Source organism: Plectropomus leopardus, chromosome 10 (assembly GCF_008729295.1).
Source record: "Plectropomus leopardus isolate mb chromosome 10, YSFRI_Pleo_2.0, whole genome shotgun sequence".
Taxonomy (NCBI): Eukaryota; Metazoa; Chordata; class Actinopteri; order Perciformes; family Serranidae; genus Plectropomus; species Plectropomus leopardus.
This window is the reverse complement of record NC_056472.1, coordinates 27494603-27566691: the sequence shown is the minus strand read 5'-3', so window position 1 is coordinate 27566691 and position 72089 is coordinate 27494603. Positions and strand designations below refer to the sequence as shown.

General features: G+C 39.9%; 2 protein-coding genes across 4 annotated transcripts in view; both read left to right on the top strand.

Annotated features, from left to right (window-relative positions):
• Positions 1-430, top strand: part of olig1 (oligodendrocyte transcription factor 1) — a 1345-nt gene extending 915 nt beyond the window's left edge. The window contains exon 1 of the mRNA XM_042495290.1: positions 1-430. This exon is cut by the window's left edge and continues 915 nt beyond it. Coding sequence (XP_042351224.1) covers positions 1-47 — 47 coding nt within the window. The 3' untranslated portion in view covers positions 48-430.
• A 37105-nt stretch (positions 431-37535) lies between these two features.
• Positions 37536-60720, top strand: ankrd50l (ankyrin repeat domain 50-like). Of its 3 annotated transcripts, XM_042494627.1 has the most exons (6): positions 43490-43698; positions 43793-43900; positions 44018-44590; positions 53871-54088; positions 56421-56879; positions 57436-60720. In XM_042494627.1, the coding sequence occupies exons 3-6, from the start codon at positions 44163-44165 to the stop codon at positions 60501-60503; spliced, it is 4173 nt and encodes a 1390-aa protein (XP_042350561.1). In that variant the 5' UTR covers positions 43490-43698; positions 43793-43900; positions 44018-44162; the 3' UTR covers positions 60504-60720. The 3 variants fall into 3 exon arrangements, with proteins under 3 accessions (XP_042350562.1, XP_042350561.1, XP_042350560.1); XM_042494628.1 differs by lacking the exon at positions 43490-43698 and adding an exon at positions 37536-37607 and having other exon boundaries at positions 43793-44590; XM_042494626.1 differs by having other exon boundaries at positions 43793-44590.
• Positions 60721-72089: the final 11369 nt, after the last annotated feature.

Below are 72089 nucleotides of genomic sequence, written 5' to 3'. Positions count from 1 at the left end.
TGCCCAGATTTAGCCACTCCACTCCGGCTCCGAGATTCCCAAAGTGACACCATGAAGCTGAAGCTTAACGGACTTGATGACTGTTACATGTATGCAACATTTTTTATATGAATCGTTATTTTTCTAACATTTTTAACATGTTTATAATAACTTACTGCAATAACTCACTTATCGTTTAAGCTTTGTGAACCTAATGGATCTGTTCCGTCATAGATAAACCAGTTTCTTAATGAAGTCGAGCTAATAATCTCAATTGCATTGTATTTTTTTCTCTTATGTTACAGAGAAATAATTGGTTGATTCTTGTGTGCGAGTTGTTATGACTGTATGTGGTGTCTTTGATTGCATTATTGTAGCAATTTTAGGGGCCCATAAGGACAGGGCCAACATCAAGGACTATAAAAATGAATAAAAGTTATTTTTAAGAGCTGCAGTGGGGTCCTACATGAACTCATTATTAGATGGAAAAGTCGTTTTGTTGATTTCACATGAGAGATTTTTGTATTTGTGTTTTTGTTTGTGGTGGTCTCAGTCTGTTTGAAGTGCGCTGGGTTGTGTTATAGACTCTGTGGTAGACTCCTCTGCACACCTCTTCAGTCAGCAGTCAGTGAAAAACTCAATTTCTGTTACATTCTTGGCATATTTTGGCAGAAAACAAAGGAAATATGTTGTTCATGAATGTTTTATTGTTACATCCAGTGTAAATATTTTGTGACTGGACAGATATTATGTTCATTTTCTCATTATGTTGAAAAAAATGTGATGCAGGTGGAATAACGCTACATCAAAAACATTTTCTTCAAGAAAGTAAAAAGACTAGAGCACTTGAAGGGTCAAAGAAGTGTGGTGAAGGTGCTCTTGGGGGGCAGCTCTTATGGCAGAAAGTTCAAATGCTCTGAATCTGATGGCAAACATAGACAATGCTGCTGCTACATGCTGAGATAAAACTGGGTGATAACCAACACAGCAGCACAAACAGCCTTCTTCAGGGTGTAACTCTCAGCATACAGTTTTCCCTTTAATTAATGCAAGATTGCAAACACCTGAGCAAGAAGCCAGTAGACTCAAAAGTGACAAATTCACAATGTAAGAAACCTAATTGGCTTTACAGTGAGAGAAAAGAAAAACAAGCAAACATACAGACAACAACACAGACAAGGAGAAAATTGTAATAACAATAAAAGAAAATATAAAAATATGTGAATATTTTAAGCAATAGCACCAAACTCCAAGCATCAGAGCCACAACAAAAAAGTACTAAAATCAATTTCTTAATTTAGTTTGGGGGAAAAGGGAAAAATGAATATAGAAATTAATATTATCTCTTATTGTTATTACAATTGTTTCCTTGTCTGTGTTGTTGTCTGTATGTTTGCTTATAATAAATAAATAAAATAGATAATTAAAAATATATATAAATAAACCAGACAAATAGAGGTGACCATTCTTGGCCAATGCATGTTCAGTACATAGGTGAATTAATTTATAAATGACAGCTGCATATTATTCAAATGTCAAGGTTTCAAAATAGCTAAGGAAAGGGGACCATGTTTCATTAAACCTTTACCTTTATGTACACTATATCTGAAGACTCCAAATTTTACAAACCACTTTTTGAACACTGTGGAGCTTTCTGACATATGTTGCCCTCACTTTGCTTTTGTTTAAAAACAGCTTTTGACCCCTCTCTTGTCTCTTGTCAGCACTGTGTCGCCTGCTATCCCACAATACTTTGACAGGTGATTCAAACATAAAAAAAAAGTGGACGAATTTCTCGTTGCACTGTACCAAGCTCAGTGGGTCTTCCCCAACCACACTGACGAGAAGTTGAGCTGAAAAGCGTCTTCCACCCTCCACACCACCCCAAAATAGTGAAACAGTCCTCATGTCTCCCCCTATTCATCACCCCAACAAGCAAAAGATCAAAACCCACCCGTGTAATTACTGCTCGGCAGAAAGGAGGCCTTTTGATTATTAGCCCCCTCTCTCGCCTCCGTCCTCAAATTCTTGATGTTTCTCTGTGTTAAGGAGCCCGGATGGGTGATTTGGTGCTACTCATTACACTCACTCCACAATATGTTCAAACGCCCAGAAAATGTGTCCGGCTGAATGGGGTTCACTCCTGCAAACTCGCCACCCCTCTGGAAGAAAGCAGGCAGCCTCATTGGGAGCGAGAATAAGAGGCGCTGATAGGAGGGAGGATATTCTCAGCCGCAACCTGGCCCTTAGCACGGCCTGCATGAATAATAATAATGAAAATAATCATAATCATAATGCTGATAAAATACTCAAAATAATTGCTACCCCGGAATAAGAGGATTATGGAGGGTAGATATGTGAATGGTGGCGAGTGAAAGGACGGGAATCTATTAGCATCAGCGAGGACAAAAGAGGAGCTGGATGCCATTAAGTGAGATTAAGCTAAATAAGGCTTGATTTTCTTACAAGGAAAAAGGAGGAAGGAGAAGAGGGTGAGAGTGAAGGAGGGGAGGGAGCGAGGGAGAGCCCGATTCACAGATCAAAGTGAGATGGCCAAACTTCACGTCTTTCATTTACATATAGCTGTTTTATCTCTGGAGGGATTAGCTACCTTGCTATTTTCTGCTCCATTCTGCCACCTTTTGCCCACCATCCATTTCCTCCTGCTCTCAGGATGGTTCAGCCCTTCTTTTTTTTTTTTCTTTTTTTTTCGGCTCCTTAATTTCTCCCCCCTCTCGTTCTCTGCCCTTTCTCTCGGTTTCTCCAAGAGGCTCTCACTTTCTCGAGTTTGGTGGTTTCATTGTTGAAGCGACGCAGGGGTCTGGTCAGTCTTTGTGTTGGCACTTTAACTCATCTCCATTTCATCACTGTTGTTCAATGGGGCGAGGAGGGCTTGTAAGACAATGCACACGAACACACACACACACACACACACACACACACACACACACACACACACCGTTCACTGTGGATGACCAGGCAAGCAGACTACCCAGCTACTAATTTTTGGTTCTAAAAATGTTCTGATAATGGTAAAATGCAACCACTACAATGTTTTAGTAACGTTTTCTTTTAGTTCGCAGAATGTTATTCTTAAAGTTTGGGTAACAACATCAAACCTTGTAGTTCTTTTTATGAAAGGTCACGTATCTTTTTTGATTGTACTTCCTTTGCATCTCTCAGTTGAAGTTATTTGTGTATTGATCTTTTCAGTAACTTATGCATTTCTACTTTTTATAGTTTGAACCTTAACCTTTCCCTGCTCACAACAGATTCCTTTCAGCTAGCTATTACTGGTTAAACTTCACATAACAATGTGGCTAAAAAAAAAAGAAAAGAAAAGAAAAAAACGCAGCCAAATAACCAAAACTTAGTTCCCCAGAAGGAGACTTTCCTCCAGAGAAAGAAAGATGTTTCAGCAAATTCTACTAAAACGACGTATGTTCACTTTCATGCAAAGACCTCTGGCAGTTGTAGGAATTATGACTCTTGTCTCTCAGAAGAAAGTCAGGTGATAAAAAAAGGCGATTATAAACAACAAAAACACTAGATATTACTGCAGCAGGCTGCCACTGAAGTGGCACCATGTTTATATAATGTTTTGTGACACTATTATCGAGCCACAGTTAGTTAGTTAGTTAGTTAGTTAGTTAGATAGTTAGATAGTTAGATAGTTGCCTGGCTTTAACCATGCTGTAGTGTAGTGTTGCAACATATTTTAGGACGGTTTGTATGATATTCTACAAAAATGCACACACAAAAGTTTGTGTGATTGTGATGATGTTACGTCCCTGATGTACAGTTGCAAGATGAACATGCAGTTACGTAGGGTAGGTTTAGGCAATTTAAAAAAGAGAAAGGTTTAGGCAGTAATAGTTACAGTGGTTTGGCTTAGGGATAGAAACACAGTCCCCCGCTCTGACCTGTTCTGTTACTGCTCTGGACCACTTCGTTGTTTACTCCTGTCAACATCATGACCATGATCACGTTATTGCAGCCTTTCAAAACACAACAAACTCAAACGTACAACAAACAAACCATTTGTGAGAGCAGCTGGGTATTGGAACGAGAAATAAACATTGTTAATGAACATAACCTGATATTTGCAGAATCATCTAATATCTACCTTCTCGTCTGGCCATTGTATTCAATAAACTGAAGAGTCCTGATATTTAAGCAATATCACATGAGAGGGAGTGCTGTTGTGTTGAGTATCAGCATGTCAGTCATTGGCACAAGGCTGCAGGCAAAGTAAAAACACAGTACTTTAACTGTGATGTTATATTAGTTGATGGTAATAGGCATAGGAAAATTTCACTTGTTTGTTTATTTAATCATTTCTTTAGGTTCACCAACACAAATAGTTTCACAACTGGACTGTTGCTAAGCAACACCTAAATATTCCCGCCCACTAGGTTGCTGCATTTGGTAGGTCTGCACATTGCTGCAGGCCAGCCACTTCATATCATGTACATTTAGCTGAAGAGTCTGATGATTTGGTTGCATACATGTATATTGGTGAGTGAACGGCCTGATCAGACAGTAACGTTGAAACATCGGCTGCTGTCATATGAGCACACCTGTGGGTTTGTCTTGTAATAGCCAGGCATCTTTCTTTCACTTTGTTCTCTTCTGATGACCATTTATAATATAACTTTTTGCAAATATGTTTATCTTGTTTATGTTGTTATGGTGACCGTCGATGGGGGCTAATTAACAGATTGATTAAAGAACTTGTTTTTAATTAGTCTTTGTTGTCAGATTTAAGTCCTTGTAACTGCAGATTTTTACCAGTAAATCATCACCTGTACAGAAGCAGCAGGGTGGAGCTTTATTCTAACACTCGATGGCAAACTGCCATCAAAGAATTGTGTTTTTTTAGGCTTTTAAATATTTGTTAGTGCCCATGTTGCTAAAAACCAAACGTTGCTACACAAAAAACACTGTAACATATCTGTTTTGATTTTAGCTGAAGCATTTTGGTCGTCACTTTATACTCCAACATGTGTCTCTAATGTGGAGCGTACACATTAGGCGAGTTTCCATTACAGATTTGTACAAAACTTGAGCAATATTTTTTGAAATGTCAATGAAACACAATGGAGAGATGACTGCTTTTCTGCTGAGTGATGTTATGCGACTTGTCCTCTCTTGATTCCAAGAAGCATGGCGATGGATGCTCAAAACACGAGCAGCTTTATTTCTCTTGCAGCTTTCGCACAAGCCGTCATTATTTCCAATCGATGGTGACGCTGGCATGTTATGCGAGCAATAAGGAAAGGCAAGCCCCTCATACATGGGAGTGGCTGTGTATGAGGGATTTCTGGGAGGTGATAGTCCACGATTTCACAGAGGAATTGTGGATTTAAAACTTCTGGATGATCCACTGAACTTTTGAAGAGTAATGTGATAGTTCCTACCGACAAGCGCATAGCCATAGCATCATGTGACCTTTAAAAGCCAAAAAAGTGTTTCCATTGCAGTTTTGCAAAATATGGCTTTTTCAAAGCACCTGAAATAACACCTCATGCGAGTGTGAATTTTTTATTTTTTTTTAATTTGCCGTTTTTCCAGTAGGCATATTTATATTCGCAGTTTCAGTTTGCACAGTTTGAAGGTTAATGGAAACCCACCTATTGTCTTCCACTGTCCGCTCTCCTGCAGCCTCTCATCTCAGAGTGCTGTTTGCCTGCGGCCTTTGTCGTACTGTTTCATGGCACTTAACCAGTCAACGTGGGGAGTCCTTGGCTGAGGAAGTCCTGAGCCATAAATTTCATCTCCACAATGAGCAGAGCACAGGGGCTGGTCAGGACCCCCATTTACTTTCTAACCCAGCTTTTATTCATTCCCTCCCTAAATAACATCAGGCCCTCCTGTGCTGTCCCACCCCAAAATTCCCGATCCCCTCTGTCACCCCTTCTTTCTCAGACCGAGCCGATACAACGGGGTTACTGCCGAGCCCGCCGGCCCGCTCATTAAGCATCGTGTTCTCTCCCACCCATTCCTGCCCTCTGTCCTATTCACACCGTGCTCCTCATTACAACTTTACAGGCCGCCATCAACTGTCACCTCATTACCCCAATCTAGCGGCTAAAAGACGCACTGAGACGGTGTGTGGTCACAGGGGACGCATTGTCTTTACAAAATCTGAAATTATCTCTAAAGTTTTGCAAATGATTTGGGTTAGGGGTGGAATGAGGCTGATTTTAAGTTGAATAGGTTTGTTTTAAAATGTTAATGTTGTAGTAGTAAAAGAGAAACATACAGCAAAATACTGAGTCGCAACTCACACGATGGACATAATAATAGAAATCAAGCCTGTCCTCTATCACTGTTAACCCTGCCAGACCTGGATCAACATCACTTTTCTTGTGCTGCGCTCATATGTCTTTCATAAGTTTTTAAAATGTTGAACAAATTTGATTTGAATTCTTTTGAAAACATGACGAGTCTCTGTAGTCATTTTGCATCTCTTTGTAGTCATTTTGAGTCTCTCTGAGGTCATATTTTGTCTCTGTTAGTAATTTTGCACCTCTTGGTCGTTATGCTGTGTCTCTTTGTAGTCATTTTGTCTCATTGTGGTCATTTTGAGTCTCTTCCTGGTTCACACCTGTTAAATTTGACTGACATTTTGCAGGTAAAGACCAGTTGGGCCCCTGACACGTTGGGCTCCTGGGCTTGTGACTGGTAGGCTTGGTTATTAATCCATCCATGAACATTTGGTGTTAGAAAAACATTTTCTGTGGGCAGGTGATCAATACTTCAGTTATCTGATGTACTGCATGGGAGATGCTGGGAGAGGAGTGACCTGTAAACCTGATTTTCTCCAAGCCAGTTTTGGGTTTTGGGGGATTACAGACTGTCTATTTCAAAAGAAGTACTAAAGATGCAAATAATGTACTTCATTGCACTATTCTGTTGACAGCTTTGTAATTTTTATCAGAATTGTTGAAAAGGCATTCTTTAGTCTTATCTTTATATTAGAAAGTGTATCCAGTCATGTTTCAGTACACAGGGATTAGGGAGTGCTTGTTGTCTCCAAATCTAATTCCATTTCTGATAATGGAAACTCGATACCACAGAGCCGTGAGGATACCTGTAACGTGAAGAAAAGAGTAAAAACATAAAACTGTAGAGCAGTCTGTAAAATGGACAACAGTTATGTAAAGTCACACTGTCAAAATCTCAGTACGGTTTTGTTAAATGTGTGTGTGTGAGTGTGTGTCGCTGTGGTAATGAACCCCTGGCCCTCCGTTTGCCCTCTGAACCCTCGGTGGCCTTGGAAGCAGGAATTCCAGTTAACACATCACAGATCGGTTTTCTTTTCTTCTCGTTTTGTGTTTCTGTCGCTCCTCGCCAAACGTCGGCTGGGTGTCGACGGGGCCTGACAGCCACCGGCCCTCTCCCTCCTCTGTTTTCCTGTCTCCTTTCTTCCCTTCCTTTCTCTCGCTCCTCTGTTTGGGCTCCTCTTTCTTGCCTCCTTTTCTGCTTAATTGAGTTGTTTGGCAGGCGGGCTTGTCAGACAGCGCCGTCTATGTGGGGAGTCTGAGGGGCAGGGGGGCACCCGCCATTGTGCTCACAGAGACGGGTTAGTTTTTCACCGTTACTGCTGCATGAGTGAGCATGGCCCAGATTAGGACAAGGGGGAGTAAAATTTAGGAAATATCATGAACATCTATTTTGTCTAATATCTGTTTTTTTAAAGGAAATTTGCTTTTGTTTTAGTTTCATCTTGCTTTTTAGTTTCAAAGTTTGTTGTGGCTCATATAAAGTATTTCTGTGCAAATCTAAGTCGTTTTTTTTTTTCAACCCTGAAAAAACACAATTCATTCAGTTTACCATAATTAAAAAAAATTAACAAAGTGGGTACAAAGTATTCAGAAAAATAATAAAATAACAAGTAGAATTTGAATTTAAATGCTGTTTATTCAGAGACTTTGAATATATAAATCTGCATTCATCATTGAGATTTGGACTATTAGGAGACAAGTGAGTGTCCTCAGTTTTAAGTGCTCAGCAAACCCATAAATATCTTCTCCATACGAGGGTGCGGAGTGGTCTGAAGAAGGCAAACACTGACTGTGTGTGGAGTCATCAATCATCAGGACAGACGAGAGGCAGAGACATGCAGAGGAGGATTCTCATTTGACTGTTTTGTGTTTTTTTTGTTGTTTTTTTTTACGTTGAAGAGCATGTTACCGCAGTGATCAAGTAACCAGCTTGGTTTTAACATAATTTCAAAGATAAAATGAAATACAAAAGAAATCTGTTGTGAGAAGCTTGAGAATCTCAGCTCAGAGCATTTAATTGTCTATATAACCAATATTTAGGAGAAGTGAAATACATGTCATCAAACCAGTAGATTAATTAAATTTTGCAGTAGCTTGCTGGTAGTTCAACTACATTCATTTTCGCATACTAATTCAGGTAGTTGAGATGCTTTTTTTGGCCATTTTTGGGTGGTTAACTACTGAAACTACAAGCAAGTTTGGGCTATAAAAGGAAAATCATGATTTATTTTATTATTTTACCGTTGCTTCTTTTCTATAGTTTAACCCCCTTTGACTACAGTTACTCTGAAGGACTGATTATTGCTATTTATGAACAATTATTCAGAGAATTTGTTGCATTGGTGTGTTGCACTTGCTTGTACAAGTTTGGTAATCCTTTTTGGTGCAAAAACCCACGTGGGCTCTTGTTTCTGAAGGCAGGTGTCTGACTGATGGATATTAAATACAAAAACAAATTAGACTTTTCTTGCACTTCCTCATTAATAGCGGGGTATTTTATTTTTTTGTTTTATTTATGATCCATAAACAAGTAGCCACAAGTGCAATAAATTCAGCTGAGTGACACTTTTTGCTAGAACGTGACTTTTTTGTCTGATATATTATTATAATATCACATCACATGTAGCCTACATTGTCAGTCTGATCCTTTTCTATAACGCAGTTTGAACTAGTTTTTTCTAACTAACCAGTTAACTAAACTATTTCTCACTACAGTTACTTTACTGTAGATCAACTTGTGAAGTTATTGGTAGCTTTCAACATCCCCAACACCCCAACTTCATATAAAATCACGTCTGAATGGCTTTTAGAGCTGTTGGATTTGCCATTTTAAAGATTTTTTGTAGTTTTGCACGCTGTAACCAATTAGCATGGACTACATGACTGCTGACCATTTCCAAACTGCGTGCTGAAATGTTTCTGTTTTCATATGTGTTATTAATCGAGGTAGCTTTTTTCTTAACTTTATTTTATAATTAGAAGTAATTATTACAGCACAGGCCAAGCCTGTTTGATTAAATATGTATTGTTTGTTTCCACTGTGTGCCAATGAGAAAACCGAATGCCTGTCGGGTTTATTTCGCTGTATCATAACCACTCAAGCCAAATGTTATTTCTTAAATATTTAACTGTAAATGAAATGTAATACAGTACATTAAGTTGCCTGCTAAAAGCGTTATTATATGTCTTATTAAAATTAAGAACCTCATTCCACAACACTTTGGTGGTAGATTTTTGATAGTATAAAGCTAAAACTAAATATTTTCCCCCAAAAGCATAGATGATCATATGGTTTGTTTATAGAACTTTAATTTTTAAAAAAATCTCTTTGAATGAAACGAATCCAAGTTCTAGCAACTCTAGCAAGACTTTGATACCTATATTTTAAAATTAACAGCGCGGCTCTTATTGTTTTAATTGTGTTGTTATTCTTTAATCTTCTTGTTGCGAGTTGTGTTTGTATTTTCTGACTGTAGGAGAAACACACACTTGTCTCTCCTCAGGGTCCATGAACCTGTCCATCTGCTCACACACACACCATAAACAGACAGCCAAGGGCAGAGGGGAGAGTCTGTTTGTGTGTGTGTGTGTGTGTGTGTGTGTGTGTCTGTGTGTTATAAATATGAGGTTTTTGAAGGGTTGGGTGTGTAGTCAGTTTACATGGTACAAGGTCTGGACCAGAGCCACTAGACTTCAGCTCCCTCCCAGAGGCTGCCCCGACTCTACTTACTTTTAAATCATCTCTCACACACACACGCACACACGCACGCACGCACGCACTGCTTCTCTGACAGCTACATCCCCGAAACACACACACACAGACACACTTGTGCCATCACACAGCCGTTCTCTTTCTGCTGACCAGCAGAAAACCCTGGACGCCTCAACCCAAGGACAGTGTGTGTGTGTGTGTGTGTGTGTGTGTGTGTGTGTGGTGTGTGTGTGTGTGTGTGTGTGTGTGTGTGTGTGTGTGTGTGTGTGTGTGTGCAGGGCTTGCTTGGGCCCGCAGCTCTCTCCTCCTCTCCTCCAGCCTGCTGGAATGCCAAAACCAGCCGGCAGGGTCAACACAGGAGTCAAAACACTTCAGAGGAACGAGGCGAGGCCAAGCGGCGCTGTGCATTTTTATCACACAGGTACATGATTTTGACCCATTGAACAATAAACCGAAATGACTTTACTTTGAAGCCCGGAACAAAAGCCCCACCGTAAGTTAAAAGGTGGAGAACGTGTGTTGGCTGTGCTGCCTTAGAGGTCAGAAATGAGGGGAAAACTCACCTGGATGCTCTTGAACACTGATAAACAGTGTGTTTGTCTTATAACTGGAGTTTAACAGAAATTTCGCAACGATAGTCAACAGTCATACAACTCCTTTACAGATTGGTGTATCAGCACTGATTCAGTCATTGACATATGCAGGCACAGCTTACAGCTGTACACTATTGACAATAACGCTCAGAACAGCTCAAACAAATCGGTGCAGCAAACCGAGGCCCCTTTCACACATTCACTGCAATACTTCTTATCTAGAAACTACCCGGAGGCTGCGGTGTAGTGGACTTCAAACAAGCAGTATGGAGTCATTTTGTGGTTTTATTTATTTTTTTTACATTTGAATCCTGGCCTAAATTTGCTTCTATTGTTTGGGAGACGAGTGCAACGCCTTTTCCACGTGAATCTTCAGCAGCAGTGTGGACAATAAAAGTGAGTAGATAATGACTGAATTTTCATTTTTGGGTGAACTATACATAGATAGATAGATGTATGATAGACAGACAGATAGATAAATAGATAGACAGACAGATAGATAGATAGATAGATAAATAGACAGACAGACAGACAGATAGATAGATAGATAGATTAATAGAAATGGATGATAATCTGTACTCAGTTAATAGATCCAAACAAGCAAGAAGAAACTGCATCTTACATGTTTAAAAAGGAGTAGGAGGAAGTATCACTTCAAATACATCAGAATAGCATCTATAACAGCAAAACATTGGAACTGTGACGGTTTTTAATTACTTTGTTTATTCATTTATACACGTAGTTTGTTTGTATATTGTGCTCTAACTCTGCTGTCATTTCAGACCCGGCCCCAGTCTGCCTGCCCTCATCAGCAGATTCACTCCACCTGCTGATCATCACTCACCTGCTCTTCATTCCTCGTTGGTTCCCTACGTACTGGCCTACTTTCACCGGCTCTCTGCCAGGCGGTCTTTGTGCCCTGCGCCTCAACTTTTCAGCATTTAAACTTTGCCTTGTGATTTATTTGATATAGATTTTGACCCTGCATAACTTTTGGATTCTGCCTCAGCCAGCCCCTTTTGTTAATTTGTTGATTGACTGGATCATTTTGTTTTCTTGTTTTGTTTTTTGGCTCAGTGAAGACTTTTTGTTTTGTTCATCTGCCTTCTGAGTCCTGCTGAACTGTGACAGAAACCAAAATCAATTCATTTAACACTCACCTGCACAGTTCACCTTTCACACATAATTTGCTCTTTTAGTGAAAGCACAGAGTTATTTGAAAATTTTGAAATTTTTCTAATGATTCTCTCTCTTTTTAGCTATTTTTTAAAGATAATTTTCTTGTCACCTTTTACAATTTTTTTGTGAGACATTTCATGCAAAGTTGCTTATTACCTTTCCCCCCATTTTCGTAAGAAATCAAACCAATTTTCCCAATGTTTTAAAGGTTTAAATGCATGGGAAAGGTGCAAGAAAACAGATGGCGACCCAGGTTTAAAAGGGTTAAAGAGAAAAAGGTTAATACTACTTGAAAGATTTTAAAGATTGGTTGGATATTTCTTAGACATTTAGGCTATGATTCTGAATCAGAGTGAAAATTCGAAACTCAGTGTAAAGGCAGAAACTAATGGGTACTCAAGGATTGCAGTGTGTGTGTTTGCATATATAAGTGTGTGTGTGTGTGTGTGTGTGTGTGTGTGTGTGTGTGTGTGTGTGTGTGTGTGTGTTGGGCGGTGTACCCACCATCCTGAGTCCTCTGTTGGGAAGGGCATGGTCCATTCCTCCTGTGTGCAGGTGTCATGGCTGGACCTCTTCATTTGCATACATTTGCATGCTGTCAAACGGAGCTGCTGCTGACAGCTTCCAGAGCCGACTGTCTTCCTGGACCCCGGCCCAATCCTGTCGGCATGGTTACACGGCACGGTAAAGCGCGGCGCGGCAGGCTCGCGGCCAGGCTGATCAGCCTCGGCGAGAGCTTCAGGGAGACGTCTATCAGCGGACATGCATCAACTCACACCAACGACCTCCAAATGTCACCGAGCGAGGGCATGAAAAATAGGAGAACGTGTATGTTGGTACACAGCGATGCAGAGACACTTTGGACCCATTTCAACTAAATGGTACCAGAATCTTTACTATACTACAATCTTTGTAACTCATCATTTGCGTTTCCACCAAGACCCATAAAGATCACAGAAATAAGACATAGTACTGTGGTTTTGGTTGACTGTTAAAAAACATGCGTGTCTCCAACTCAGTGCAAGCTTAAAATGTGATCTTTAACCTTAACAAAGCGCTGTCAGTGACCAAACATAGTCAGAAACAAGTTTAAAAATGTTGTGGTTGTGGACTACATCTGAGTGCACAATTGGATTGATCATAACATTGTTTGTATTGGGGATTACTCCCTTAACTTTATATCAATACAATACAAATCCATTCAGATTTGTGCAAAAATTAAGCATTATTTTTCAAAATGTTGATAAAACACAATTGCGAGATGACTGCGCTTCCACTGAGCGATGTTACGTGACTTTCCAAAACATCAGCAGGTTTATTTCTGTTGCAACCACCGCACTAGCCATCATTATTTCCAATCGAAGGCAACGTAGGAGTGTTATGTGAGCGATAACTGAAAGGCAAGCCCCCCGTATACGTGAGAGTGGCCACATATGAGGGATTTCCGGGAGGTGATAGTCCACGATTTCACAGAGGAATTGTGGATTCAAAACTTCCCGATGATGCACTCAACTTATGAAGAGTCAATGTGATACAGTCACAGCTCTTGTAGCTCCTGCTACATCATGCACGAGGAAGCCAGTTCCTACTGACAAGCGCAAAGCCATAGCATCGTGTGACCTTTAAAAGCTAAAAGTAGCTTTTTTGAATTGCCTGAAATATCATCTCACACACGCGTAAAAACTTTTTTTGCAATAAATAAAGTTTTTTTTAATTGGCATGTTTCTAGTAGGTTTATTTTATATTTGCAGTTTCAATTTGCACCATTTGAGGGTTAATGGAAACCCACCTACTGATACACAACCCTTTGTATGTAGAGAGAGACAGTTTGGGATATAAATTTTCGCAATTTAATCTTTAGTTTAGTTCAGAACACTTGAACCAAGCCTTCATCAGAAATGTTTAGTAATAGACCTTATATTACCGATACTGCGTCAAAATGCACAAGAACAGAAGTAATACTTTCCAAGCTACCTTGATATAAACCATGATATAAAAAGAAATTAAAAAAAAATAATGGAGGAAATACTGTTCTGTTGCATATCTGTTCCTTATCCACGATGCATTTGCGTATCTTTCTCATTGTACCCTAATCAATGTTTTCCGCTGAAACACATAAAAAATTAGGCAAAAAAATCCTAAAACATCTTTGTGAAGACATTCATTCGAAAAGGAGCTGCAGAATTTGCTACCTATTTTAATCTTTCGTCAGAGCTTTCTCTCCTGCGTCCACCCACTCCAACCTTATAAATTAAAAAAAAAAAAAGCTGAAGGTGAGTCTGCTGTCCAGCCTCCCTTTCAAAAATAAACTGCCCTTTACCCCCCTCCTCCCTCTCCCTTCTGTCTCCATCCATTCTGCTTTTGGCAGTCGTGCCGGGACCTTTCAGAATGACTTGTTTGGCCCCTGATTTCTGGACATTAGGCGCCAAGAGACACAGAAGCCAAAGAGTCAAAACGGGCTTTCTCCTCAGTTCCTCCAGCCCTCTCATCTCTGCCTCCTCGGCGGGTGTTTGTCATCCCCCGCTGAGCCAAACAGACGTGTGTTTACCAGTTTACTGTAGCTGGCCGGGGAGGCTTGTCGGTGTGCAGGCCAGCGCTTTGTCTCTCACACTGTGAAACACAACAGCAGTTAGACTTCTCCCTGACAGCATGCTAATCGTCTGATTTAACTCTCCCATGTTTAATCATGAGGGGAAACGAAGGGAGAGAGAGATTATGATAATTGCTTCAAAGTTCTTTTGTGTTGGATCCCATCTGTACACTTTTAGAAAGAGGTGTCACTTTCAACATGTCTGTTTCTTTTTCAAACAAACATACATGAGACCAGAAAGGTTTTTTCACTCGTATGTTTTCCTCTGAGCTTTGAATGACGTGTTTGTCTGTGTGTGAGCCTTTAACAAGGTTTAGTTTTTTGTAAAACTGTCAAGAAGTAATTAAAGTATTGTGATAAAGCTGTTAAGCTGAACACACATTTATTTGTATGTACATACAATGTCTAAATAACCACAGTAATAATATTTATGTATCTATTTTCTGTATATTCAACAGCAACCACAGATATGTTTCATTTGTTTGTTTCTTATGCAGCAGATAAACTTGACGATTTCAATTCTACGTTGCGACAATGTTCTTGTTAATACGTGTAGCACAAAAACCACTTGCTTGAGGTCAGGAAAACATCTTTTTTCTTTTTGGCGTAAAATACATTTGGGAGTTTTTATGAAAATGAGTGATGCAGCAAGCTTTGCATGAGGTCACTACTTTGCTTGTTGTGCTGTTTGTACTATTGCTTGTGGAAACTTTTGTTTACAATAAAAATGGATCCAAAAGGGAAAGTTCTGTTTGTATTCTGATTTAGTGGAGTGGAGTTTTATAATTTATTTTATTCAATCATATTAAAAACGGTACAATCAAAGTTTATAGAATGGATTTCCTAATTTTGGACTTTGTAATATAGTTTGGCTGCTACAAACATGGATGGATATAAACCATGGACATAAAAAAATAGCCGGGTTTGTTTCTACAAAAATGTTTGGATATGTCTTGAATTATTGTTATTTGCCAGCTTTTCTTGCAGTTTGTGGGACATCTCTTGCCAAGTGTCACGTTCCTTTTTTAGCTGTTATCGAACTGACTTGCTCAGGTTTTACAGGTTTAAATGGTTGTGAAAGGCGTCTGAATGTAACGCAGGAAACTGATGTCAATCCAGGTTTTGAAGGGTTAAAAATGGAAAACAAAAAGAAAAACAGAGAGGGTGATGTTCTAGTGTTGACATAAATGGTGCAGATATCCATATATGTTTGGCCATTTAGTTTTATACAAAATAAAACGTATTGTTCCGAATTAAATAGTCTCAACCTGTGTGATCATCTGGTTTTGACTGTTGTCGTTGCTTGCCTCGTTGCCATAACTGGTTGTAAAATTAGGACGTAGAAAATAAAATCATATATAATCTTTGTTTATGGTCAATATAACCTAATGTCGAGTGCAGGTCGAGTTTGGGGATAAATCACGTGGCTGATGGTTGGGGAGGCAGCAGCATCGGTTTGGGAGTCGGAGTGAGTTGTGGTGCTCAGAACATGTGAGATTTACAGACACTACAGTGTGACGGGCCGCCACAACAATCCGCTCTCTCTGTGACGCAGACAATGGTGGGACTGTTCAACCACAGACGTACAAGTGTCCCGGCCATCTGTCTGCATACCCCCACAGTACAAACATTGTGCTACACACACACACACACACACACACACACACTGCCGCCCCCCCCCCCCCAAAAAAACACACAGCCATCCCACTGTCATACATGTGCAAACTCACACAGAGCAGAAATGTCCATCCTGCAGAGTGATTTGCATGATTAATACTTTCCGTATCTTTAACTTAGGCAAACTGTCTTAAAATTTGATTTATATGGTTATTTTTAGTGAACCTTCAGTAAGCTGACAAGATTAATCAACAAGTTTGATGTTTGATTGGTCATTATTGTTCATTTTTGAGCAAAACAAAATTATGTGTTTGTTTCAGCTTTCAGCTGAAAAGTGACTATCTTTGTTTCATATCATTGCAATTTGAATACATTTGAATTTTTGACTGTAAGATGAAGACGTCATCTTGGTCACCTTTTCCTAATATTTCCTTGACAAAAGAAAACTTGGTGCAGAACCATGAATGCATGTAGTTCAAATGATTTGAACAGTGATACAATGAAGTTCAACTTAAAGCACTGTCAGGGGGCATCCCTGTGGTCTCCTACTGACACACATAAACACACACACACACACACACACACACACACACACACACACACACACAGGGCTTTAAAGCTAAAGAGACTATATATGAAGTAGAGACACAAAGGGTGTGTGTGTTTGTGTTTTTGTGTGTGTGTGTGTGTGTGTGTGTGTGTGTATGGACCAACAGAATAAGATCAGGTCACCATACAGTCTCAGTGACGGTTAAGTATTGAAAGGCTGCTGCAGAAAAAAGGTGTGTGTGTGTGTGTGTGTGTGTGTGTGTGTGTGATTCTCCATCATATAATGAGCACTTTTTAAATATTTTTGATTTTTTTTTTGTGAAAATAGTTTTACTCTTGAGAAAAGTTTTAATATCACAGTCTTTTCAGACTTTCACAAGGTTGACTTTTGGGTTAAAGAACAGCAAAAATATATTAAAACGTCCATTTACAAACTCTCACAAAACTCATGCAGCGTAATCCAACACTACTTTCCACCAAAAGTAGTGCATGCATTATATTTAAAATGGAAAATAAATAGCTAAAAGGCCACAGACTCCTTTCCTCTTGCCAGTAGATCAGAGCTGTGTACATGATGTACACAGCTCTGCAGCAGAACAACATGGTTGTCAGTGTGTGTGTGTGTGTGTGTGTGTGTGTGTGTGTTTTCTAATAATAACAACGCCGCCAGTTCTGTCTGAGCTTATTCTCTCTGATGCGGTCCAGCCGCATTGTGATTGGATGCCGAAGGTGGCTTTTGGCATCCAACACAGTCTCACTCCGAACTCGTTACATGGTAACGTTTGGTCGGCGACCCTCCCCGTCAGCCTATGATGTTGTAGTTATCCTTACAGCATCAACCTATGACACTCTGAGATGCCATGCAGTGATATCAACAAATACATATGGTGGGATGATGCGGCACCGTCCCTACGTTCACACAACAGCGAGGACTGTCACGATGGTTGGGATTAGGCACCAAACTCACGGATGGTGAGGTGTAGGCAAAAGAGGCACGTGGTAAGGTGAAGAAAACACACACTCAGACGGGAAACACATCCACATGGGATGCAAACGCCAGACTTCAACACGAAAGTCGTTTGTGTGTGGGACCCATCTGCCTCCCCACCCACTCTCCCTACGAGCGCATTCACGCTCCTCATGTCACGTGGTTACGCAACCCGTTCTCACTCCAAACGCCGTAGGTTAACTGACCATCACCGTTTCATAACTTCGGAGTGAGACGGTGTTGGGGCGTCATGCTCATACCCCGATTGAGCTGGCAGAGCAGAGCAATTTGACACGTTTGGGGTGAGAATGGGCTGGTATTTGATAAATGGTTATTCTGCGAACGAGAAATCTCTCTTTTCTTATTCCTTTAAACTGTAATACTCAGTGATGGTAGACTGTTGTAATACAGCTGTCATCCACAGGTAGCAGCACTGAGAGTGATGGATGGACAGACATCCAGTGACCTCATGTATAAAGTCAAATGACACTCTTCCTCAGTAGCACACACACACACACACACACACACACACACGCACACGCAAACTGTCTGTGGACTGGTGAACACAGCCTGGTTTTGTGTGTTTGTTTGTGTGTGTGCACGTGTATGTTTTGTCCCCATTCAGTGTGTCACACAAAGACAACACAGCCAGGGAGACTAAACACACACCTGCATCTAAACGCACAGAGGAGACACTCATGTGACGCACTGAATGGTGTCACTTCTTTCTTTCTGTCTCTTTTCTTTTTTCGTTCTTTCTTTCTGGGACTATGAGCGACAGGCTGAGCACTATAATCTGTGTACCATCAGCATACTGTATACAGAGACGTCCCTGTTTTCAGTATGAGAGACAGTTGGCGGTAACAGTGTAAATCACAGTGAGTGCTGTCACAGTGAAGGAAGCAGAGACACATTCACTGTCTAACAGATGGCTCATACATGCTGCCGAGCCTGAAAACCTTCTATTCTCACACTCAGACGTTTCAAGGAGCAGCAACTGTTTTCAATGCTTGTTTGTTTCACACAGAAATGACAGAAAACACATTTTCAGTTGGAAAATTTGGATAATTTAGCACTGGATAAGAAATAAATCTCTTAAATAACAGACAACACTCCCAAATCCTGTGACACGTCTGCCAAAATAATATAAAAATTAAATTTGCATTTCTGGCCTATTTTTCCACTGGCAAAATTTTTTTTATCGTTTCTGGCCAAATATGTACGGCATCCTTTTGAGACGTTTCTTTGCGGCTACAGGACCATAAAATGGAATTGAATAATCTACAGCTTCAGCACTAAACGTCACCGCTTCATGCCAGAAATTTAGTTTTTGTGCTCTAACATGCAACAAAACCACAATCAAGATGTGTTGCCTTCCAAAATTGATTTTTTTATAACCATTTTCTGATCTGCCACCTATATTTAAGGTTTCATTTTTAAATCACATTTTTCAGGTTCATTTCTTGTTGTCATTGCTTTTTTTTTAAACATTTTTTAAACGTTTTTATTTTATTTTTTTTTTTATTACTAATTTTCAGGTAATTTTCTTGTACTTTTTACTAACCTTTTGCAAATTTTTGCTTAATTTCTTGTTTCATTGCTCATTGCCGTCTTCCCAAGTTTTTGAAAGAAATCGAAATCTCTTTATATAAATATATACATATATATATATATATATATATATATATATATATATATATAACTTGAGTCAGTTGTTTCGCTCTCTCCAGGGTTCTGAAAGCTGCAGACACTCAGCTGCTTGCTGCTGCTAAGGAGTGAATAAATCTCCCACCAGCTCTCCTTTTACACCTTTAGAGAGCGAAACAACTGACTCAAGTTCACAGAGTGCTGTGACGAGCGGCGCTGCGCTCTGTGTGAGCTCTCACAAAGTGATGCTGGTCAAGGAGAAAAGCTACAGATCCATTCAGTCAGTGAATAATGTTTTGTGAATGAGCTAAAAAAAAAACCTTCCATAGTCTGCAGTGCTGGGGAAAGAGGTGAAGCATAACTAAACCTGCCGTAGTATTTTTACACATGTCCTCATAACCCCCCAAAATTTGCAATACTTAACAGTGACTTGTTTTCTTATTTTACTGTCCATACTTATGTTGGCTTCACTTGCTACTCAGAAATATTGTATTCGTTTCGATGATATCCAGGTTGCAGAGTTGTGACGTTTGCATGAGATTTCAGGGCAGCAGAAAAGGCGGAAACCATGGAAACAGTGTCAGTAATTGATGGTAAAATGTTATATATTTTGTTATTTTGTTTCTAGTAGCTTTCATTTATTTTTAGCAGTTGCACATTTAAGTATATGCATCTATTAGAAAGCAAACATTTAACAATAAAGCATGCCAGGCGAGTATACTAACACCGATAACGTTATTTTCTAACACAAGCTGCTGACTAGATGTCATAAATGCATAAACATGGCGGGCAAAGGATTTAGGATATTTTTTGTTTGTTTTCAGCAACTCTTTGTTCATATTTTGCAAGGTTGCAATGTTTGTTTACTGTCATTTTACAACAAAACATTTGCACAACAAAATGCAAGAGTGCAAGGGTTAAACTGAGCAAAAATTGATTGGTCTGCATCAGAACTTTCCAGTTGCTGTCTAAACTTTCCACAAAATACTATCTTAATGTTTAAAAATGTTTTCTTCTTAAGTATTCCAGTGTAATGAAGTAATTAAAACAATATAACCAGTTCGACCAAAAACATAACGGCCTGGATCTTGATTTCTAAGATGAAATGAGGTTCATGTGATGATGATCAGCACTTGTTCCGTAAAAGACAACGTAAAAACTATAGAGACCCGTGTCTTGATATTGTTTCCCAATTAGTCTGAATGGTATTCATTTCTGCAGAGACAGTTGCCAACATCTGAAACAACAGCTAGTGTATTTAGCAATTAGCCGCAGTGTGGCCCGATGGGAGTGGGAGTGTCCTGGCAGAGGGAGAAAACATCAGGGACGGACCTGGAGACGGAGCAGGGTAGAGACGACTAATTTCCCTCAGGAGGACTCAGATGCACACACAAGCACAAATGCATGAATACAAAATGCATACACACATACAGACATATGCACACACACGTGCATGCAGCCACACACACACACATAGCACCTCTTTCTGCCTTTGATAAAACCTCAGGGGGATTTAGGGTTGTAGCCAGTAGCTGCAAACTGAGTGTTGACCAGTGTGTTGTGTTCTCACTGAGTCGTGTTTCTCTTGTCTAATGAGGAGGTGCCAGTCCCACCAGTTAATTTACCAGAAGACAATCGCACCCTGAGCCACACTGACATTTATAGGCAATTAGGACCTGCCTGAGAAAAGTGTGTGTGTGTGTGTGTGTGTGTGTGTGTGTGTGTGTGTGTGTTAGGTGCAGCAGTTCCTTTAACAGCTCAAAACTGACAGAGCGGTCCTGCAGCTAATTTTGTTTGCATACAGATAATGGGGCGACATTATTTTAATTGCATTATGACTTGGAGACATTAAATTCTGTTGATTTTGTGTATTTTACTAGCCGTCATACCAGCGCGAGAATATATGGAGGCATTTTTACACACACGGAAACACTGAAATGTGACCTTAGTGTCACTGGGTTGACTTATGTATGGAAAAGAATTATTTTCTTAATCCTGTATTTTAGGGCTGCAACTAAAGATTATTTTGATAATCGATTAATCAGTTGATTATTTTTTCGAGTAAGAGATGAATTGGATTAAAAAATAAGAATAGAAATAATAATAAGATAAGCATTTTTTCTCCCATCACTTTGTTCAAAAACAGATTGACAACAGTGCTAAAAGTTCAGTACATTAACAGGCGGTTGCTTGAGTATCCCTGAGCTGTCGAAATAATATTACATAATAAATAACTACAAAACCAAACATGAAACAATTCAAAAGCTGAATGTTGACAGCTTTTACAATATACCATTACATTTCCTTACTTTAAAACTGATCATACCTGTTTTTTGTAGAGACTTACCTGCCTTTAAGCTCTCCTTTTCCTCACTTTCACTTTCATTTTAGATGCTGCATCATAACCGTCACACTCGTGTGCAGCGTCACTTTTGCATATTTTGCAGCTAACACACTTCCTTGTTTTGCATAAAATGAAGTGCTCCAAACTTTCGAAGTTTTCGTACAAACGTTCTGCCTCCGCCATTCCTCTCCCATCTGCATGTGACATAAACAGTCCCGTGAGACAGCGAGTGGCGCAATAATCAAGCAACACAACAAATCAATAATTTTATTCGTTGCTCACACGTTTAATAATCGATTATAAACGATTTTATTGATGCAGCCCTACTGTATTTAAAATTTGTGTTTCATTCATTTGTGAATACGCAACATGCTCATTTATCACAAGATGCTTTTATAAATTAACACACCATTTTTAGTGTCAGGCTGTAAACATGTTAATTTCTGCTGTAAAGTTGTGCACTCTAACATGTGCATCTATGGAGATTTACTTTGTTTTGGAGTCAGCCTCAAGTGGCCGTTCCAAAGTCTGCAGTTCTTATCTCTCCGGCATTGATTTCATTTTTCAGTCCCAAAAGTTGCAGCTTCGTGTCGGTCTTTAGACTGTGTAGTGAAAAATTCATCTTAGCTGCATGCTTTTAGACTGTGAGAGGAAACTGGAAGAAACATATTCAAAATTTTTATTGCTTAAAAAAGAAAAAATTACAATAAAACCATCCAAAGTTCAACATGTAAACATTCAGTAGTTTTGGCAATAATTAATGAGCTTTAAAGGGATGAAATACAATTTCATCTGAATTTGTGTGGGAATAAAGAATCAAAATTAGATAGAAAAATAAATAGATTTTGTCCGTAGAAAACAAATATTAACCTAATCAAGCTGAGAAAAGCTCAAAAAGAGTCTTAATCTTCTCAAAATCTGTGCACACACCTTCATTATATATAATTTATACTAAAAATTTACTTGATTTGCAAACTGCGAGGAAGGGAAGGGCCTTTTAAGGTATAAAAAATAATTTCAAAAATTGCAAAAAAAGCAAAAAAAACAAAACAAAAAACCCGAAGATCTTATCCCATATATCCCAAAAATGACTTCAGATTTCTTACTTATTTTATCAAAAGTTCTAGGATGGAAAAAAAAAAGAATTGGTTTGTATTTTTTAGTCCTCAGATGAACTCATAGCATCTCTTACAGCCAGTCAAAGGTCTCCTCTCAGTGCCGCGTGGTGCAGAAGCGATCGCCTGGAGGATCATATGTGATGTAATGCTGCTTGCATCACACTGTATCTCCCCCAGCTGATGACAGTCAGGCCTGTTTCCCCTGCCAGCACATCCCAGCTGCTATGAGGCAATGTAGTCTGCCAGGCACAATACGGCGTGTCAGCCCTCAACAATGGAGGACTTGTGCTCCCTGGATGGCATCATTGTCACAGTTTTTTTTCTCCCCTTTTTTTATTTTTTGGGGGGGTCTTTGTGAGTTGTTGTTGTTTTTGTTATTGTTGTTTTAGCTACATGTCTCTCTAGGTTAGCCAGTTATTAAACCCTTGCATTGTTGGCTGGGAGACAATAGATGCGGTGCGTGATAATGCACGGCTCATACACAGACTGGATGTGGGTCGTGGGAAGAAGATGGGGTGCGACGGTGTCGTGGCATCGCAGAGAATTTGTACTTTTCGGTTGTAAGGGTGCCGAACCAGGTCAGTCCAGTCAGCCACAGTCGTCCACGTTAAGGGACTAGAGACTTGAGTTGGACTTAAAGTGAGACTGAGACTTTTGAAAGAGGAAATATCATAGTCATTCTTTCAAATGAAAAGTTTATATGCAATAAAGAATAATATTGTGAACCCCCTTTTTAAAAAAGGGGTATTTCTTAATGGATATTAAAAAAACAGGTTTTGCTTCCTGGCTCAGTGATTGTTGACTCACAGTGTCAACATATTGTAGCTACAATTACAGGTGTGTTAATTCTCTACAGTCCTTTGACAATTTGAGTAAAGAGCCGCTCACCGACGTAAACAGGTGCCTTCTTAATGACGCTGCTGTTTGCTTCAGGCCAAAATGTTTGCAGTCTCTTCTCCTAAATGATTCATTAAAACTTGAGAGAAATATTCCCACGAGTGTGGACTTGTGATATAGATGCAAGCAAACCTTTCTCCTTTTTCTTTTACATAGCCAGTGTTGTAAATATATTACCTGGACTCATATTTTATATTACACAGTTTGAAAAGTAGACAGCAGTATGTATTTTTGGGCTTATTTCAGAGTTTGCAGTTAGACATTTATTCGTGCTGCTTTATTATGTTACAGTATTTAGGTTAATATGCAGAAACACGAGTTGGTTTGGTTATCTTTTGGGTTTAAATGACGGTCATCATAATGACAATGTTGTCATAAACTAAGAGAGACAAGCTATAAACTAAATGTTTAAGACAGTATGTATAAAGTATGTGTCTAAAATGTAATTCTACGATGTATTTTTATCTTGTGATTATCTAACTTTTTTGTGCAAAATGTAATCATTTAATCTGCTATTTTGCTTTGGCAACAATTTAACGTAAACATTCATGCCAAAAAAAAAAATAATTTGAATTTGAATAAAGGTTAGAGAATGAGAGACTGTGGTAACTCTTAAAGATTATGGGGTCAGATAAAAAAAAAAGTTAAATTTTGTTATTATAGACACAAGGACATTAAAATGCAAACAAAAAAATTCCCACTGCTTTTTCCTTTCCAAGCACTTTAAAGACAGTGCTCCTGGGTGCCCAGTGCACCATTGTTTCTGTTGAAATAAACGTTTAGCTACATTTTGTCGGGGCTGAAGTCATTTCGGTTGCCAAAATGACTGATGCTAGCATTCTTTTCCGAGGACATTCGCCATTTTCGTTCAAACTCCACTTCCCAGATCAGGTGTCACTTACTGAGGACACCTGTGAAGAAGAGTCTCTCTTTTTACGTCTTTTCTTCGTCTTTCAACCTCACACATGTTGTCATAAAGTAACTCCTGCTCCTCTGCCCTCCCTCCTTCCTCCCCCTGCTCCCCTGATGTGGAGTTAAAGTCATAATCCCTCCTCTCCCTCCTCACCCCTCCGTCTCACCAGGTCTCCTGAGCTTTGCCCATCCTCATTAGTGGGTATTTTTCCCATGTTTGTTAATTGTGTCCTGCTTTTTGCACCACCTGCCCCCCCCCTTTCTTCCTCCTCCTCCTCCTCTTCCTCCCCTCTCTCTCTCTCCCTCTCTCCGGCCTCCCCTGCTCATCTGTGCTCTCTAACAGCCACTAATTGTCATCATAAGGATGCGTCCGCTGTCACAACTGGAGAACAGACTGCAGACCGACAGTGCACAGGCTGGCTCCTCTGGCCCCTGGAGGCCTCTGCTCTGGTGTCTGGGGGCCCGGAGGACCTTGGCAGGCAGGAAATCTCCCAATGCAAGTGTAGCTAATGAAGACAGGAAGAGAATTTTACCTGGCTGAGAGAAAGAGAGAGAGAGAGAAAGGTGGGGGGTGGGGGGTAGTGAGTGAGCTTAACAAAGGCAAACTGGGCATTAACTGTAAATAAGTGCAAGGACAGAAAAATACAGTGGCTGTCTAACAAGTTATGACTATTGTCTCATTCCCACTGCACAAAAAACCCACTAACATCTGGCTTTTTAATGCAGTGAGAAAGCGTATGATCGCCATTCACACCCGGGTCAAATGACTCAGCAGCAGACACAGGTTTTTATCGCCTCTGGCTCCAATCGGCATTGATGTGAGCATCATATCTGGGTGAACATGGCAATTTCAGCTCCTTAACCGGCGAGATGCAATGACATGCCATCACTAATTACCATCCATCTCCTCCTACGCAGCACTAAAACATTATTCCAAGTTAGTCTGCACTGAGTTTGAAAGAGAAACTGAATAGAGATAAATAAAGAGAAGAAAAACTGGAAAGTTTTTAAAGACCTCTCTTCCTGTTGCTGTCTACAGTTTACCTGCTCTTTGCTCTGGCCATGACGCTGCATGGACACACCAACAAAACAACCCACACACACATACAAAAGCTGACAGAGCGAAAGGCAGACTCTTCTACTGCAGTGGTGTGTTCACTGGCAGTGGGAATGCAGTCTATCACCTATATTTAACAGGTTTAACCATGTTTGAAAAATGCACGTGCACATGCTTATTTTGGTGGGAAAGATGTATATGTTTAGAGCAACACAATACTACTATATAAACAGAGAATAAGTCACACCGTTAATGATTTCATCAGACTCTTATCACGACGACCTCTGTGAAATCATGCAACCTCAAATCAAAATTTTCACTCAAGTTTACAGGAAACGTGCAGAGGCAACCTGAACGGAAGTGCCAAAAACTGCGGTTCCCCAAATGGCCACTTGAGGCTGATTCCAAGAGCCGTTTTGGTCACTATAGTTAATTTCCTTGCTCATGACAACTGTGCAGGGGGTGAATTTTTATTTGACTCACTTGTTAAATTTTATTAAGGATTAAATTCATGCATAATAAGGGAATTGTCACATTCCTTTAATTACAAATTCGAGGTTCTTGTACTTTACTTTTGTATTTTCATTTTCAAAAATTGCAGCACAGCTGAAGAGTCTTAAGTTTTTGTTTGTTGACTAAGTTGACTAAATTGAGATACCCTTGTGTGTGTCTTTGCAGGTTGGTGTTTGTGTGTCTGCATGTTTGTGTCTTTATATGCAGAAAAGCATGTGTCGAAATACACGCACATGTTAGTGGAAGTGTGTGTGTGCGTTTGTGTGCAAGTGGGAATTTGTGCTTTGTGGCATGTGTGCCCTCAGCATGGGGCCACGGCCGGCCCCGTGCCGGCCAGCTGGAGGCTCAATCTGTTGAGGGGGTCCGCTGCTCAGTGGTGGGAGGTCGGCCGGACCCACAACGACGCCCCGACCATTTGCCCCGGCCTCCCCTCTGACCGGGACGTGCAGCTTGGCAGGCCCAGCCAGGGACTGACAGCCCCGCACAACCCAATCCACAAGACTCAAGCAGGAGGAGGAGGAGGAGGAGGAGGAGGACAGTTAGAGAGATGCAAAGAGGAGGAGGTGATAGGAGGGGATGTGGAGGTGGTGGCAACTTTAGAGAGGGAGGGGGAGACTGCTCACAGCGAGGCAGCGAAAACAGCAGCAGAGCAAAGTCCAGGCGCACTGCCAACTGCAGAGAGAACAAGTAATGCAGACAGAAGAACGAGGGAGGAGAGGAGAGGAGGAGAGAGACGGAGGTGATAAGAGACAAAGAGGTAGAGATGGAGGACAATACATTTGGGGAGGTGGGAAGGAGCAGAGGTTAAAAGAAAGATTGAGAGAGGATGTGTGTTTGGACTCATTTGTTTGGAAGTGTTGCATGAACCTTGAATTCAGAACATAAGCAGAGTGTTTTTTCAGGTCATAAAGGCGGCGCTGTGTAACTGTGTGAATGGAGATCTTACCAGTCGAATGTGACAGTGATTGTGAAGCGTGAAAGAAACAATAGCAACTTCAGTGCTCTGTCTGAACTAACACCACGATTCATGGATGAAACTTAGAATCTGAGACTCCAAACTTAAGCAAACTTTAACTTTTTGTATAACTGTGACATCGTCCAACAAAATCAAAGTAAATCCAGGTAAATAACAACAGCTGTTCAGATTTATTAGAATTTCAAATTTACAACCACAAAGAAAGTCAGAGTTTGTCTTTTTTGGTGCCACTGTGGCTCACAGCCCCTCAGTCCTCACTGGGCTCGTTTTGCAAAAGCTCTGTTTACCCCAAACACACTGACACATCAAGCCAGCATTTTAAGATTTACACACTCTGGAGGCCACTTTAGAAAAGCTCCATTTTAGGGGAGAAAAAAACTTTTTTGGTCTGAACAGAGAGCTGAAACACAGAGAAAAAGATGATTCTCTAAATGTAACCAGCGGTTTCCATCTGGTCATGCCTCAGGTCCACGTTTTTCCCCAGTCATGCTCCACAAAAAGGACGTAACTACATTAAAACCCATCCGTGCACACAATGAAAACAAAGAAAGTGGAAATACATAAAAATAAAAAAACATTTTATTTTTTCAGTTATCATGCTAAAATAGTTTTAGCAGAAATTTGCTATGACATAAAGTTGTTTTAGTTATTTATTTATTTGTTATTAGTTATGTTTTTGGTGGGGTTTTTTTTACTAAGTGGACTCTTTGGCTCATTGCGTACTCAAAATTGTCATCACCCAATTTTGGATGCAGAATGTCTAGAGTCATATTGAACTGATACCATCTTTTAATGCAGTTTATTTTTTTACCAAGAAGCCATGTCCTTACCACAATACATGCACACAGACAGACAATGTGCAGTGAAATACTTTAACTGTCCAAAGAGGCCTTTCACCTGAGCTTTATCCACATCATTTTGTTGTGTAGGCGTGTGTGTGTGTGTGTGTGTGTGTGTGTGTGTGTGTGTGTGTGTGTGTTTTGGTCCCTCCTGTGTGTCTTTACCCGACTGGTTGGCCGCTCTCGCTGACAGTTTGATGCAGGGCACCGGGGTTACATCTGAGGGAGTGTTTTTAGCGGTCACCAGTCTACAGAGGGGACGCTAGCTGGCACCATCTGGTCATGAGATCCAACGTTTATCTGGCACAGTCTTGGCCAATGTCCATACCTGCTTGTTACACACACACACACACACACACACACACACACACACACACACACACGTGCTGGGGGTCAAGCTACCCTAAACGACAGGCTGAGAGCAGATGTCCGTCAACACTCCAGTCCAGTTAATTAAGCAGCATCACAAACAGCAAGGAGACCCATACACACACACACACACACACACACACACACACACACACACACACACACACACACACACACACACACACACGGACAAGCATACTGTACATGCCCACAGCCGGACAGTCCAACGGCTGTTTGTCCTTACTGAAGAGCTAAAGAGAAGGAACATGGGGAGATGTGTGAGGCTGTGTGTGTGTGTGTGTGTGTGTGTGTGTGTGGTGTGTGTGGCACAACACTTGTGAACCTCTAATGTAGATTGATAAATAGCACAATGTAGATCAGTGCTTCCCAGCAGGTCCAGTCATGGGGTCCAGATTTGTCTGAAATCATTAGTTTAAGGTCCACACATTATAATTTATCGCATATTCAGTTTTATTTTACAAAATGTAAACAATACATAATTTAGAGCAGAAAGAAATAAAATGCATTGCAAGAACAAACAGACATGGCACTTCACAGTAAAAGCTCTGTGCCAGAAATTCACTGTATTTATGTGTTGAGTTTTTTAAATAAAATTGACATGTTCAGGAGTCAATTCCATCCAGAGTGGACCAAACCCACTTTTGCACCACGGCACAACACTTGTGAACCTCTAATGTAGATTGATAAATAGCACCAAGAAGAAAACTATGGATTTTTGATTTTAGGGTGAACTGAGGTTTTAAAATTGCTTGTCACCTTCTTAATTTAAGGCACAGTTGTGCATCCTGCAGGGCTCTGAGATGCTGATGAGGTGGTTCAAAGATCCACTTATAGATGCTTAACATTTTCATGAAAACAAAGAATACCCTCATCAAATCACCAGTAAATACACTCTTTTGCATGTTTATTATGAGCAAAAACTAAAATAGTCTAATTCCAAAGTCATGCAATAAATCCTTCATGAAGGTTTTTATGTTCAGATTTTGTGTTGATTTAACTGTGTAACCGTTTTGGAGGATGTAGTTTATGGTGCTTTTTATTTAACCTGTCCTCACTGATGGGGTGGACAAAAATATAGAGACGCTTCCAGCTGCATTTGCACTGATGTTTATGATCAGACCAGATACTTTTATCCAGCTGCTTAGGATAAAATACTTTAATTAACATTACTCACACTTTCTATCTGAAAACATGCTCCTCTCATGAGAACATTACGCAGATCTGTTGTGTGTATGTGTGTGTGTGTGTGTGTGTGTGTGCGCGCGCGTTGTTGGCCCGGCAGCCTGTGTGGCTGACTGTGGCATCATATCAGTGCTGCTGAAGGGCCTCAGTGTTTCAGCCTCCATTGTCATCCCAGCAGGCAGCGCGGTGAAGTAAGGGATTGTGTGATCCAATGAAGCGTGCTGTTATCAGAGACTTCAGCCCCGGCCGTGAAGCTGACATCATCCCATTGCCTCAGTTTAGAGCTGCACGATGCACAGCAGCAGGTCAGCGGGGACGGGAGGGAGAACCCCAAATCACTGCACAGCCTGTTTTTAACCGTCAGAGTCTTCTGACATCTATCAGGCTGTTTGACAGTAATGTCTGTAAGGCAAATGAAGGCACTTCAACTGCTGCTTTATATCAAGTGAAAGAGGTTTAGCTGATTTGAAATGTGTTTCTCTACGAGCAGCTGTGCATTGGACACTTGAGACTTGAGACAGACTTAAGTCACAAAAATTAGGATTTGACACTCGACCGCTCTGAGGCTGATTGATTTTCAGACGTGACTCTCGGAAGCAAAATCATTCCAGTCAAATTTCAGTTAAAATCCTGGAACAACAGAATATTATGACAGACACACAGTGTGATAAGTATTTTTTAGTCCTGTGAAGTCGAGGGACTCAGATATGTAGAAGAAAAGAACGACTTCTGACATGCTTTATTAAAATACCACCAACAGGAAAAGTGCTTCTCCAATCATCTTTGTAAAATCCATGCACACACACACACACACACACACACACACAAACACACACACGCTCCCCTGTCGTCACCTCACAAACACACTGTCCTCCTCCACACACACACAAAAAGAAAGGAAGGAAGGATGGAAGATGAAGGAAGGGAGGACACAGAAATTGTTTCTTTTTTTTATGACCAGCATTTGGAGAAAGTTGCAAGACTTGATTTTTTTCTTGCTGTATGAATCTCATAAATCTTTTAATTTACAAACATATTTGGTATCCCTGCAAAGATTGGAAACTCATCCCAGAAACGGAGTTGTGTGAGTTTGAGCAATGTCTGATCCCAGTGCACGGTTGGAAAGATGGACTCATCGGCAGGTGCTCGAGAGTGAAATTATTAGCATTTTACACACAGAAAGTTTAGAAGAAGAAGTGACGTCTTCCACATTCAGTCTAAAAGCAAAGCTCCCTGTCGTCACCTCTAATCTCAGTTTCTGCCTCAGAGGAATAAAACGATTTCACACCTGCAGCGATTTATCTGTGCTGCTCAAACAGGACAGGCAGGCAGAAGCCTCGCTGTCAGCGGTTTTACTGTCTCACCAAGAATCTGGTTCCTGAAGTGGACCTCGTGTGCCCTCTGCTGGTGAAAAACAGAACAGAATGTGTACGTTTTTGGGCTTTGTGAGGAGGCGTCTGAGGTCCCTTCAATCCCAGACAGGCAGAGTTCGATCAGTGCACTTGATTACATTGACTGAGGCCAATCATTGCTAAAGTAAACTGCAGGCTCGTTACTCAGACGTGAGTAACGTCTGTGGATGAAATTAATAACAAATGAATTTTGTATAGTGTTTAAATTGAGCTGTATTTCAGGGAAATCCCTCCAAAAAATCAACATTTTATATAAACTGTAATCTGAGCTATTCTTATTTTAAGTTTCCAGTCGATTATCTGCTGTGATCAAGTGTTTTTTTTAGTTTTTTAATTCACCCCAAAGTTGTGTTTATGGATAATTAATATTTTTCTGCTTTTTGTCCAAAAGACCTTTGAATTGAGTTTAACATCATCAAGTGTTCCCAAAACATCAGTGAGAGCAGGTGAAGTTATAAAGTAACTGAAAAAATGAGTTCTGCCTTTATTAGCTGCAAATATTACAGTGATGAACACATTATTGCATTAATAATTACAGTCACATTATTCTGCATACTGAGTCATTTTATTTTTGGTACTTAAAGTTTATTTTTAAGCCAATATTAAGTATTTTGCTTCAATTTATCATTATGAAGTAAATGTTGATTGTACAATGTAATGGCTATGGAATAATGACACCATCAGCTTTCATTTTGCCACCGTGAACAATCGCTTATGAAGATGAACTTTTTTGAATAATAGAGTATTTCTGCAATGTAGTATTGCTACTTTTATATAAGTACAAGGTCTGCGGTCCGTCTTCTACCTATGTGACTTTGCTATATGGTCTGCTGCTGTCATGAGAGGCTGCTCCTCCCTCTCCTCCTCCTCCTCCTCCTCCTCCTCTCTTCTCTCTCGGCGTGGCCTCACTCTCGTGCTGAGTACCTGTCTCCCCCTGCAGTAATCACCCCTCACACCTGGATCTCATACACCCATCACACTGCAGTTTATCAACCCTGGTTCCACATCCCGGCTTCTCCGGGTTCTTCAGTTTCCTTTGTGGTTCCAGCTTATGTCCCCTTATCAGTTTTTGTTTGCTGCTTTGCTTCGTTGTTGTGTTATGTTTACCAGACCTTTGTGTTTTCGTGCTCTTCTCAAAATCCACCAACTTCAGCCCTGCTACCAAACCACGAGGTGCCGTTCTCCTGCTCTGTGTGTCGCTCAGCCAGCTCACCAACACACCTCCGCCACGCTTCATCATTTTAAAATAAACCCTGTTTTATTTATTTATTTATTTTTAAACTGTATTTAAAAGGGACATAGCATACTAATGAACGTCAGTATGAAATACAGATGTAAATATGCCGGCCTCGTTCTATGTGAGAGCCTTTTTTGTATCAGTGAAACTTCTTTAAGGTTGTGCCGTCTCAGCAGAGGTATTCCAGCCTTTTTTATGCGTCTCGTTTCCCACTTGTTCTGCCAGTTGATGCTCTTTTGCTTTTGTTTCTGTTTTGGCTGCCTGCCTGTTGCCAAACTCGCTGACATCTCAAACTTAGTTTCACCTTACCGATTCTCTCCGAGAGACTTTTGTTTTCATTTTGTTTCACTGAGCTTTTGCACAGAGGGATCGCTGCCTTGCATCTGATAATACACATGAAATATTTTTCTTGAGCTAAATATCTGATGATTCAGACTTCAGAAGCGAGGCCGGTGAACCTCGGACATGAACCTGTGTTACACTGTACAGATGGCGACCTGATAAGAAATAAAGGACGCAACCTTTAGATGGAAAAATACAGAGTTTTCACAAATAGTGAGTTGAAACAGGTCCGGATCTGGACTGCTTTGATTGGGGCTGTAAGAGAGGTTTGTGGGTACTTTGAGTTCATCTATAGGTGCTTTTTGATAAACAAGCTCATTTTTGTGTCTTTATATGCACTATGGCAGAGATACTCAACTTATGGCAGCAGTAATGTCTCTTTCCAGGAATACTGAAGATAAATCACAGATCTTGTTGTTTGGCATTTATGTAGGAACTACTTTCTTTCAGCCAAACTACACCCACCACAGGCGCTCAGTCCGCAGGGACTTGGTAATGGAAGTTAAGGGTCACTGGTTCAAGTTCCCGTCTGAACAAAGTGTGCAGAGATGCCAGTTTACGTCCTGAGCACTGCCAAGGTGCCCTTAAGCCAGGGGTGTCCAAACCTTTTTGAATGGGGGCCAAATTCTAAAATGTGAAAATACCTGGGGCCCGAGTGTTTCTCACATCATATAGCTTTTCTTTAAAAAAACAACAACAAAAAAACAAAAAACAACACACAAACAAACAATAAAATTGCGATTTGACACCATTCTTGAAAGCGGCGTTCCTCACTGTCCACTTTACACGTCTTTGCTTTGGCCATGTCCGCTTTATGGCAGGAGATGTCTGCTGCTAGGCAACCGTTCCGTTTGCTAGTTTACCGTCTGTGTATGAAAACACGTTAGTTCCTGGTTGGTTCATGTCTACGAGCTGTATTATACAGTCCCTCCATTGTGAGCTGAAGGGGAAAGAATACTTCGAAAGTCAAGCCAAGGGCCGCTTAAAATTGTTCTAAGGGCCACGGTGGCCCCATGCCTGCCCTAAGCAGTGCCTGTTAATGAAAAGCCCACTCACTCACATCTCTGCATATAATACATGAGTATAGGTCCTGTTTGTGCCTCTGTGGCTTTTTAAATATGCACTTTAGCACTCAACAATGACATAATATCACATTCATAAAAGCAAGCTTTATGTGCGTCTGCACTGAAGGAACAAAAAGGATAACCAGAAGGTGCCTGGAATGTAAAACGTTTTTTTAAGTTTACAAACTGCTTGGGTCTTGTCCCTTCAGGTCAAGAATACGTACGAGTGAGTCCATGCCAGAGACACAGTTTGTGGGCGGACGGCTTCATGGTGAGCAGTCCTCTGGTCCAGGAGACGCTAGAGAGGTGTGGAGAGACAGCAGAACCGGCCAAAAGGTAACCTGGCTGCTGCTGCAGCAACCATTTCCATGGGCGATGTCCTGTTACGTTGCTATGATACGTATGAAACTTATTAATCTTCTGCGGAAACGTACAATGCTGACATTTTCATCTTTCTTCTGACTGTTATTAAAAAACCTGAACTTTGACTTACACCCACCCAGAAACCCCCTGCAAAAATGTTAATATTCTGCAGTAAATTTAATAAATCTTTTTTATATTCCAGCCCTACAAATATCTTGTAGGGTGAGATAAATGTTTAATGAAAAAGATGAATTTTTAATCAAAACATACAGAGCATTTCGAGGGTTATTTAAAAATTCACTGAATATAAATAAACCTAGAAGGCAAATAAGAACTTCCTTCTTTGCTGATGAACTCTCTTCCTTAATCTCATGCACACACACACACACACACACATATATACATAGAGGGAGATCATAGCTAGTAATTTATGGGAGATCATCATCGACAGAACCGTTGAAGCGGAGAAAACAAATGTGCGCACTGAGCTCCCGGGGACAGATTTGTAACAGCTGAACAAGTTTTGAAAGCGAGCACTGACAGATCAAACTGAGCAGCCCCAGAATCAGGATTTACATCGAAAGCTTGCTCACTGCTCACAGATACGTCCTGCGAGCTCTCGAGCTATGATTGCTTGATTTTGTTTTGCCATTAATGCTATCATACAGTTATTTTTTTCCTCACAGAGCTGTTTGAAAATTACATTTTCTCTGTGTCTGTTATTTATTAGATGTTTTATTTTATTTAACCTTTATTTACCGAGAAGTCCCTTGAGATGGAAATCTCTTTTTTAAAGGGATGTCTGAATTTAACCCTGAATCTCTTATCTATCCGTAATGTTGAAAAATCTGCTACTGCCTGTGCTAGGAATATTACTGTACACATATTTTCAGTTATTTATATTAATCAGTGAGTAAAATCATTAATCTTTAAAATAATGATAATAATGATAATAATGATACTACTACTACTACTAATAATCAAAATAATAATAATAATAATAATAATGAAAATAGGGAAAAAAACAATCTGCCATTCAATTTGCAATTAAATGATACATTACAAAATATAACAAATACATTACTGCTACTTAATATTGTTATTATGCGACTCGCCTCCATGATGATGCCTCAGCGTTTCAGAGACGTTGGAGGGAGCTTTTGTTGACATTAATGAATTATTCAGCATTACAGAAAAAATGTTTCGACTCACAGTGAGACATCCGCAGGAAGAAGGAGGAAGAGAAAGTGTGAGTTTGGTGATGGAAACAAAAGAAGCAACATGTAAACCTACAGTACATGATTTATTTCTTACTTAAGAATAAAAAACCTCTATACTCACAAATGAGTGTGAACATTTTTGATTGAAAATCAGGATCTTCTAAACTATAATATTTCTGGTCAAATGTTTAAATTTTTTTGTTTGTTTTATTTTATGACTGATTGTGATGTGACTGATTATTATTATTATTATTATTTATTATTATTATTATTATTATTATTATTATTATTATTATTATTATTATTATTATTATTATTTATTATTATTTTGACTGCACATCATTTAAATACATTATACACGATATACAGCTGTTTTTTATACCATGAATTCAATTAATCGGTGTTAAGGAGCAAGTCGTAAAGCAAATACAAAGTATATGTAATTGTAATCAGCTACAGTTACAGTAAAAATATAAGTAATTAGATTACAGTTACATCCGAATACATTTCGCACAGTGAAACATTTTAATTTAGGCAGGAGTGCCTTTTTTTAGCAGAGCCTATATTTGGAAATTTTTCAGCTTTATTGCTTGGTTTAAAAAAATGTAAAAGAAAATAAATAAATAAACTTTTTTTAATGAAGTATTTAAAATCAAAACCTTTTACATTTTCCAAAGTAACCTTGCTGCCAATGATTAATCAACCTGGAAAGTTTGACAGTGTGAAAAAAAGTCTGCCTGAAATAATTTAACAATCATTAAAATTTGTGTGAATGCTGTCTCTTTATGATTAAAACTTTTACAAGATAAAGTATATTTCAAACTCTTTATTTTTTTATTTTTTGTTTTAAGTCTGTCATTATAACAGATATCCAGTAGAGGTCTCCCTTATAAACGCCTAGAAGACTGACCGACCTCCACATTAAAGAAATCATTAATAAAAAAATAAAAAAATCTTTAAAAAAATAATGTTTGTTTAAGAGCGGGTCATAGCAGTTCTGAAGTGAAATTTTTAAAAAATTTTGTCATGCATATTTTTTGGATGTGTTTTTTGTGCCTTTATGTGTAACTTTACAGAAAGATGAGCTGCATTCAGCATATTGTAAAATATATTTTAACGATATTTAGTGGGAAATAAAATGAAAAAGTGTTATTTAAGCGATGAGACGTTTGGTTTTTAGGAGTCTATAAGAGTACGTTAGAATGTGGAGAATCGGCTGACAGGGTGAAAAGGTCATTTCTCGTATCACTGTGAGCTCAGCTGTGATCGTGGGACAGTTTAAGGCCTCTGGTGACTTAAAGCAGAGTTTATGCGGATTAGACGAAACACATCGTGTCTTAAAGTCCGCTGTGAATTCTGATGTTAGATGTTAGATGATGTTAGAGGATCAGAAAGAATTCTTAAAAACACACAGATCACAAACTGAGCCACATTTCCCGCGTTTGGTCAGCAGGTGTCAGTGATTAATATGCGGGAATAACCTTTTAAATATACATGCCCAATTGGTAGGTTGGTTTTTTTTTTAGATTAAATTTGAAGCACAATTACACATTGACAGAATTTCTGTGACCCTCAGCTGATCAAAAATTCAATTAGAGGGAAAATTTAAAAAAAAAAAAAAAAAAAAAAAAGGAAGGAAAATGTAATAAAAATGTAAGAACATTAAATCATTCTTAATTTGGGCATTTTTTTTGTTTTTTTTTTCATCCACACTTGTCATTTAAAAAAAAAAAATGACAAGAGTTTTAACTTTTTTTTGGTCTTTTTTTTCTTTTTCTTATTTTTAAATTTAAATTACCATTAGTATGTTGGAATTTTTTTTTGTCTTTTTCTGGCACAAACAAGCTTCCATACCCATACTCTTTACAGTAAAACTAAGACAAAAAATTGACTTCACACTCATGTTATTTTTTTAATTATTATTTATTTCTTGTCTTTTTGTTTTTGTCTTTTTTTTTTTCTGGCATGAATGGGCTTCCAAATCCATATTGTGGATAAATCAAATTACCATCAGTATTTTATTTATTTTTTTTTTTTGTCTTTTTCTTGCATAAACGAGCTTCCATACCCTTACTTTTTACAGTAAAACTAAGACCAAAAAATGACTTCCACATTTTTTTGTTTTTGTCTTTTTCTGGTACAAACTGGTTTCCAAACCCATACTGTTATTTTTAAATTACCATCAGAACTTTTTCCTTTTTGGTCTTTTTTTGGCACAAACGAGCTTCCATGCCCATACTCTTTACAGTAAAACTTTAAGACAAATACGTGTGGTCTAGTTTAACACATCAGTGTGAAACCAGTCTGCAGAGGACGTCCTCTCATGTAACACTGTGAGCCTTTAATTTTTTCTTCTCTGACATCCTTTTTCAGTGCAGCAGCAGAGAAAGCAGCCCCCCCTGAGGGAGGCAACGAGAGAAACCGACAATCTTTGAAATAAACCGGACATCTTCCCCAGAAATAAGATCAACTTCAGCTTTAATGTGCTGGTGTGGAGGATTGTGGGAGTGGACTGGCCCACACGTGATTAAAATCCGGCGGAGAGCTGCTGGTTTGTCGGTGAGGAGGGAGACGGAGATGGAGAGCGTGTCTGTCAGGTAAGATCACGTCCGCTGGATTCAAAACTCGGTATTTTCGGAGGAAAACAAACGGGACTTTAGGAGATTTTATCGGAAACAAACTAAGTATTTTGGGGCAGCGCTTGGTGTGTTTGTTTACAATGGCGTCGATCACTATGTCTGATTAATGAGGTCAGTTTAAACGCACATTAGCGCGCATTTTATTGTTTCATTAGCCAATTTATTACGCTTGTAATCGTCATGTTGTTTGTGTAACGTCAGAGGCAGACAGGTGGAGGAGGACAGATATTTCCTGCAGCGGATCACCTGTGGAGCCCGACAAAGAGACAAATATTTGACTGTAACATTAGTGAGGGAGCTGATTGGCTGAGTTATTTATGCTGAAAACCACCGAGTGGTCACTTTAAGTCATGTGAGGTAACATGAAAATGTGAGATATGGGGAAAACAGTTAAATCCTTTAAAACCTAAAAAAAAAAAAAAAAAAAACTTAATTTCTCACAAAATAACATGAAAAAAGGCAATGAGTAACTTAACAAAAAGTGACCCAAAAAATACCAAATAAAAATCAAATAAAAAATGAAAAACTTATATACAGCAAGTTCCCAGCAGCTTTTTAAAATATAAAATACATTAAAAATGTAAATTTTAAAAAAAAATGAATTCATAAAAAAAATAGCTTTACAAACTAAAAGTTCCTCCCATGTTGACTTTCTTAGCACTTTTTAACTAATAATTTTATTGGCGATCAGATACAGATAATCAGAAAAAAATGCCAATTACTGGCCCCAATAATCAGCCGATAATCTGTAGACTCTTTAATACTAATACTAATACTACTACTACTACTACTACTAATAATAATAATAATAATAATAATAAATAATAATAATAATAGAGATTGTATGTTCTGTATCCTAAATTTAAATATATAATCATAATAAATTTAGGTAAATTTTTCTTGATATTTCCCCCCCAAATTATTTGACGTTCAAATAATTTTCTCTCTCTTTTAAAGCTTATTTTCTTGTCATTGTCCTGTCACCTTTTAAAATTTTTAGCAATTTGTGACTTTTCATGCCAAGTTGCTGATTGCTTTTTTCACGGATGTATTTTAAAGAAATCAAGCCAATTTGCTTACGTTTCAGTGTTAAAATGCTTGTGACAGGCATCTGAATGCAGCACAAAAAAACTGATTTCAAAGGGTTAAAAACAGGCTATTTGTAATGTGAAAGTCCACTTTAAACTTAAAAAAATGTGATATAAACATAAAATAAATTCCCTGTTATATAAATTAGACTAAAAAAAATGTAAAAGAATAGTTTAAACATTTTTTTTAACTATTTACGTACCTTAACCCAACATTTTTTATAATTTCTCTGCTTGTTACAAGGTAAGTTACACCTGCTTTTTGCTAAATAACGTTAGCCTAGCATAGCACATAATATTATCTAGCTCCCCCTTAAAGCCATAAACATTTTTAAGCCTCTTTTTGTTTTTTGTAAGGACATAAAATGCTGTTCAGAGTGTTAATTAAGCCTTAGGACTGCTATGTGAATGTATATACCATTTTATTTTGGACCATTTTTATTTCGGTTAGTTTTGCTTTCGATAGCTCGATACCTGATAACCGGCTAACGTTAGCTAATTTTGAAGGGAAAAAAAAACCCGCAATGTGACGTCTAATACAAGAGGCCTTTCCTTTTAGTGCGGTGCTCCGTTGACTCAGTGAGCTTTAATGCAGGTGAGGTGGTGATATTATAATTTTGTGTTGTAAAATGTCTTGCATTTTTATTTTTGAGCATTTTAATGCTAGCCCACCTTCAGGTCCCATTTTGCTAGCTAACGTTAGCCTTGGCGGCTCTGCACTGTGCACCACCTTTACCTTTGTCAAGGAGCTAGTTAGATGCGCGGTTCATTTGGCGAGTACCACTAGTAACACGAGGCAGGTTTCGATCAACCCTCATATTGCACAGATTGAAATTGCAAATATAAAATATGCCCTGATGGAAACACGTCAGTTTCGGGGGGAAAAAAGAACTCCTATTTATCGCAAAAAAGTGTTTTTGCCTTTCCGTTACCGCTCACATAACACGCCTATGTCTCCTTGGATTGGATATAATCACGGCTCGTGCAGTGGCTGCAGTAGAAATAAACCTAATGTTTTGAAAATCCATTGCCATGCTTCTTGGTTTGTTATCATCAGAGAAGTATTATAACATCAGTCAATGAAAACGCAGTCATCTCACAATTGTGTTGTATCAACATTTCAGAAATATTGCTTAGCTTTTTAACATATTTTTTTATCTTTAGAGGTTTTGATAGGTGGAGTTTGTTATCTTTGGACAGGATGTTCCTCATCCTGCACCCCCCACGTTTTTTGGGTTTATGCTAAGCTAAGCTAACCTGCTGCTTGTTACAGCTTTATATTTAGTGTACAGACATGAGAGTGGTATCAGTTTTCTCATCTAAATCTTGGCTAAAATGAAAAGAAGTGCATTTCCTAAAAACAATTTCCTTAGGCTGTACAAAAACAAATGTGTAATGACATCACTTTCTGCAGGGTTTAGGTGGTGCAAACAGCCACTTCTTTATCTGTCTTCACTTCAATACAGTGAGTTTGCTAGTTTTTAAGCACATGACATGTCTTTCATTATTTTAAAGGTTGTGTGAACAGCAAACCCATTTTTCGGGGGTAGAGGGTTAGAGAAACATTTTTTTCTCTATTTAGATGACACTTGCAGGATTTACACAGGGCCAAGAAATCCTTGAGAGTTTGAAAAAATGTTTTTTTTGGTTTTTTTTTTTTTAAATTAAGCATTAATAGATTTGGGTCATTGAATTTCTTGAATTTCTTTTTTTGTCAAGTAGCTGTGGCTCAAGGACTGTCTTTATCAAACAAAACTAAAAAAGAAAAACAGGTGCTCCTGATGAAAATGTTCAGCAAACGAGTGTGCCTGAAATTAGTATTTCCCTTTATATATTTTGCGTTAAAATAGAAGCTGAAATTGTTTTGATGTCGTCTGCCATCACTGTAACACACCATTGAGAAGTGTTAACACATTCGAGCCTCTTGTTTTTTGTTGACTTTTGAGCTTCTTTAAAGCCTGCTTAGATTATCAGTGCTGTAACAGTAATTATCCTCTTAAACTATATCATGTTGGGTCCTTGAGTTTTAGTGAATTTGGCCTGGAAAGTCCTTGAAAAATGATTGAATTTGATGTTTAAGAAGGCGTGGGAACCCTGCTCCTGGAGAACGTTAATATTTCTTGTCCGAGTATTCACGTTACCAGATTTCTTACTGGCTTTTTTCAATGGGCGTATGCGCCCTGACAAAATCTGGGTCAGACAGGGAATGTATCGCCGTCACAGCAGGGCAGCATGATGAAAGAAGTGATCATTACATGAAGCGGTACATCATTGCGTTTAAAATTAACTCCATCTGGAGTCAGGCTTAAATGGAAACACACACAAAGTAGCCTGTAGAATACTAAATAAGTTATTTTCCACCACCGAACACATGAGCATTTTTGAAAACTATACCACTATTTAAAAAAACTATAGCAAAATAAGTTGTGCCTCTAAATTAAGGCAGAAATGATCAAAGATCTAGGGCTTGTTTTGGTTGTATAAATGAAACTGGCTTGATTTGATTGGACTTCTTGCGTCTGTTAGGTGCTGTAAGGATGCTGCTCCAGTATTTGGCCTCTCCTCCAGTGTTACAGGCTACACGCTGAGTTTAGAGGTCTTTGTAAATACCACAAGTAATGACAAGAATGTCGACAACTTCACTGCTTGGCGTTAGTCTTCAGTGCCCTGCTAAGACAACACATCTTTTCATTTTCCAGTTCATTTTCAGTATTTGGCACTTGTCAGCTGACAGCGTAAGTGTCATCCACCTGTAGGAGGATATTATGCTTCCAGTTAGCTCTCTGACTCACTCTGTCACCAGGCTATCACATTGCAGACGATATGCACAGCAGTCAGGGTTTTTTTTAATGCTCTGTTCTTTTAAGTGTTAAATCACGGTCATGATCTTACAGATTCTGCGTTGTGTAGCCGCTGTTTGATTGAAGTACTCTCGTCGCAGTGGTAACTTTGTCACAAAAGCTTTTGACATTCTTCATCTGGATTCTTTAAAGGTTTTTTTATTGCAGGTCCAACCATTTTTATGGCTTTTTTCTTTCACTTCATCAAGTGGTGGCACGCCGTCTGAAAAGCTTTGAATTGTGATTGTGCTGTTGATGGGCACATTGTGCATTAAAATGAAGCATGGTGGAAATTGCTCTGAGGTGATTATACAGTGTGGGAAAGAGGAGGATGGTTTGACGGCTTGTAAAACCAGAAACTGACATAATTACTGTAATTCCTTAAAGCTGTTTTCCCGTCTACTTCTGTACACTAACTGTACACTGTTTACTGTAACAAGGTTGATACTTGCAGTTGATTTCAGGTTTATAGATTTCAGTCGTCATATTTTTTTTTAAAGGTCCAGTGTGTAGGATTTAGGGAGATATTTTCTGAAATTACATGTAATATTCATTCAACCTCACCGCTAGATGGCACTAAATCCTGAACACTATACCGTTAATACAAAATGATACAGTGGGATTAATACGGCTCAGGTATCTTTTCCTCAGTTTGAAAAACTCAGAATTTTAAAGTAAATTGTGAGAAGGGTTTTAGAAAAGATGTAATCATCAAATCAAAAAACAAACAACGATTTCATGTTATTATATCCAATTAAATGGTAATAAAAAACGAAAGAAATGGCTATCATTTAAAAATCCCAAGGGTCAGGAAAATAGTTATTTTTTTAAAAAACAAATCAAAAATAAAAATTCTAGGATCTTGCAAATCAGAAGAATAATCTTCTAAATGAGGCTACAGGAAATTAAATTTGAGGAAATTTGGAAAATGTCGAAAATGTTTATTTCCCCCAAATTGCCTGTCTTTTATTTAAATTTGTTTATTCAACTCTAATATTTTTATTTTTATTTATTTATCTCAAATGAAAACACCTTGTGTTCTATGTTCATGTTTTAATTGTAAAAGAAAAATGAAAAAAAAGATGTAGTGCCTAATTTACTAAAGATAACTGTGTGGCTGATTGTTAGCATTAATTGAAACCAAATAAAGGGGAAAAAATTGATTAAAAAGTTAATAAATGAATAAATGCAATATAACTCACTAGGGCTATGAGAAGTTATTTTATAAATTATTGATAAATCTGTTGGTTATGTCTTATGATTATTTTTTAGTTTTAATTAATTTGTCTTAATTAATTAATTTTTAAATGTTTTATGAAATATCAGAAAATTGTGAAAACTACTCATCACAGCTTCCAGAAGTCAAAACTATTTTTTTAAATCGCTTGTTTTTTTCTGACAAACAGCCCCAAACACAGAGACAGTGGACAGATCAGTGTGATAAAAAACTAAACAAAAAGCAGAAAATACTTACATTTAAGAAGCTTGAACCCATAGATAAATTATTAATTAATCGTCCAAAGTGTCTCAACTAATTCTTGGTTGATTAGTTATCTGTTTTGCAGCTCTAGATTTAACATGAATTAATCATCTAAAAGTCATAATAAAATCTGTGATGACGAAAGCACCCTAAGAAGTTAAAAACTAATTTTGGTGAAACATAACTTCAGCAGCACGATGTGGCTTTAAATCACCTAAACATAAAGCTGGAGGTGTAGTATTGCCCCGCGACTGAACCTTGACCCCAGGTAACCCCTCCCACCTGTCAGCTGAATGGCTCACAGCCACATGAGTCCTCCGTCTCTCCTCCCCTCGCTCTCTGCTCTCCTGTGCATGTCTTGACATGCCGAGAAACACCAAGTGAGGGAGGAGACAAAAAAAAAACCCAAACAGGAAAAACCGGAGCGCATGAGAGACAGATAGACAGAGAGATGGAGCGAGGGAGGTGTGAGGTTTGAACGCAGGGTTGTAAACAGATAAGGGCGTGAGAAAGGAAAAGGGAATTTCATGCTAAAGCTGCAGTTTGGGAACGCTGCATGAAATCTTGTAGAAAAAGCGGGACAGAAACTGAGAGGAGGGAGCTGTAATTGGAAGACGGAGGACGGCTCAGTCATGGGAGGGGTGAGACACTGTGTCATTATATCTGTGAAAAGCATGCTGTCAGTTCCTCACTTGACCGAATCCTTTTTCTTCTTTCTGGTTTCTGACTGAACAGCTCCACGATCTCCAGGAGAGGCGTGATGAACGGCGGTAACCATGGATCCCCCGTCTTGGTGTTTCCAAGCTGTGCAGCAAGACAAATCTGAATAAAGAAACTGAAGAGGTGAGCCATTAGCTGACTTAACCTTTCTCTGACTCCTCGTCTTGTCAGTCTCGCACCTCAAGACCTGCAGGGGGAAGGACAGCCGCTGATAATAATCACCTGATGCAACACTTTCAGGAACTGTCAGCGTGAGGAAAGGCTCCGAGCTGTCACTAACTAGAGGTGTCACCAGCTGCAGCTAAAAGTCGGACTCAAATTACTGGCGGAGCATGGGAGTTCAAAGCAGTGAGTTGTGTCCTGGTAGTGAGACCCTCAGGAGGAAATGAGTAGCAGTGGATTTGGCAGCAGCTCCAGTTTGCTCCAGGGCCGGCGTTTCTACTGCCGGGAATGGGCTCTGGAGAAGCTGCGGCGCTGCCTGGACACCCGCTCCGTGCCGGGGCAGCCGCCGGGGCTGCTGGTGACAGGGGGCCCCGGTGCCGGGAAGACTGCTCTGTGCACTGAGATGGTGTGGCCCACCTCCAAGGCAGGGCTGGCGGTCGGGCTGGCGCCACGTTGCCTGGCCTCCCACTTCTGCCAGCGGGAGGATCAGAGGAGTACGGTGCTGTGGAGGTTCGTCCTGGGCCTGGTGGAGCAGCTGAGGGCCTCACCTCTCCTCTCTCCAGGGTACGAGGAGATCCTCAACAGCCCGTCCGTATCTGCCGCTCTGGAGCCTCACACCTGTCAGAGAGACCCCGATGACACCTTCAAAAGGTTTGTACAACATTGTTACATTAAAAATGTTCAAAGTTTTTGATGTGACAGCCACATGTTTGATCTGAGGAGGGTTGCTCTTCATTGAAGAAGATTTGAGGGAAATCACAAGGTTGCCAAATGAGAGGGAGAGGAAAGTTAACGAAATGTAACAAGCCTGAAACCCATCCAGGCGTTCAGCATGTGCGTGCATGTTCAAGAGAGCGTGCCTCATTCCCAGCTCAACACAGTTTATGTGCAGCATCTCATTCTGTAAATGGTGGTTATTGTTGATGAAAGCCGGAGCACCTGAACAAAGACGCATCTGACACGTGTCACAAGGCAAACAAAGCAGTTTATTGGTAAAAAGGACAAGATGGAAACCTGCACCTCAACTTCCTCTTTGCTTTGTCAATAGTCAGTTTCAACATTTGATTGTTGTGAGCAAACACATTCAATGTTTGTAGTCGTTTTGGATTTGATAACCCCGGTCATGAGAATGTAATCTGATCCATTTTCAGACAAACAAGCTTCAATTTGAGATCATATGAGACACATTTTTCTTTTTCTAACACAAATACTTTCTTGATTATCTTAATGGAACACAACATGGATGATGTGAGTTTCATTTGCAGCTTATTTAACAAGCTTAACAAGTGCAAAAAGGAATATTTGTCCAGTATCAGTAGGGTTGGGTAAAAAGACCAAAATGAGACTTTACCGTAATGTTTGTACCAAGGTGGTATCTCCTCATAATCTCTGTATAATCTCAGAGATTGGCAGTGAGGCTAGTGGCTGACATCAATGAGCAGGACTGCTGTATGATGATACAGCAGTTACGTTAACGTTATGTTAGAAAATGTCAAATTATTGTCTTGTTCCGACTAAACCTGGACTTTTAAAATGAATGTAAACATGTTAGTCTGACTGAAATCGTTCTAAGTCAAATTTCTTAAAGTCAGACTAACACATCTAGATAGTGTGGTTGGGGGTTGATTTACTGTTTCATGTACACGCCGCGGTCGGACCCGAACTGGCCGAGGCATTCTGCACATACTCCATAGCTCCCACGCAGGATGTTGACCCGCAAGTCGAACAGCATAAATTCATAGAAAATAGCCAAGAAAAACAAAAGACGATGAAGAAGGAAAGAAAACAAAACATAAGTTACCAAGTAAAGTGCACAGTACGGATGAAATGTACAGTACCGATATTTTCTTCTTTGTTACGTGACTTAATAGGTCAACTGGAAGAAGGTCCAGAACGCGCTTGTATACCGACAAGGACAGTAGTCCGACTGAATGGCCTAATTAAGCTATAACTGTAGTGTGTAAAGTGAATTCAGAGATTTGTTTCAAACATTTGCGTCTCTCTGGCGCTGTGTCTCTTGGTTGCCTGCAGCTTTACGGTCTGGCAGCTCGTCACTACCGTTTTATAAAGCTCGACCTCACCTGAGCGCTGTGAGGGTACACGCTCATAAATGTCCTGAACCCAGAAAATTAGAGGAAAATAAGAAAATACGGGCAGATGTAAAACATTTCTGCAGATAAAGGCACCACCACACACTGAGAGTGGGTCATAAGTGAGGAGTCTGTACATCGTTTTTGGGGAAAATCCTGCATCATTTAACTGTGCCTGCTATGATTTCACTGAAAGCTGATTAACAACAAAACGGTTTATGAGCCCTTGCTGCAATGTCAGCAACAATAAAACATCCACATACACATAAAAAGCACCACTCAGCCTCGAAAAACGAGTTACTGAGCGTCAAGCGCAGCGGCAGCTCCTGCTGATGTTGTGGGAAAAAGATCCATGAAAGCTTTAAGGTTGAACCTCTTCTCGTATAAATAGAGGCGACTCTCTGCAGGTGTTTAGACTGTCAACAGACAGAAAGAGCTGCACAGCCTGTAAATGTAAAAACCATGCGGCCATCGCTGAAGCAAAGAGAGGCCACGGCAGTCACAGGAAAAGACGGCAGCAGCTATTCTTCTTCGTCTTATATTTATTTCTCCTCTCATAATGTGGCCCATTCACAGCTCAAACAATGGGCCTCCAGTGTGAATGAATGCTACAGTGTTATTTACGACACAACTTCCTTTCAGAGAGGAAAAAAAAAGAACAAAGAGGTGAAAAATGCCTCCAGTACCCCAGTGACCGTCTCAGCACCAGTCAGCGAGGTCACCCTCCTCTCCGGGACTTTTTCACTCTCTCCTGGTGTGTTTGCTCAGCGATGAGTCTGAGCCCTTTTACACTCCTCCTGTGTTTGCTTACCTCTGGTGTGAAGTACCGAGCTGGATTCCACACTGCCCTCTGACTGGCTCACAGCTAGACGCTGTTTGTGTTTGGAGCGCTTGTGAGAGAAAGTGGCTGCGGGCGAAACATTGCCATGTGAGAACAGCCGTTGACAAACTGTTGAAACATGGGCAGCGAAAGGGCATTTACATGAGACGTAGGACCTGAAGCAGCTGGCTTCTGTCAGCAAGTCATTTACTCTTTGCTGGACTTTTATGTGGTGCTGCTCCTTTTGTATGACTCAGTTAAATTTAAGTTTTAAAAATCTAGTCTCCTTAAGGGAACTAAACTGTAGTGCCTCTGTAAAGCCCAGTATACACTGTGTTATTTTGGGCTGCTCTTGCTCTTCTTTTTGCTCTTCTTCATCTTCTTTCATCTCCCAGTCTTACCGACTAGGCTCTGTAATTGTTTTGCTGTCTTCTGCTAATTAAATCAACAACGCATTTGGTCTATGCAAACAGAAATGGTGTACGTGTATTTGCATGCAGAGCGGGGAAGAAGATGCAACGATAAGTGGTCACCTGAGACACACATGGAGACGCATTTTATCTGTGTGAACAGACTCAGATCTGTCCACTTGAGATCACATCACCTGAGACGCACGGTAATACCAGGTGTACACAGGCTCAGAGAGGTTCAAACAAAGCTGATTAAGAGCACTACACGTGGAGGATGCGTCTGAACACAAATAATGTTGAACACAAAGAAGCAGCACTGACAGATGTGATGTGTTGTTGTGTTGTTGAGAGGATCGTGTGATCGCTGCGAGGTCACATATTCATGTTTACTCACTTTTTAAGGAGGAGCTGCCAAAGTATAGTGGTAATTGAGTAGGACTCAATCACAAACACACTGCTTTTTATAAAGCTTTACAGTGTCTGACAAATCAGGGCAAATCCTTGAGCTCACATGCTGACATGCATGCAGAAGTGTTGCCATGGTTACCAAATTATCTTTCTTATTTATATATGGTATAGATTAATATTGCCAGCAGTTTTTGAGTTAATGAACCATCTCATATCTACTGTCATATCATCCTGCCGGCCCACTTTGCTTTTATACCACCAACTGCTGGAGTTTGTTTAAATCTGAAATTGTGATATTTTATATCTGCAGTCTGTAGCTCGTTGTTAGGCTGCCTCTGTTGCCCAGGGCACCGTTGAAAAATAGATTTTTCTTTTGTCTGATCTTGATTATGCTGGTCAAGTTAAGTTTAAATAAATATGTAATAAGAACACATGCACACCAGTTAAGTGTTGTGCTGCTACAGTATGAAAGGAGTTTTACTGTTTTCTAACTGATATTTAGAAGGTAATCAGGGTTGATATTTGGCATTTTGCCGATTATCTATCTGCGTTTTATTTTATTGATCACTGGTAAAAAAAATAATTAAATAAAAGTGCAAAGAAAGTGTGAGCATCGGAAGAGATATTTTTATTTATTCATTTTTAATAACTGACCATGAAGTGAGTCTGTGAGCGGCTCAGAAAGCCGGTGAAGTGATTCATGTACCGGAGTACTATGTTTGGCTCTGAGGAAACCTGGTTTGATTGTGATATCTTAACCTCTGCGAGTCAAATTAAAGTCAGGGTCAAAGGTCACAGACAGACCAGCGTGCAGGACTGTGTGGGCCGAATGGAGCGGAAAACCTTAAGCAGCAATAAAAGTTTCTGCACACTTCCTCCTCGTCCTCCTCCGCAGACCTGAGCGTGTGCTCGGCGAGGGAGTGTCGCTTCTGTCTGATGACTAAATCAAACAGAGGAATGATAAGCTCGTTGTAACCCAGATGGAGCTGTCACCCCGGACAGGGCTTTAATCTGCTTTTAATTACAGGATATGCTCAATGATAAAAGTCAAGGCTACTGTGTAATAACTTAACGTAACCAGATGATTCACACTCATTAAGGCTTGGTCTGTAATTACCAAGAAGATACTTTGTATTGTTTGACAATTACAGTTCTGCTGTTGTCTGATATCAGACTTTTCAACTAATTACTCTCAGTTTTCATCTTCAGTCTGACATGGTGTACATTATTTTTAATTTCATTGGTATTTTCCCAAACTAATCACTAAAGACCAACTGCATCCGTCTGAATCTAACCTTATTTTAAGTGGGGCTGTACCCAAATATTCAGCTGTTCGAGTATTCGTTAATTGGGTAGGTATTTAGTTTCCAATAAAGGCATTCGGATTTTTTTTTTTTTTTTGCCGAGGGCGAATTAATCATTTCACCCAACGGTTATTAACGGATTTATTAACTGAGTCAAACGCAAATATGGGATACCATTTCAGACGCACAATGAAATTAAACAGACTAATACAGAACACTGGACACAGATTATTGTATTGCATATAGTACTGTCGCATTTTTGTTTTTAACTCTACAAACTATAACTATATTGCTGTCAAGCAGTCGGAGGCACAATGGGCTCTCTCTTACTTAAAACTGAAGCTCTGTGGCGCACGGTGTCTCTCTCTCTCACTTGACGCACGGTCTCTCTCCACCCGACGGTAATGCCGTGAAGCGCACGGAGTCTCCCTCTCCTCCTGACGATCATATAAAACCTAATCAATCAAAAATGCCAAACATTTACTGCTTCCAGCCTCTGATTTAAGGATCTGCTGCTTTTCTTTGTGGTATATTATTGTAAATTTAATATTTATGCGTCTTAGACTGAAAGTTGCATAAATCTTGTTAACATGTTATCGCTTTTATTAGGTGCAATACAAAGGAATTGTTGTTTACTGTTTGTAAACAGGCTTGCAAGTGAAAGTCTCCCGCAAATTTGCTCTAATTTTTTTTAGAGAGCTTTGTCTGCTTGCTGTTTCGCTGCTGTTTGTGTGTGTGTGTGTGTGTGTGTGTGGGTGTGTGTGTGTGTGTGTGTGTGTGTGTGTGTGTGTGTGTGTGGTGGCAGTGCATCCTGTCGGGGATTTTCGTAGCCTCTTCTTGCGTGCTGCTTGCGGTCTGATCACTTTCTTTATTTGGAGTCTTGACTGACAAGAAAATACAGACAGAGGGCAGAGTCTCTGCAGACAAAAACACCACCACACGCTGAGATGTCTCACAATGGATGATTTAGAGGGATTACTTTTGTATGATCCTACATACTGTTTTTTAGGAATATCCTGCATTTAATTTGATGACTATACTATAATTGCAGCCCTGAGGAAGTTTTTTTTTAAACATCTATGTGATTTCTGAAAGTGTGAAATGACTACAGTGCTTACTGTTGTGTTTTATAACGGAGGCGGGACACCTTGTCTGAATAGACTGCCTCAACCAGCATCATGAAACTTAAATGTAGTTATTTATTTAATGTTATAATATGAAACATTTACCTTCCAGGGAAAAAAATTAGACAAGCTCTTCCATGCAGCAGATGTGTTTAAGTCTCATTACTGTTTAGGATTTATTTATCATGAGCTGAGATGTGTCAGGATGTGGGCGTTTCACAACCTCCGCTGAATAATTTCCTGGGGTAAACCCTGAACTCATGTACAAGTTGCAATCAATACAAGCTGCTAGTTAAAATGTCCATTATGTGAGGACAGATGTATTCATTCATGGACAGTTTATTGGAGGATCTGAAGGTTAAACGTGTGTTTTCAGAATCAGAGCATGGTGCGGATAGTAATCAACACCATCATGTCAGTTGCTCAAACGGGGCAGATTTGTTGGATGCATCATTTGCCAAAGTCTAATCGTTACGGATGAGTAACTGACTGTGATGTCGACATTTCACACCCCACTCCCCACGCATATGTTAATCCTGAGACTGATACTTTGTTGTTGACCCCAACACGTTCAGTTAATGACCCGCTTTTAGTTGCTAATTCAGCTTCACAGGCCACATTTGGTTAATTGTCTGAGCTTTAGTGCTTTCCAGAGTACACTGAAAGGTTCTTGCATCTCTGCCATGACAGCTCTGTTTACACGTTGGATGATCTCTTCCTGGTGTTTTATAAACACTTCTGGAGCTCTTTCCTTCCTGATGGCAGCTTATTCTGCTTTACAGCCCGATTCATATCAGACTGTTGATGATCATTTTGAGGCTGAAAAGATGCCGTTTTTTTTTTAAGATTAAAGGTTTGTTAGGTTTTCGAGGAACAAGTGTTTGAAGAAAACCTGTTTGGTGACTGAAGGTGACCGGACCTTCTGGTCACTCCTAAATATAGACATTACCACTAATGACAGCACACACACAAACACACACCCTGTGGTTGTTGCAGGATAATTGATGATGAGTTCAGCCTCGGTGTGACCCCGTCATACCAAACTGCTGTCACAGGTTAATTACTGTTTGTCACCTTTAAAAAAGACCCCTGTCTCTATGTTTAGTACTGCACAAATCGTTGCTAAGCAGAATACAGAATTAAACCAGAGCCGGGACGAATAGTCTCAGGTTACTGAATGTGGTTTCTGAATATTTTACAGATGAGATTTATTATGCTGGTATAAGTATAATGTTATTTTTTATATGTATATTTAGAAGAATAGCATAGCAGACATTGTCAAAGATATATTGTTAAGTCCAGGGTAGATGTTTAGTTACCAAATGGGTAACTATATTTTATTTATATTTTTTCAACCTCGTTTTAGTCACAACACACAAAACGAGACTACTATATGAAAAGGCAGTGTAAATTTATTTCATTATTTTTTTTTTAGGTTACATTTTTTAAGCTTTCTCACTGTGAATAAATAATAAATAAATCAACTAATCACATTGCATCTATACTTAGGATTACCAATGACATGGAGCATCCGGTGCCCAAACTAAGACTCCAACCAGTCTTGACAAAAGCAGTGCATAGCAGATCAAATCCTTACCCTTAACAGTAAAAGCCCCAGAAATGTATACTGTTTAACTGTTTACCAAAAGAAACTCAACTTTACTCAGAGCATTTTGCTAAAAGGAAACTCAATAAAATATATCACAGCAGCTTTGCCTCAGACAGACTGTCAAAAGTTGCTCCGGGTCAGTAGAATCCTGCAATTGTTGCATATTTGTGTCGCTGCTGGCGAATGTCTTCACATCAAAATCTTTTATTGAAAAAGTGTTCCAACTTTTGCAAATTCACACCGCTGCCGGTATGAATAGTTCTGATGCAAAATATTTGCAGGCGAGTGTTTCACATTTTTGTGTTGTTTATTTATCATGCCCCTTGTGTTTAAAGGCCTACAGCCATACAAGCAGCGCTTTGAGGCTGTGTGAAGGCGCAACGGTGCTTTGAGCTAAGGAGGTGTTTTTTGTTTTTTTAATCTGTCTATAAAAAGTTAAAGCAATTTCCCGAAATTTAAAGTTGTATGGTTGATGATGCTTTAAAGATTTAATCCAATAAGTGCTGTTTTCCAACCGTCTCCTGACCCAGTTTAAACACAGGTCTGACTCTGCTCGACTTTGTCAGGACAGAGTGAACACGGGTTCCTATAATAACTAGCATTACTCTACACTTACCATAACATATATCATAGGTGTCAGTTGTTTTTTTGGCTTTAGCTCAGACATATTTTCACTGCAACCACAGCAGTCGTCTGGAAGCAACAACTTCATTCTCAGGAGCCCCAGCTTCCCTCACACTGTGCAGCTTGCACTTTATGATGAAGATTTCATGCTCCAGCAGCTCTGCACCTCATGTTTACTGCAGGATTCCCTTCAGATACACTTGCCTCAGGTCTGAAATCTAGATTCAGGAATAAAATAGCCTGCAGGTACAAAGAACTTTTGTTATGTGTTATTTATTGCTGGGCCTCATTTTTAACTTTTGTTTTTAATGTTTTAATCTTGGTTGTTCCACTTTGGGTTGCATCTCTGCATGAAAGAATTAATGTGAAATGTGACTATTATCATCGTTATTGCCATCATGGACAGGACTAAAGGGTTTTACAGGAGTGTAGGTGAGAGGAAATACAGCTAAGGTGTGTCACTTTGGCGTGTTTCAGGGTAAGTAAGTTTATAAAGTCGGTGGAAGTACTTCAAAAGGAGAGAAGTATGTCAGGATTGCGTGTGTGTGTTTAACCTGTGTACACACAGCAACCCACGTGTGTGTGTGTGTGTCTGTGTGTGTGTGTGTGTGTGTGTGTGTGTGTGTGTGTGAGTGAGCGTGCCCGGGGTGGAGCAGGACATGTCAGAAGTTCCATTAACCTGAGTCACCATCAGATCGCAGCAGGGTGTGGGTGCTGACTGTGCTCATTTAAGTTACAGTTTCACTAAGATTTTGTCAAGTTTAGCATGTTTCACTGTTTTTACATGAAACATGCATAAGCCAGTTTCTTTTCTAGTCCCCTTTTCCTAATTTCTTGCAATTTGTGGGACATCTCTTGCCATGTTGCTCAAATTTTATTTGAAGTCAAATATTTGCACGGGTTTCAAAGGGTTAAATGCAAGAAAAAGACTTCTGAACACAGCACAAGAAAACTGACGTTGGTCCAGGTTTCAAAGGGTTAAACACAATAGAAAATTTAATCAATCCATCCCTCCACCCATCCAAGATAAGATTACAGAAGATTCAGTAGTTGAGATTTTGGTTCCTTAATCACAGCTGTATTTCAGTGTTAAAGGTTTGAGGTAGGTGTTGTCTTAATATTTGACTGTGCTGAGTGAAGGAGAGGGTGCCGAATTTGAGTCACACTGCCTGCTAATGTCGCTGATGGAAGTGTTTTGCTGGGATGTCGGTTTGACTGACATGTGGTTGTTTACACTGTTTTGAATTGACTGCGTCTAAAAGCAAGAAAAGTATGCCTCTGAAATGAGTGAAATGGAAAACAAAACTAAAAACAAAGTGCAGCTGCCTCAAGTCATGGCAAAATAGCTGCCAGCACTGCGATCGAGTGATTTTATTTCCTGGCACTGACTTTATATTTAAAAGAACCGACCTGCAGTCAATATAAAACAAAAACCATACTGTCACTTTCCCCGTTCTGCCCACGACTTCGGCATTCTTCACATGGTCGTCTTAAATTTAATGTCTTTCTTCATGTGTCTGTCTCTCTCCCGTGTGTCCTCAGAGCAGTGTTGGGACCCCTGTTGGACCTTCCTCCTCCTGCCCAGACTCTGATGGTGCTGGTGGACTCTCTGGACATTGGGTATGGGGCTGGTGAAGGAAGTGGGAAGAGCAGCTCTATTGCAGAGCTTCTGGCCGCCAATCAGCACCTGCTGCCCGGCTGGCTGCTGCTGGTCTGCTCCGTCCGCCGCCACAACAAGACTGTGTGCAAGATGTTCTCAGGTATGAAGAATAACTTTTTAAGCTTGGCACTGAAAGATATCGATATGTAGTAAACACGTAAGCATGTGTCTGGTGGATATCAGACAGTGAAATGAAATGATTGTTTGAGTGAATGCCATTTATTTCCCTTAAGTTTAAAAAAGTTAAATATACCCTGAAAATTTTGGACAGTCACAGAATTTTGTTTCCAGAACCTTTTGGTGGGTCTGTTGGTTTGCAAGCATGTTTTCTTTAAAAATCTTTAAAAATATTTTAAAGTTATTTAAAAAATTGCCGAAAGGTTTCCTATAAAATTGCCAAACATTGCCAGAAAAAAAAGCCAAAAAATTTTCTTTAAAAATCTCCAAAAAAAAAAGAAATGGCCACATTTTTTTACAGTAAAATAAATACAAAACACAGACCGTTTGATACCCCTCCAGACAGCCAAAAAAAAGTTCCTCCTCAGAGCTAAAACAATTACTCGACCTGCCTCCCCGTTTTTTCACAACTTTCTCCCCTCTCATAAATAATGACCAGTCCCTAAGTTATGTTTAAATATTCAGATCTAATCCTGTTCTGAATTCTTTATTTTTTAATAATAATAATAATTTCAAAAAGATATTAAATAGTAATGAAAAATAACTGATAATGAGTATCGATGACTGTTTTAGAGAATTTATAGTCTCAGTCGTAATTTTGCCTCAGTCGTAATTTTGACCCTTTTTTTCACGTGTTAAAATCAGTTGTTGTATTTGCATTCACATTAACTGTACATCCAATGTCTAAATAACTGAAAATAAAGAAATATAATTATCTACTGATAAGTTTTTGTGTAACTAAAGCAAAAAGGATCTTTGACTGTAACTATTTTTCAAAGTTGGTACTCGGTTGAGTGCTTTGGTTGTATGCTTAATTCAACTAACAAATTATGAATAAATGAGGGAGGTGTTGTTTTGTAGCAGTGGGCCTCGGGGCTTTAGTAATATTACTCTACAGAGATATTGACGAGCCAACCACAGGAGCTGGCAAGCAACCCTGTTCATGATTTTTTCTTTTTTTTTTCTTTTTATTTCATGGGAGCATCATGAATTTATACTTTGCTAAAAATGCAAACAGCATGCTGAGACACTGAGTGTCTATTCTGTGCTGTGTGCTACTTTTTTTTTCTTTGGCCGCTGAGAGTTGGTAAATGTTCAACTTTGGGTAAAATGCTGCAGCCGCTTGTCACTGTCACTATTTTTATTACTGAATCCACACAGACTGATCTGTTCGTCCTCGCTCTCTACAGCTTTCCCTTCATTTAGAGCAGGGACTGTACCGTGTGCAAATATTCTTACTTCGATGGATATTCTGCATCATAGCAACCAGACGCAACAAAAGCACCTGTGCTGAAAAAAGGCTATGTCCCTCACTGCCCTTCTGTGTTTTCTATTTAACCATGAACAAGATAAATTAAGGAATTGCTGAGTTCAGGAATAGTGACTCTGCAGATTGTCTTGTTGAGTTCAGGATGTGTGGACAGTTAAATCACGCCACAATCAGAAACCATGAATTTCTGAAATGTGGAACATCATAAAGCAGCAGCAAAAGATTTAAGAAGATGCAAAAAGGACTAAATCGTAGTGCACAAGATAAAGGAGCTGATGGGATGCCATTTCACTGTAATTGTACCATGTGTTATTTTCATGTGACAAATATATGATGATTGATTGAATTTGAAAACAACAAAAACTGGCAGTAATACCACATATCATGCGGTTGGGCCACCCTTAAAAATTTCTTCGCCCAGACAGCCCAGTGCAGATTATATCTCCTCTTCTCAGATCCAAAACCACACATCTTTAACTAAGGTCTTTAATAAAACATTGCAATGGAAAAAGGATACTAGATGTGCCTCCAGCAACAGTAGACCAAACAAACTGAGAAAATACTGCTGTTTGTCAATGCCCGAACCAGAGAAAAAACAAAATAACACAATGTAGTGAAAAGCCAAAAAACAGGAGAGCTTCTTTAAACTAGTAATAGTACGAAAAAGACAGTGCTCTTTGGTACGGGGCACGAATAAATGTAGAAAAAAACAGGAAAGAACCAGTGCACTCATCTTTGGGAAAAAGTCAAAATGAATGTAGAAAATGATTTAAAACTATAACTTCTTTTGACGCCTGTCGGTGTCCAGCCTTCTTCAGGATGTTACAGCTAAACCTGTGATGAAACAAGCTTATATAAAAAGGGTAATTCAGTGAACAGGTGTAGGCACCTAACACAATGTAACACTGACAAAATCTGTTCTAGAAAAATGTGCAAACTATCTTGGGGTTAATACAAAAATGTACTCTCTCTTTTTGTGTTGCAGGTTTTCGCAGGCTCTGTCTGGATGATCTGCGCAAAGCCCCGGCAGTCCGTGACGTGCAGCAGTACATCCTCTGCCGGCTGGATGAAGACGCGACCCTTCGCCGACAGCTCACCCCCGACACGGCTGACATGCTGAATCTGCTGCACATTAAGAGCGGTGGCTGCTTCCTGTTCCTCGAGCGTGTGCTGGACGGTGTCGCAGCTGCACTGGTGGGGCTCCGGGAGATCCGGGACATCCCCGGGACACTGAATGGGCTCTACCTGTGGTTGTGCCAGAGACTGTTCCCCCGGGGGCTCTTTGTCTACGTCAGGCCTCTCCTCAAAGTCCTCCTGGCTGCTCCGAGACCCCTCACCCCGCAGCAGCTGTTCACAGCAGCCTGGACTCATGACCACTTGCTCAGCCACCAGGACTTCCAGAACAAGCTCCGAACCCTCGCACCTCTCCTCATCGATGGCCCTGGTGGCACCAAACTTCTTTTTCATGCCAGTTTTGCAGAGTGGCTGATGGATGTAAAGTATTGCACACAGAGGTACCTCTGTAGCAGGACTGAAGGTCACAGCATGCTCGCCATGGCTCTGACGTTACAGGGACCCCACCTGGACAATGAGGACATTTGCCAGCTCGCCACGCATTTAGTTTGCTCAGGTCACCATAAAGATAACCCCTCGTTATTGGCACTGTGGATGCTGTGGGCAGACGTGCCTCCTCTTAGCAGCAGTAGTACTCTCACACAGCCTCCTGTTCTGGTCAGTCAGGAAGTCCTCCAGCTGCTAATGAGGAGCGGGCTCACCTCTGCAGCCTGTTTTTCAGATGCAGACTCAAGTGTTGGAGTGCACTGTACAGGTGCAGAGAGGACTAGTTTACGACAGGCGTTAGAAAGAGAGGTGTCTATAAAGAAGCTGCTGAGCAGTGGAGTGTCTGTAAACCAGCCTGCTTCTGCAGATGGACAGACTTTGCTTGCCAGTGCGGCCCTCGAGGGTTCTGAAAATGTAGCCGCACTTCTCCTGTGGCCCTGGTGGCACCAAACTTCTTTTTCATGCCAGTTTTGCAGAGTGGCTGATGGATGTAAAGTATTGCACACAGAGGTACCTCTGTAGCAGGACTGAAGGTCACAGCATGCTCGCCATGGCTCTGACGTTACAGGGACCCCACCTGGACAATGAGGACATTTGCCAGCTCGCCACGCATTTAGTTTGCTCAGGTCACCATAAAGATAACCCCTCGTTATTGGCACTGTGGATGCTGTGGGCAGACGTGCCTCCTCTTAGCAGCAGTAGTACTCTCACACAGCCTCCTGTTCTGGTCAGTCAGGAAGTCCTCCAGCTGCTAATGAGGAGCGGGCTCACCTCTGCAGCCTGTTTTTCAGATGCAGACTCAAGTGTTGGAGTGCACTGTACAGGTGCAGAGAGGACTAGTTTACGACAGGCGTTAGAAAGAGAGGTGTCTATAAAGAAGCTGCTGAGCAGTGGAGTGTCTGTAAACCAGCCTGCTTCTGCAGATGGACAGACTTTGCTTGCCAGTGCGGCCCTCGAGGGTTCTGAAAATGTAGCCGCACTTCTCCTGACTCACGGATCTGATCCGCTGGTTAGTGATCCTCAGGGTCAAACGCCACTGACTCTGGCTTCCAGGCAGGGTCATGTCAACGTGTTGTCTGTGCTCCTGGAGTGGACCAAGAGCCAGGAGCCAGAAACGCAAGTGCGAATGATGGAGCACGTTGACAACGAAGGCTGGACGGCACTGCGCTCTGCAGCCTGGGGAGGACACGGCGAGGCTGTGCGGCTTCTGCTGGATGCAGGAGCAGATGTTGATGGATGTGACGCTGAAGGCCGGACTGCTCTGAGAGCTGCTGCGTGGGGAGGGCATGAGGAAATCGTCCTGACCCTGCTGGATTATGGGGCGCAGGTTGACAAAGCTGACAGCAAAGGACGCACGCCGCTTATCGCTGCTGCCTACATGGGACATCACGAAGCTGTGGAGATACTGTTGGACCACAGTGCAGACGTGAACTTAGCTGATGGAGATGGGCGCACCGCTCTGTCAGTCGCTGCCCTCTGTGTCCCTACAGCAGCAGGGGTCAAAGGTTACGGTGAGGTAGCAAGTCTGTTACTGGAGCGTGGAGCAGATCCGGGACACAGAGACCACGACGGAATGACACCATTGCTTCTTGCAGCCTATGAGGGCCACGACGACGTAGTTGAGCTTCTGTTAGAAGCTGGTGCTGATGTAGACGAGACTGCCGGCCCCGATGGCAACATCCCAGCTGCCGCTGCCGTTACTCCCCTGCTGGCGGCGGCAGCGATGGGCCACATGAGGACAGTGTCAAGGCTGCTTTTCTGGGGAGCAGCTGTGGACGCCATTGACTGTGAAGGCAGGACGGCACTCTGCCTGGCAGCGGCAAGAGGCAGCGTTGAGGTCGTCCGCGCCCTGCTGGACCGAGGCCTGGATGAGAACCACAAGGATGACCTCGGCTGGACTCCGCTGCACGCCGCTGCCTGTGAAGGCCATCGTGGTGTGTGTGCTGCCTTGACAGAGCGAGGCAGCATGGCACGTGTCGGAGAGATGGACATTGAAGGACGCACTCCCCTTATACTGGCTGCTCAGGAGGGTCACTGGAGCACCGTCAGGCTGCTGTTGGACAGACGTTCTCCCATCGACCACAGGTCGTACGATGGACATTCTGCCTTGAGTGCCGCCCTCCTGGAGGGCCATGTCGAGGTTGCAGAGCTGCTCATGAGGCGAGGAGCTGATACTGATGTCCGGGATGCAGAGGGACGCCCTCTGCTGTACCTCCTTGTGTTGGAGGATCGTCTCGAAAAGGCTACTCTCCTCATAGAGAAAGGCGGGGTGCCCCTGGAGTCTCGAGACTCTGAGGGACGCACAGCGCTTCATGTGGCTTCCTGGCAGGGGCTTGTAGAGATGGTAGACTTACTTTTAAAGCACGGGGCAAACCCAAATGCACAGGATACAGAGGGGAGACCACCATTGCATTCAGTGGCTTGGACAGGGCATGCTGAAGTAGGACGTCGTCTCCTTGAAACCAGCGGAGTGAATATAGATCTTGCTTGTCACCAGAGAGCAACAGCTCTGAGCATCGCCGCCCAGGAGGGACATGCAAACATTGTCGCAATGCTTCTGGAAAGAGGTGCAAACCCCAATCACATGGATAAATATGGCCGTAGTCCAGTCAAAGTGGCTGTGAAACATGGGCACTTTAACATTGTTAGACTCTTGGAGAACTACGGAGCCAAGCCATACGTAGGCCTGTTGCCTAACTCTAGCACTGTGTCCCCTGTGAAACCCAACAAGATGCTCTTGTCGGGCATCTTCGAGAGCAATGGGGGAGAAGCTACAGCTACTACCTCCTCCTCCTCAGTATCATCTCCGGGCTCCACAGCAGAGCGATTCCACTCCATGCAGAGCTCCCAAACCTCCTCTACCTGCCACTCGCTGGCCACGATGCAGACAGTGCCAGCGGATAGCCTCAGTTTCATTCAGCAGATCCAACAGCACTCACTGCCTCGCAGTCGCAGCCGCCCCTCCACCCTCCCTCCTCCAGGGAGCATGGGCAGCCTCCATGGAAGCAGCCAGCGGCATCCCAAAAGCAGCCCTCCTCCCTCTGTTTGCACAGTCGCTGCTATGGTGCACAACTGCGAACCGCCGCAGAAAGACTTGTCGTCAAGACTTGAACATCACGACAAAATTAACAAACAAAACTTAATAAAAGCAGACAGGACTACAAACGCCGGTGGTAAATGGCACTCAGTTATGGCTTCACTTGGGATAATGCCAGGGCAAGACGGCCCTGCAGTCGGTCCTAAAAACAGAGAGAGTCCACCTCTGGGGTACCCATACAGGCTGCAGAGCCCACTTCAAGAGGAAGCCTGGGATGCTCTACCCCAGAAGAACATTTTGTCGCCTGCTTGCTATAGTTTTACTCCAGTCCCACCTTGTAGTGCCTTGCCACAGGATGTTATGGTTGCCATGACAACCACAGACCCACAGCTTAACCTGAAACAGGCCATTAAACTGCAGTTTGAGGGTCCCACCAGTGCAGCCTTATACAAGAGAGAGACTCCCCTGTGACTGGTGCTCCAGTATGGGACCATAGTTAGCTACTGCCACACTTTTTTCCTGAACCTCCTACTTTGTTTTTGAGTGTGTGGGTTTAGTGCAGAAACAATTAGTTCATCAACAGCAAATTTAAAGAAAGTGATTCATCAAGCAGACTGCCAAATACTCTCAAATGTAAGGATTTACTGCATTTCTGTGGCATTTGAAATAAATGAGTTCTTTTCTCCTAGAAATGTCAGAAAATTTTGCTTTTGAGAACCCGACACTTATTAGCCGATCGCTAACCGATTAATTTTTAAGGAAAAAAAACGTTCACACGCTATTGAGTCAGTGAACTTTAATGCCACATTTCAAAGTACGAACCATTCAGAGGTGGTGAAATTGTAATATTTTGTGTTTTATGAAAACATCTTGCTTTTTATTTTATTTTCTGTTGGCTTTGCTGACAGAAAGTTGACCAGCCGCACCATGTTTCCTTTAATATGCGGAAACATGGTGCCTGCTGCGCGCTCTTCAGTCTCCACTGTTAAACTAAGCATCTGGGTTACTTTATACGCAGCAGTTGAGCCATTTTGGCTTCATGAGCAACTCTCCATGAGCAACACTCATAGGAATGAACGGTGCGCCGCAGCCAATAATGTATCTAGTTCTCTTAACCCTTTGAAACCTTTGCAAATTGGCTTAATTTCTTTCAAATACATGTTAAGAAGGCAGTGAGTAATTTAACAAGTAATGACCCAAATTTAATAAGAAATTGGTAAAAAGTTTCAAGAAAATTACCTGAAAATAAACAGAAAAAAACACAAACAAAAGTACATGACTTGTGATGTACCAAAAATGTAAATGTATTTAACTTTAAATATGTTAATATAGGTTTCCTGGACATTTCCCCTTTTTTTCTAATAATGCTGCTATCTCTCTCTCTTTTTTCTTGTCACCTCTCCTAATTTCTTGCAGTTTGTGGGACGTTCTTTGCAAAGATGATCATGGCATTTTAAGCCATGTTGGCAAAAGAAATCAACCCAATTTTCATGTTTCAAAGGTTTAAACTGCCTGTGAAAACTGTTTCAAAGGGTTAATAATCCATGAATAAAAGTAGCTAAATTAACCTAAAGACTGACGTGCAAAACCTTTTAGAAATATTCACTTCAGTAACAGATTCACAGTTAATTACTGACATTATTTGTTTGGTCATTTTGAAAAAATAATAGAAAAAGCTGAAATGATCCCTCGTCACAGCTCCACTGTGGGTGTTTCCAAGTTGTTTTGTGTTGCCAAAACAAAAATTGTTGCGTCCGGTGGCAGACATTTAGAGCACTCTAATGACAGCATCTCTGTTTTAGGTGGAGTCGGACATTTTTCTCAGTTCAAAGAGAAGGCAGTTTTTAGTGGGTACAATGACTTTCTGACTTCAGAAGAGAGAGGAAGTGATCTCTCTCTCCTCCCTCCTCCAGAAAACCAGAGCAAGAACAAACTGAAAGACATCAAAGCTGACATTCCTGCCTTTCCGCTGTGTCCGGGCTCTCACAGACCAGATCATTTAAGGCGCAAAGCAAAACTGTGTTCATTTTCCACGTGGACCTTATTTAACACCCCATATTTCAGCTCACAAGTGTCTAGATTTGGTTTTAAATGATTGCTTTGCTAGTTAATTTCCATCTTTTCTAAATGCTAAACAACCTTGTTTAAGAGCTTTAAGCTTGTGGCCTTGATTTTTATTGAAACCTTTGATATTTACTATAAACTAGCCTACACCTCCCACAGGTCCACTGCTGACAACCAAAAACAGTTTGCAGAAAAAGCAAGCCTACCAAAGCCTGAGCTGATGTTGAGTTTATGATACAAACTATAAAAGACAGCCAAGTGTACTGAACCAGCTGGGCTCCCTCGCAGTGTGCGTCTGTGAGCAAGCAGGAAGGAAAAGTGAAAATTGGACCATAAAAACTGAAGGTGGATGTGGGAGGATTGTTAATTCCTAACTTGAATGCGGCCTAAAGAAATTTTTAGTTCTTTATCATTTTGAATTGAATTACTATTAAATTACATCCATTCATTTAAGTGGCAAACGGTGCCATAAAACTGTCTTTCCTGCCTGCTTATTTGTGAAAGTGTGTGTCACGGTGTGTTTCATGCACTCCACTACGATATGTCACGGAGAGCTTCTGATGTAGTAGCGTCACGCAGAGATGAAAGTCTGGCAGTGGGCTGACGGCAGCCACCAGGGAGTTTAAAACCAAGAGCTTTCCAACAGATCTGCAAACTCTCTGCAAACAGATCCAATTATGATGTGTCCTTCATTTTTGTGATTTGTTGTATCTGTGAAACGTTTTACGTATTTGGACTTCAAGTGTATTTGCATGAAAAAGCACTCTTTTGTTGACATTTGCTCTGACCAAAATCTTTTCTGCCTGAAAAGCTTAAATTGGCATAAGTATGTTTCCTTTAGTGTATAATCACCTGAAAATACAAATTATTGTGTTTTGGTAGCCTTAATCCAAGTATACAACGTATATTTTTGGCCCAGTTTTTGAGCCGCTTGACTCATTTTAGAGGCGGGCCGAATTTCAGCATCATGTGCTGAGCTGCCGTTTGTTATGGGGAGGAAGAGAGGGTAATTCGGCTCCCTGGATGAATCACCCAAAGAACAAACACTAAGGAAATCCTTACAGCGAGTTAAGGCTTGGCACACGGGAGAAGTTTCAGCTGGTTGCAATTTGCAAACCTCACTGCTGTGCTGCTAAATCCTACATCAGGGGTGTCAAACTCAAATACACAGTGGGCCAAAATTAAAAACTGGGACAAAGTCGCGGGCCACACTCGATATTTATTGAAAAACTGACTACAATTGGGCACTTTTTCCTCTCTCTCCAGATATATAATGCTTAACTTTTAATGTGGGAAACAAACTTAAGTTTTGCTTAAGCATTGAATCTGGAACAAGCAAAGCTTATTAATATTATAAACACATGAAAATCAAATTTCAAATAAAAGACACATCAGTGGTATTCCTTTATCTTTATTTAAATAAATAAAGTAAAAAACTTCTTCTGCCCTTCTTTCTGTCTGTAGCCTTTCAAATTCATTTTCAATGGAAACCTTTTCGTTACAGCCACGTTGGCTCCGCAAACAAGACAAACGGGTCTGTCCTTTATATTCGTGAACAGACACTCTGCCTCCCACCTGTCTAGAAAACTCCTGTTTTCAAAGTCCACCTTTCATTTGGCCGTTTTTTGGGAGGAATAGCTTAAATTTGCCCAAGGTGACTGACAGCATGAGGTTGCTAATGAATGCCAACAGAGGAGGGGATGCTTGCAGGTCATGATTGACGCGCCAATGCACTTGCAGTGCATTCTGGGATTTGTACTATTAGCGGTGCATGCGCTGTATACTGGTGGGCCAGCTCTAATAGACATTTGATATTATCTCGTGGGTCAATAATTTTGGCCCGCGGGCCTTGAGTTTGACATCTCTGTCCGACGTGATATTATTTTAGGTGCGTTCAGTCTTGTATGTACCTCAGCATTGTATCTTGAATGTGATCATCTTCTCAAAATGACGGTTTTGAGGCTAAAATGTAAAGGTTTTTTTTCACCGATTTACTTTGAATCTCCAGCACAGTTAATTATGGACCAGAGTTTTTCCCTCATTTGTCTTGTGACATAACCAGATACTCGTTCTCAGCAGGCTCATTTTCTCATTTGCTACCGACAAGTTATTGTGTTTCAGTGACGAGAGCCCACGCCTTCCCTCTTCATAGCCTCAGGCTATGCTCCGCAGCACATGTAGTTCAGCGTATTTACTCACAGAGGGCTGCTTTCATGTGTGTTTCTGAGCGTGTTGCCTGGGTTTTTATTCAAAGCTAAATGTCTGTCTTCTGCATTACTGAGAGTAAAATTCAAAAAGCTTTTTATTCAAACTGACAATTATTTTGTTAACATTCAATTACCCATTGTTTTTAGTTCCTGACAAGGAGTTGATATTTTTATATACAACACTGCAGTACCGAGTAGTACCAGCCCTCAGTAGAGTGGTGAAGGGATGATGTATTTTTTTAGGCCAGGCACAAAGATGGCATCGCACTGGTTCCCTCGTCAAAAACCTTATGGGATTCTTGAATGGGATTTTCGATTTACACGTTTCGTTTAGCATGATAACCTTTACAGATGAACACCACTTTTGTGTGTTTCGAAGCGTAAATTAAATCACCAGAAGCAAAAAGCAATTGTTAGACTATACAACGAACTACACAGCGGTCGCACAACTTAAACGTCACCACTACAAACACTGTAAAAACACGTTAAAAATATCATAAACAGATAAATCTACAAGTTCAAGTGCGACTCTGTAAAGCTGTAAATTCGGACACGTGGGTTTAATGAGTTTCTGTGTCCGCTGTGATGACGTCTAACGTCCCAGACAAACACTGTAGTCCCATTTAGCCACTCATTAGAAACCGCCTTTTTTAAGACGAGTAAAACCTTAAAAGTTCAAAAATCGTGGTTAAGTGGACGTATTTTATGTTGCAGAACAAAACGTCTAAATATCTTTAACCTGCGTTAACCACAGACCTTATTTAAGGCATTTTACCGAAAACCCATTCAAAAACCCAGAGACTTAAAGACGAGGGAACCAGAGGTGCTAAAAGGCTAACGGACTTCAGGACTCATTACTTCACCAATCTATTTATCTAGAAAAAAAGTGATGAATTGTACTGTTATGTAAGCAGCCAAAAAGACAAAACAGGAAGTTTAAAATACCATAAAATTTACAGGTATGGACAGACAAAAACAGGTTGTACAGAATCTATCATGATACACATGTAGAAGATAACAAAAGAAAAAAAAGTAAAATAATAGTCCAAATTATTCTAATGAATTGCAAAAGCAGTTTGGGAAAAATGAAATAAAACAAAAGTTATTATGATTATAGTGAATCATTACTACTACTAGTAATAGTTATTCTTATAAAAATCATCATCATATTAATCATAATATAATGACACAATTTTGGAAGTAAAATAAAACAGATGGGTGGTTTATAACATGGAAGTATCTTTACATTTGTAGATATCCATTTAGCTTGAAAAATGGACAGAAACTCCCACAGAAACATTCGGTTTTTCAGGAAGACTGAGGAAAAATGCTGTTAGAAAGCTTCATATATAATGGAACAAAAGCTAACCCAGATGTGTGTTGGGACTTTGGCTCTTTATGGCGAAGCTCTCAGCACAGGTGTTGTCGCTGTCACATGTTTCTGCTGTCAGCCGACTGCACAAATGAGCGTTCACAGAGACTTGGAGGCAGAATACTGCAGTTTGATAAACTCAGTGCACAACGATTTCTGTGAGGGCTGACAGCCGAACACCAAGGTTCCCAAAAAGCTTCTTTTTTTTTTGTTCCACTCTGAAGAACATTTTGAAAAGCTCAGTTTTCTGTGGTGGAAAATGTCAGCTTGGTGTGACAAAAGTAGGATAAAAATAAATCATGCACATTAGTGAGGACACAGCACATTCTGCATTCAGTGGCGTGCACTGTACTTTTTTGCGTTGCTGTCGTCAGCACTGTCACCAAGGTGACCAGCCGAAGACACTTTGTACATGCTTTATGTTTGGGCCAGTCACAGTTACGCCGACAGCTGTGTAACTGCTTTAATAAGGCCCCGCTGGAACGGCCGGCAGCAGCTTTCAGCCACTCTGCATCTCTTTTATCTCTCTGGAAGAAACATCAGTCTGCACACTGTCTTTAACACAAAGAAGTACAAAAGCAAATGTGTTTTGGAAAAGTGTTTGTGTAATATTTGTGTAAAGGATCACATGCCCTGCTTGGTAGACCTGATCCAAAGGTAAACATCTGGTAGTCTCGCAGGTGTAGAGACTCAAACGAATATGCAAAAGCGTTTTGGAGAATACTGCAAAATTAGAGAATACTGCAAGCCTCTTATTCCGTACAAACACGTAATACTCCGTAAATAATCTGCTGATTTTACGTTGGTGTCCTGTGCGTAGGAGCCTGGCCATTTCCATAACTCTTCCTCTACAGCTTAAGTCTTATATATACAGTGTCAATAAATACATTAAGCACAAGGTTATGCTGTTCTTATAGAAATGCAGTCACTTATACATTTAAACAATCGCTGCTCCTAACAGACAAACTGAACAAGTCTTAAGTTTATTTGATACTGTAAAGGTCTGTTATTCATTAATGAGAGGCGGGCGGTGGGAAAAAAAAAAGGGGAAGCATGTAAAATACTTTTTTAGGCACAGAGGAAGGACGTAGGTTTTTTTATTATTATTATGGCTTAGGGGAGGGTTATATTACTTTAAATGGATGTATTGGTGTAAAGAAAACACGAGGCATGTTTTTAAAATTGCCAAAATTACACCACAACCATGAAGCCTAAAAACAGAAATTGGAATTGAAAGTGGAGTTTGAAATTTTTGTAAGTGGTTGAACATATTATGTGGGAAAAACGCTTCTGTCAAAAAAAAAGAAAAAAAGCTTAAGGTAGTGATAGGATAGATAGTGATATGTCATTAAAATCACTTTTCTATGTTTCATTTAAAATTTTACTAAACAAACAAATGAACTAGCATGCACAAACAGAGTGAAAAAAACAAGCTTTTTTAAAATCCAGGATTTTGTTTTCAACTTTTCTCTTTCAAACATCAAAGAATAAATTTTTAAAACCTAACAACTAATTTGTGGTGAAGGGAGTGTTGTGCATTTTCACCAAGTCGCTCAGGGAGGCTCAAGGTAAAACATTTGTAGCTCTGGGGAGGTTTAAAAAAAACCCAAACAAATCAAAACAAAAAACAACAAAAAAGTGAGACCTAATCCATCCTCCTCCTCTGATAAATACGAAACAGTCCCTAAGTGTGTTTATTTAGTTCAAATACATCTCTATAGAGCCAACTAACTTCTTTTAAAAAAAAATGTTTAACCAGTAAAAACTGCTTGAGATCTAAAATGTCTTTTTTCAAATGTGTCCTTTTCAAGACATGCAGCAAAATAAGTTTCAGATAACACAGAACAAAAAGTCAAACAAACTAAAAGCAAAGTCACAGTCCAGCTACACCTTCCTATGATAAATAGAGAACAGTCCCTAAATGAATTTACTCTTGAGATTAAACAGCAGCAACAAAATTAGAGACAACATACAACAAAAAAATGCAAAAACTATTAAAAACAAAACAATAGGAACCTTGTAACTTTTCAAAACCTCCTGTATGAAGGGCCGGGGCAATTACTTTTTCTAGATTTTGTTTGATGAGAGAGAAAAGATTTTATGAGAGCATGCAAACTCTCTACTGTAAATAAAATATAAGAGCTGAAGTGGGCGTGTGAGAGGGGGATAATAGAGGACTTGTGCACTTGGAGAAACCTGGGTGAGCTGACTGAGGAACAGGAACTCTGGATGACAGGATGAGCAGCTGGCTGGAAACAAAAAGGCCGCTGACAGGAGAACAATGGAGAAACAGGATAGTCCATCAGCGAGGAAACAGCTGATGGGAAACAGGTGAACCTGATGACCCGCAACAGGAGGGTCGCTCTTTACCAACACCTAGTGGCTGTGGCTGGAAAATAACAACCTTTGCTTATTTTTACACCAAACAGGTCCCCCCTAAAGTATTTCAGTCTTTCAATTTCATTTTAAAATTTGGTGTGGTGATTAAATTTGTGGAACAACCTGAATCTCGCCCGGACGCGTGTCCTCCTCTTCACCTGCACAACCGGACCCAGGTGAGGTGATGTAGTAAGCTAAATATTAGCATGCGAAATATTCTTACATTTGAGATATGTTTCGTATGTATTTAATTTAAATGAGTTAGTCGACGCGATAAGAGAGCTGTCACATGTTTGTTTAGTGTTTATGAGCGCCGCTGTAGTAATTACGTGGCTTTGTTTAATCAACAACAAACATTAGCTTGCTAGCTTGTGTGGCTTGTTTTAGCTAACGTTACCATTTGTTTTTATAGGTTTCCTGTTCACCAAACGTAACGTCAGAAGTGAAGAAAACATGGTGAGTACTCTGAGGGTCTAAGAAATACAATTCCAGCAAATACATAGTGCCACACGTATTATTTAGGGAGCTAAGTGCAAAAGAAATCCCAGCAATTAGCCAGGGCCCTGGGAAGTCCAGGGGAATGTGTAGCATTTCCGGGAAATACACGCAGCCGGTGAGCTGTCATCAAGGACTGACTATTTTTTACATTCTTGTTTTTTTGATAATTTTGGCTTTGTTCATGCACTATGGCATACATTTTGCCAAGATTTTTGTTTAATCTTGTAATTTCCAGCTCAGCTCTTACCAAGCATAAAAACATGCGTTGTATTATTTCCGGTTGTCAATTTGGGCTTTTACCTTGGAATTTGGAATTTGTTTTTACTATTTTTCACCTGATGATTTCTTTTTGGGTTTTTTTTTGTTTAGTTTTTTTGTTGTTGTTTTTTGTTTGTTTTAACCATTTGGCATATGGAGAAAATACATGCTTTTTCCACCAGATGCACTGTCACAGTCATGCTGCAGTAAATCATTGACATATCCTAGGCTGTGGGTTTAAAAGAAAAAAGAAAACTTTGCATGTAGTATGTTGAAAATAACTCATTTTTGGGTTTTTTTCTTTTTCATATAAAAACATAGCGGGTATAATGACAAAAACCTACCATTTAAAGGGTTAAAATTCAGATAATAAATATATATTTTATATTGATAATTTGGACTGATATTCATTAAAAAATAAAGTCAATGAAAGTAGAAAATCATATTAATGTATAATATTTTTAAACTCCCATTTTGAAAAGAGCACTTTCTTGTGCAGAGTGGCATGAGTGTGAGTTTTTGACATTGCACAAAAAGTAATGTATAAATATCAATGTTGCTGCAATCATTGACACATCCCAGGGTGTGATAATAAAAAGAATCTACTTAGCATGTAGTAGGATAAACAAGCTGTATTTTGATTTTGATTTATGCATTCTGACACCTTACTAAAAGTACAAAAACGATTCCCAGTGTGAATCACTGTATTTGTTTATTGTGAATTAAAAAAAATACTTGGGGGGGCCACCCGGGACTCTATTTGGTGCCAGATTTGGCATGCAGGCCATAAATTGAGACTCACTGATTTAGGATCTAACCAGAAGTGTAAAAGGCAGTAAAGTACAGAGTAGATGGGTTATATACATATTGACTTTATTGTGTGTAAGTATTAACAGTAGAGTAGGTGCAGAGGTTGCAATAAGGTAAATAAATAGTGTAAATATACGCATTAAACACCTGTAGGTATGATATGAATACACTGAAGGTGATATAGTGTATTGTTTGGGTATATTAGTAGCATGTGTATCTGTTGGGCAGGTTAGTAGTATGTGCAGTAGTGTGGCAGAAATAAGTATTAAAAAGGAAAAAAGACATATCAAAATCACCAAAGAACAACTTGATTATATGATGTTTTTTTGGCTCAAGCCCTTCAGCACACTGCTCCTATCTTACTACATAACATGACTTGTTGAAAATCCCTCAGAGGTCTAATTGAGCTATTTTGTTTCAAAGCGAGAACCAAACTTGTTACCATGGAATTTCCTAACGGCACCAGTGTGGATAATGGCAAAAATTTGAAACTGTTTGATCTGAGGAGAGGTTAGTAAGAATCTCTCACATGTGCAGCAAATTCAATAAAAATGCAAACAAAGCCCTTATATTACTCTTCACTTGGCAACAAATGAGAGTACGTGGGTGTTAAACCCAAGAGATTTCCTCCTTCAGTTCATGCTGTGCGCAACTTCATTTATGGTTATTATTTTTTCATCAGCATTCACATTCTAATTGTGGTTGATGTGCTGCAGATTTAACTCTTGATTTCCCATTAGTGCAAAAGATGAGTGAGATATTGTGTCAAATAAATGGAAAATGATGATGAGTTAATGTCTAGTGCTGCTAATGTGATATGAAATGTAAAAAAAAAATCAATTTATTGAACGATAATCAGATTTTCCATTCTGTAAATTTGTTAGTAGATGCAGTATTTATACACGGCAATACTTAAATGACTCCATACACACATTAACTGATATATTTTAAAATATGTCTCTATTTATTAGAAGTGAATTGCTACAATAGGAACTGTAATATGTTCAAGACATAGTCTTTGTTGATGTGGCTCCACCACTGTATTTCTGAACGCCTTTGTTTTTCTCATATGAAAAGAAAGCCACAAGAGGACCATTTTTTTTATTATTTAGAAGAATTTATTAATTAGGTAGAAGTCATCACAACAATTGATTTCCCAAGGAATAAATACGTGTAAAGCATAATAATCCATTAAATCAGAAATGATTCACAACTGTGCATCTGCCAAGATATCAGGTCCTCAAATGGGAACATTTGGATGTAACCCAGTTGATAGAAAAACACTCCAAACACTCTCAGTTTAGTAAAAGTAGCAAAACTTCAACAGAAAAAAAAAACTCTGTTATATGTAAAAGTTTTGTATTCAAATTTTTACTTTAGAAACACAATAGTAGTAAAAAAGTACTGAAATGTCAAAAAACAGCCTCTTTCATAGTGTTGAATTATTCATGCATAAACATCTTAACAGTATTTTAGTTTCATTTAGCTATTTTATGATACTGGGATTAAAACTACAGAAATGTTTTTATTTTAGTTTAGTTTTAGGTTTTTTTGCACAATTTAAAAATACACAAAATGGTAAAAACAAAACAAAACAAAAAACCAAAGTGCGGGGAAGGACTAGAAACCAAGTGGGCTTATTTGAAGCCTCCACCCCAAAGAAAGGTTCAAATTTTAGTGTTATCGAACACAAACCTAAACACACAGACGTTTAAATGACAACATAAAAGTGAAGCAAACTAATAGTGGAATAAATGTATGATCACAATAATTTAAAGTTATTAAAAAGTCATGACATATTGTTGCTGTCAGGTGAAAAAAACCCTGTTTTAAGTTTTGAAGATTGACGCTTTAAATGAGTTGAAGGATTAGAAGCTCAAAACCGTTTTCCATTTTAAAAAGTGAACGCAAAAACCTTAATCTGAAACGAAGAGAGTAGCAACAGCTGTCAGATAAATATAGTTGAGTAAAAGTAAAAACTATTCTTAAAATTAACTCTAGTGGAATACCATTACTGCAGATAATCTGTTTTTTTTGTGTAAATATCCGTCATATCTCTGCCTGATCTCAAATAAGCATTGGTCCTCTGATCTGCCATAAAGAGACACATTTCACAAAAAAAGTATTTGGATGACAGTCTGGTTTCACCGCTGATGATTCATCCACCCCGTACTTTCTGGCATCGGTGCAGCCACATGTTAAATACAGAATCCATCATAGAGTGGTGGATATACATGACAGACACGACTGGTGAAAGAAGAGAGTGGGAGGACTGGAAAAAAGCTACTGAGCTCCTCTCGTCGTCAGTAAAGATCAGTGACAGCATGAAAAATTGTACAATTTTCAGGAATTACTGAAGCAAATCATGACAAGATGTCAGTGAAATATTGAAACTATTCTCATTTTAACATCAAAAATAAAAAAATCCCACGCTGGAAAAGAAAATACTGCATCTGTATTTGTCTTGGA

Coding starts and splice junctions, on each gene's coding strand:
- ankrd50l (XM_042494628.1), top strand. CDS start 44,163: ATGAGTAGCAGTGGATTTGGCAGCAGCTCCAGTTTGCTCCAGGGCCGG. Junction 54,089..56,420: donor TGTGTGCAAGATGTTCTCAG/GTATGAAGAATA, acceptor TTTGTGTTGCAG/GTTTTCGCAGGCTCTGTCTG. Junction 56,880..57,435: donor TCTCCTCATCGATGGCCCTG/GTGGCACCAAAC, acceptor CCTGTGGCCCTG/GTGGCACCAAACTTCTTTTT.